At 43.1% G+C, this 60,948-nt stretch overlaps 1 protein-coding gene across 3 annotated transcripts; it reads left to right on the top strand.

The window, feature by feature from the left end:
- The first annotated feature begins 32,143 nt into the window (after positions 1-32,143).
- On the top strand, positions 32,144-55,356 carry LOC128776401 (peptidoglycan recognition protein 3-like). 3 transcript variants are annotated; one of them, XM_053900646.1, is made up of 10 exons: positions 32,144-32,210; positions 42,382-42,620; positions 42,854-42,949; positions 44,098-44,205; positions 45,033-45,234; positions 47,693-47,811; positions 48,977-49,129; positions 50,399-50,597; positions 53,776-53,894; positions 54,561-55,356. In XM_053900646.1, the coding sequence occupies exons 3-10, from the start codon at positions 42,895-42,897 to the stop codon at positions 54,737-54,739; spliced, it is 1,134 nt and encodes a 377-aa protein (XP_053756621.1). In that variant the 5' UTR covers positions 32,144-32,210; positions 42,382-42,620; positions 42,854-42,894; the 3' UTR covers positions 54,740-55,356. The 3 variants fall into 3 exon arrangements, with proteins under 3 accessions (XP_053756621.1, XP_053756620.1, XP_053756619.1); XM_053900645.1 differs by having other exon boundaries at positions 32,160-32,210; positions 42,379-42,620; XM_053900644.1 differs by lacking the exon at positions 32,144-32,210 and adding an exon at positions 41,101-41,430 and having other exon boundaries at positions 42,379-42,620.
- The last annotated feature ends 5,592 nt before the right edge of the window (positions 55,357-60,948 follow it).

The following is a 60,948-nucleotide window of genomic DNA, read 5'->3' on the forward strand; positions in this document are numbered from 1 at the left end:
TGTCACACACACACACAAAAAGCCACGAATAACCTATAATGAGGATATACTGAGTCAAGATACTGGCCAGTGTGCAATATGCCTGGAAGAAATGCAGAGGGAGGTACTAGAGCAGGGTTACCTTGTCTAGTCATATATCATTAAGGTTGCACTCATTTAAAATAAATAGACCTTGTCCTGAACAATATTCGGATATTGTAACAACTTCCAATTTTACAGTTTTTCTTATCTTTTCTGGGTGCTTGAAAACCTGAGGTATCTGAGGTTCTGTCTCTGGAAAAACAAAAACAAAAACAGGTCTACTGGGCCAGAAATATGAGTTCTTCAAGGCTCATGCAGAGATGAACAATCATACAGGGAAAACCCTCCTGCTGAAGAGTCAGGGGCTCCTTTGGCCAACATATGCCACAGTCACAAGGAATGGACCAGAATCTCCAGTTGAGGTCCGATGATGACTCTGAACGATTACATGAATGGACCCCAAGGAAGGCTTACAGTGAACATAGAGCAAAGGGCTGAAAATAGATACAGGGAGGGCCAGAGTTATGCATCAGGTATAAGAATGAGATAATGTAGAGAGTGACAGGAATAGCACAGTCTTCTTTAGCTAGCTGGCTGATACAGGAAAAAGAAACACCTGTGGACTTTGACACCTGGGAGTCCTGTCAGCAAGAAGCCTACATAGATTCTTCCTTCAGAATCAGAGGGAAAGTCATGGCTTTGGATATGTGTCCTGCCCTTGCCATCAGTACATAAGGGCAGCAGTGATACAGCTGTAGCAGGGATAAACTTCGGAGGAAGGGCAAGTGTTTGGAAGCATGCCTTGGTGCAGTATTCCATCCAAAGGTACCTACTGTGCTGACAAGGCTCTGGGGTATCCTTCTCACATGCAAACCTGCTGCTCTTTAGAGTGTAGGCATCTCCGTTTGTGAGTGGAGCAAGGCCAACTGGCTACCCTAGCCAGCTAAGCATCACCGTGTGCTCAGGGACAGAAAGGCCAGCTTTCCTCTGGGACATCAGACCTTGTGAGCCTTCAATTTGCTCAGGAACTGACTAGGAACCAGCCACCAGTCATACAACTATGGCTGTGAAAGTGACAGCACCATGGTCCTGGAATGTGAACTGAGACCTAGCTAGAAATGCAGCAATGGGATGGAGATGAGTACAAGAAGGTCCAAAGTTCTGCATCTCCAATGGTAATGGCATCTATCTGGGAAGGAGATAGATTTCTTAATTTCCTCTCACCCCAGACAGAAGGCCAGCTTCCTCCCTAAACTGCTGGATTGACCTACACACAAATCTCTTCCACTGGGCTACTGCAGATGCCCCAGGCCTGGTGATGTCCACAAATTCTGAAACCCAACCGCAAGGGGCCCTGTGCCCAAACCTCTCATGCACTCATCAGATTCCAAGATTCCCACTTAATAGCAAGATTATGAATCTAAGACACTGGCTCTGAATAGAATCTGGGAAGAATCTTGTGTACAGACAACAATTATTCACAATTGCGCTAATAGCCTGCTAAGCACCAAGGACTCGGGGACTCAAGGACTCAACTGTTCTTGGGTGCTAAGTCCTTGGGGATTGAAGTCAACCCAAAAAGATGTCTTCCTTCATTTACCCTCAGGTCAGAAGGAGGCCAGCTCCTTCCCCAAATCTCTGGTCCAACTTACACTCAAACATCCTCTGCTGCACATCTTCAAATGCTCTGGGCCTCAGGATGGTCACATACTTCTGAAACCCAATTAATTAAGAGGGAGCTCTGTGGGAAAAATCTCTCCCACAGACACAAGACTGGACCAGACTCCCAGGTTGAAGGCAGAGGATATGACTCTGAGACACTGACTTAGATTGGATTCCAGGAAGAACCTTGTTCTAAAAATTATCAAAGATGTTTAAAGGTGTAGAAGGAGGTCCAGATATCTTCAGAGATTGGAAGGGGGTTATATGGAGAAGGAAGTGCCCAGCACCAGCTCCTGGTAACCTGGCTCTCCAAAGAAGAACACCTGAGGGCTTAGGCAAAAGAGCCCTCTACAGTCTCCATTTGAGAACTCAGTCAGCAAGAGGGCTGCCTTCTTCCTTCAGAAGGACCTGGAAAGCCCTGGGGCTTTGTCTGTTTTTCTTGCTTTTCCCATCAGGAAATGGAGTGAGCAGTACTGAGATGTAGCTGTGAGGTGCCACCAGCTGTTGCTCAAAAGTGTGGACACAGGCCTTGGTGCCATCTTCCTGTAAAGGGCTCTTTCTGTGCTGGCAAGCTTGTGGAACCTACTGCTCCTGTGTGAACTGTCTGATTTTCAGTATTAAGTCACCTCAATCAGGCAGGGCAATGAGGGAATCTAGCTCCACTTCACAACCCCTCACATTCCACAAACAGCCAAGCACCAAGTTCATAGATAGGAAGGCTATTCTCCTTTGGGATATGAGATGCTGATGGCTGTCACTGAGTGTGGGACAGTGTGAAAACCTGCCACCCATCCCTTTGTGCTTGCTGAGTGTCAGCTCCATGGCTCCTAAGGGAGAACAAAGACATAGAAATACAGAAAGGGGATGGGAATGGCTACAGGTTGGATCACATTTTTTTCACCATTTCCATTCAGTGGGAATGTGATCAATCTGGAAAGGAGATGTTTAACTTAATTTTCCCTAGGCCCAGAAACAAAGGCAGATCCCTCTAATACCTCAGGACCAGCCTCCATACAAACAGTTCTGTGCTGGACCTTTTCCAATGTCCTAGGGCTCTGCATGTCTATGTAGTCATGAAACCAAAATGCCAGGGGCCCTTGGCTCAACCTGGCCCACAGTCACAAGGGCTGGACTACTTTTGACATTTACTAGGAGAAGATATTACTCTGAAAGATTGAATATGCATGGATCCCAATAGGAACCTAGGTTGGTAATAAACAAATTTGGTGAAAATTGATACACAGATGGCCAGAGTTCTTCATTAAGGATGAGAATTGAATAATGCTGAGAATGAAATGACTAGCACAGTGTATTAGCAAGTTGGCTTGTTCAGGAATCAGAAGAACCTTTTGTGGGCTTCCTCTACAGGCTGCCTCTTTGAGCAAGAGGCCCACACCTTAAGAAAGATAGGGAAAACGTTGGCTTTATGTGTGCTTCTGACCATCGTATCAGTAGAGTGGAGCAGGAGTGATTCTGAACTATGAAGTATGTGCTTCCATCTGATGATCAAGTGGTGAGAACGAGGACTTGGGACACTACTTCTTCAAAGGAATTTTGTGCGCTGACCAGGTCCTGGAGTGTACTGCACATGCACAGACTGTATGTTCTTCCAAATTAGGCTTTTATCATCAGTTAGGGACTGGAGTCAATGTAGCTACCCATTCCTAAGATGACTGTAGCCTGCTAAGCACCGAGGGTTCAGGGAGAGGAGGGCCAGCTTTCCTCTGGTACATCTGACTCTGAGAGCCCTCTATTGGCTCAGGTACTGACTGGAGACTCACCAGCAATCCTTGGACTCTGGCTGTGTATGTGACAGCCACATGGTCTTGGTGTGTGAACGGAGACCAATTTAGAAAAGCAGCAATGGGATAGGGATGACTACAAGGTGAGTCAATGTCCTGCCTTTCAAATGGGCATGGGTCAAATCTAGGAAGGAGATATTTATTTTCCCTTCCTCCTGTCCCACACAGGAGGCAAGATCCTCCCCTAACCTCTGGCCTAACCTACCCACAAGTATTCTCCCTGGGCACCTTCAGATACCCTAGGTGTTTTGGATGGCCACATAGTTTTGAAACAAAATTGAGTAGGGCCCAATGAAAAACCTATACCACCATCCCAGGGACACCACCAGACTACCAAGCTGAAAGAAGATATTACTTTTAGACACTGGCTCTTCCATGCAGAACTCTTCTTCTTCAAAAAAAGGGCAAAGTTGTATAAATGGAGACACAGAGTGCCAGAGTTCGTCATCAGAGATGAGATTTGGATAATGTTGAGAATGAATTACCCAGCACAATCTATCAACCTGATTGTATCAGGAATAAGAAAGGCCTGTGGGCTTAGGCTAAGGGAGCCCTGTACAGGGCTACACCTGGGATCATTGTTGGCAAGAACCCTGCATTCTTTATTCAAAAGCCAGAAATTTCTGGGTTTGTCTGTCCCTACCACTTGTTCCATTAGTTGATGGAGGCGGCAGTAGTTGAGTTGTAGCTATTGCATTCTACTGGCTATTGCTCAGGAGTCTGGAACAAGTTCATTCCCTCTCCTTGGACAGCACTCTTCCTGTGGCGACCCCTTCCTGTCCGTACTGCCCATATGCAAACTGTCTGCTTTTAAGAATGAAGGCACCTCAATCATCCAGGTGAGTGAGTCATGCTGGCTTTCCTTCACCTTCCATACCACAGCAGGCCAAGCACGAAGCACTCAGGGCCTAAAGGTCATCTTTCCTTTGGTAATAAAGTAGTGTGGAACCATATATTCAACTCTTTGAAACAAGACTGAGGAGAAAGAATCTTTCAACCAACACCTTCTCTCACTACATTTGAACTGTTTGAAAACACTTGTGTGGAAGTATACAAGTAAAATGCCATATTCTCAACTCTGTGAAACTGCACTGTGGAGAAAGCCCTTTTCAACTAACATCTTCTTTCACCTAATTAAAAATATTTCAAAGTATATGTGTGGAACTGTAAGGAAAGTGCCATGTAGTCAACTCTGTGAAACAACATTGTGGAGAAAGCATCTTAAAACTAATATCTTCTTTCACTAAATTTGAAGTGTTTGAAAAAGTATGTGTGGAACTATATGGAATATGCCATATACTCAATTTTGTGAAACAATAATGTGGAGCTAGGATCTTTCAACTAATGTCTTCTTTAGCAAGTTAGAAGTGTTTGCAATATATGTGTGGAAATGAAAGGAAAGTGCCATATACTCAACACTGTGGAACAACACTGAGGAGAAAGCATCTTTCAACCAGCACCTTTTATCATTAAGTTAGAATGGCTTGAAAACATGTGTGTAACTATAAGGAAAGTACCATATTCTCCACTTTGTGAAAGAGCACTGTGTAGAAAGCATTGTCAACTAACATCTCACAGTAAGTTAGAAGTGTTTGCAAATATATGTTTGGAAATATAAGGGAAGTGCAATGTAATTAACTCTTTGAAACACTATGTAGAAAACATCTTCCAATGAATGCCTTCTTTCAGTGAGTTGGAAATGTTTTCAAAAGTGTGTGTCGAAGCCTCTGGTAAGTGCCATATACTTAATTCCTTGAAACAACACTGTACAGAAAGCATCTTTCAACTAACACCTTCTTTCAGTAAGTTAGAATTGTTTGCAACACAACTTCATATGTGTGGAAGCATAATGGAAGTACTTACACATTACCTTGTGGTAAAACACTGTTCAGAAAGAATCTTTCAACTAACATGTTTCATCCATACACTTGTGTGGAAGCATAAGAAAAGTGACATATACTTAACTGTGTGAAAAAACAGTGTGGAAAGCATCTTTAAACTCTTTTCAGTGAGTTAGAAGTATTAGTAAATTAGTAAATTAGAAGCCTAATGAAAGTGCCATATACTTAACTCTGTGAAAGAATACTGTATAGAATTCATATTCCAATTAACACCTTTTTTTTCAGTGAGAAGTGTCCCTCTTTCAAGTAACAATTTCTTTCAATAACATAGAAGTGTTTGCATACTATGGTGTAGACGTTAAGGACAATACCTGTATGCTTAACTCACTGGAAGTACACTGTATATAAACATTCTTATATGTAGCATTTTTCATTAAGCTACAAGTGTGGGGAAGCTTAATGTGTAGCAGCCTATGGAAAAAGCTGCTTGCATAATTGATTGAACCTACAGTGGGAGTGAACTGTTTCCCAAGTAACATCTTGTTTCATTGAGATATACATTTTTGCAAACATATGAGTACAAGCATATGGAAATAGTCTTATGCTTAACTCTTTGACACTACACCATGCATAAACGGTCATTTAAGTAACATGTTGTCTTTAAGATATATGTGTTTATAAAGGTACGCGAGGAAGCATATGGGAATAGCCATGTGCTTAACTCTGAAACTGTGTGTGTAATGCATTTTTCAATTACCCTCTTCGTTCATTAAATTGCAAGTGTTTGTAAGTGTATAGTAGCATATTGGAGTAACTTTGTACAGAACTCAATGAAACTGGATATAACGGATCCTCGAAATAATACCTTCTCTCATTTACAAATAACATTTTGTAAATGTATATGTAGAGGCATATAGGAATAGAATTTTCTTAATTCATGAAATTTCTGTATAAGGCATTTTTCAAGTAACATCTTTCAGTGAGACATATATGTGTTTGTATCATTATGGGCAGTAGCATATGGGAATAAGCCATATGTTTAACTCTTCGACACTATGCTGAGTATTTTGAGTCCTTCAACTAACATCTGCTTTCATTTAGATATGTGTTGTGAAACACATGGGAACAAGTATATAGGAAGAGCAGTATGCTTAACTCATTGCAGCTAAACTGTATAAGCCATCGTTAAGTAACAGCTCCTTTCATTAAGATGTAAGTGTATGTAAAGTTATGTGCAGAAGCATATGGGAATACCCCGATGCTGAACTCTGAAACTACACTGTTTGTAAATTGTCATTCAACTAGCCTCTTCTTTCATTATGATACAGGTGTTTATAAAGTTGTGCATGGAAGCTTATGGGAGTAGCCATATGTTTAACCCAATTTACACTGGGTATGAAGACTCCTTTAGAAGACAGCTGCTTTCATTCAGATACAAGTGTTTGGAAGCATATGGAAACATTTACTTTACTCTTTGAAACTACACTGGTTATAATGCATCCTTCAACTAACATCTTTCATTCAGATATAAGTGTTGGGAAATATATGGAAATGAGTGTATGGGAATAGCTGTATGCTTAACTCATTGAAATGACACTGTCCAAAAACTGTCATTCAAATAACATCTTTGATTAAGATAGAAATGTATGTAAAGTTATGTGTAGAAGCATATGGGAATACCCCTATTCTGAATTCTCTGAAACGATATGGTATATAAAAACTGTCATTTAAGTAACATATTCTTTCATTAAGATATAAGTGTTTGTAAAGTTGTGTGTGGAAGCATATGGGAATAGTTTTATGCCTAACTCATTGAAACTACACTATGTGTAAACCATCTTTCAACTAACTTCTTCTTTAATTTAGATACAATTGTTCATAAGGTATGTGTAGAAGCATGTTTGAATAGCCTTGTGCTTAACTCAAAGTTTCATCAGGTATAAACCTTTTTTCAAGTAACATCTTCTTTCATGTAAGTGTATGTAAACTTGAGTGTAGAAGCAAATGGAAATAGCCATATGCTTTAGCAGCATTAACAATAGCCAAATTGTGGAAAGTACCCAAATGTCCATTGACTGATAAATGGATAAAGAAGATGTGGCACACACACACACACCGTAGAATATTATTCAGCCATAAAAAAGAATGAAATCTTGCCATTTGCAATGACTTTTTTGGAGCTAGAGTGTTTGCTAAGTGAAATAAGTCAGTTAGAGAAAGAAAAATACCATACGATTTCACTCATATGTGGAATTTACAAAATGAAACATATGAACATGGGAAAAAAGACAAACCATAAAACAACTCAACTATAGAGAATGAAGTGAGGGTTGCTGGAGGAGAGATATGTGAGGGCATAGGTCAAATCGGTGATGGATATGAAGAAGGGTACTTGTGATGAGCACTGGGTGTTAATGTAAATTCATCAGTAAATTCTACTCGTGAAATTAATATTACAGTATGTTTTAGCTAACTGGAATTTAAATAAAAACTTGAAACTACAATAAAAAAATAGCCCTATGCTTAACTCATTAAAATAGTGTAGGGGCGCCTGGATGGCGCAGTCGGTTAAGCGTCCGACTTCAGCCAGGTCACGATCTCGCGGTCCGTGAGTTCGAGCCCCGCGTCAGGCTCTGGGCTGATGGCTCGGAGCCTGGAGCCTGTTTCCGATTCTGTGTCTCCCTCTCTCTCTGCCCCTCCCCCGTTCATGCTCTGTCTCTCTCTGTCCCAAAAATAAATAAAAAACGTTGAAAAAAAAATTAAAAAAAAATACACAGTGTATAAACCTTATTTCAAGTTACATGTTCCTTCATTAAGGTATGTGTTTATAAAAGCATGTATTGATATATATATGACCAGGAATATGCTTCACTCATTGTCACTACACTGTGTATAATGTATCCTTCACTTAATATCTTTTATTCAGATACAAGTTTTTAATTTTTTATTTATTATTTTGAGAGGGAGAGAGAAAACACGTGAGCGGGAAAGGGGTAGAGAATAGGGATGGGGAGAGGATCTGAAGCGGGCTCTGTGCTGACAGCAGAGAGCCCAATGTGGGGCTCAAACTCATGAATAGAGAGATCATGACCTGAGCCAAAGCTGGATGCTTAACTGACTGAGCCACTCAGGTGCCCCCACATACAAGTTTTTAGAAACTTATGAGTAGAATCCTATGGGTGTAGCCATATGCCTAACCTATTGAAACTACACTGTATATAATGCATCCTCAACTAATATCTTTCATTAAGGTATAAATGTTTGTAAACCTATGTTATAATCACATGGGACTCTCTGTATTCCTTCTTCATCTATTGACACTACACTGTGTATAAACCATTGTTCAAGTAATGTCTTCTTTCACTTAGGTATACGTTTTGTAAAGGTATGTATACAAGCACATGGGTATAGTCCTGTATTATCTCATCGAAATTTTTCTGTATATAAACCATATTTTCACTTATTGAAGGTACACTATGTATAAACCTTCTTAAAAGTGACAGCTTCTTTCATGAAGATAAAAGTGCTTGGAAACTTATACGGAGCTGCCTATGGGAAAGCTGCATACTTAACTTACTGAACATACAGTGTACATGAACAGCTTTCCAAATAACAGCACTTTCATTAGGATATAAGTTTTTGGAGACATATGGGTATAAGCATATGGGAATAGCCACATGCCTAACTCATTGAACTGTACTGTGTTAATGCATACTCAAGTAACATTTTCTTTCATTGAGATACAAGTTCTTTAAGGTTATGTGTAGAAGCATAGAATAGCCCTGTGCTTATCTCATAGAAACTATACTGTGTATAAACCTTCTTTCAATTAACATCTTCTTTCATTAAGATACATGTTTGAAAACATGTGTGGAAGAACCCTGTGATCACTCTTTGAAACTACACTGTGCATAAGCTGTCAAGTGACATCTCCTTTCATTAAGGTATAAGTGTTTGTAAAGTGGTGTATAGAAGCATATGGGAAAAACCGTATCTTAATGCATTGACACTGCATTATGTACAAAGGGTTTTTGAAGCCACATCCTCTTTCATTAAACATAAGCATTTGTAAATGTATGTGTACGAACATGTGGGAATGGGTATATACTTCATTCACTGAAACTACACTGTGTGTAAATTGTCCTTCAAGTAAAATCTTTCATTAAGATATATGTGTGTATGTATGTGTAGAAGCATAAGGGAATGGCTCTATGATTAACTCTTTGAAACTGCATTGTATTTAAACCGTCTTTCAACTAACTTCTCCATTTATTAAGATAACAAATGTTTGTAAATGTATGTGCAGAAGCATATGGGAATAGCCCTATGCTTTTTTCATTGAAACTACACTGTGTATAAACCTTCATTCAAGTAATATTTTGATAAGTGTTTGCAAACATATGTAGAAGCATATGGGAATAGCCATATGTTTTTTGAAACTACACTGTATATATTTCATCCTTCAACTAGCATCTGCTTTCATTAAGATACAGGTGTCTGGAAACCTATAGATAGAAGCTTATGGGCACACCCATATGTTTACCTCATTGAAACTCCACTGTGTATAATATGCCCTTCAACTAACATCTTCCATTAAATTATAAATGTTTTTAAACATATGTGTAGGGACATGTGGGAACAGCCATATGCTTAGCTCAATTGTACTACACTGTGTGTAAACCGTTGTTCAAGTAAATTTTCTTTCATTAAGATACAAGTGGTGGTACCTGGGTGGCTCATTGTCAGTTAAACATCTGACTTCAGCTCAGGTCACGATCTCACAGTCTGTGAGTTCAAGCCCTGTGTTGGGCTCTGTGCTGACAGCTCAGAACCTGGAGCCTGCTCTGTATTCTGTGTCTCCCTCTATCTTTGCCCCTCCCTCTCTCACACTCAGTCTCTCACTCTCAAAAATAAACATTAAAAAATTTTTTTAAAGATACAAGTGTTTAAGGTATGTATGTATAAAAGCATTTAGGTATAGTATTCTGCTTAACTCATTGAACTTACACTGTGTATAAACCTTCTTAAAAGTAATATCTTCTTTCATTATGATATAAGCATATGTAAACTTGTGTGTAAAGGCAAATGAAAATAGCCTTATGCTTGACTAATTGAGAGTACATGGTGTATAATCCTTATTTTATGTAACATGTTCTTTCATTAAGATATGTATTTGTGAAAGAAGGTGTGGAAGTATATATGACTAGCTGTATGCTTAATTCATTGAACCTACACTGTTCATAAACTTCCTTCAAGTAACATTTTCTTTCATTAAGATATTTGTGTTTGCAAAGGCTATTTGGGAATATCCCTGTGTTTATCTCATTGAAATACTTGTATAAGCCATCTTTCAAGTAATGCCTAATTTTATTAAAAGTGTTTGTAAACCTCTGTGTAAACCAAATGGAAATAACTGTATGCTTAACTCACTGAATATACACTGTGTATTGACCTTCTTAAAATTAACATCTTTCCTTAAGAGACAAGTGTTTGGAAACTTACGTGTAGCAGCCCATGGCAAAAGCTGCATTCTTTTTAAAAAATTTTTTTAAATGTTTATTTATTTTTGGGAAACAGAGAGACGGAGTGGGGGAGGGGAGAGAGAGAGGGAGACACAGAATCTGCAGTAAGCTCCAGGCTCTGAGCCATCAGCACAAAGCCCAACGTGGGGCTTGAACCCACAAAGCCCAGGATCATGACCTTGGCCAAAGTCGGATGCTCAACTGACTGAGCCACCCAGGCACCGCAAAAGCTGCATTCTTAACTCATTGAAACTAAATGGTATATGAACAGTTTTCCAGGTAACATCTTCTTTCGTTAAGATGTAAGTGCTCAGCGATACAAGTAATGGGACAAGTATATGGGAATAGCTGTATGCTTAATTAATTGAAACTACACTGTATATAATACTTCTTTCAAGTAATATTTACTTTTATTAAATTACATGTTTGTAACATTATATATAGAAGCATATGGGAATAGTCATATCCTTCAGTCATTGAAACTAGACTCTGTAACCATCCTTAAAGTAACATATCCTTTCATTAAGATACAAGTATTTGTAAATGTATGTGTAGAATTATATGGGAATAACTCTATGCTTAAGTCTCTGAAACTACACTGTGTATATACCTTCTTTCAAGTAACATCTTTTATTAAGTCATAAATGTTTGCAAACATGCTTCACTCATTAACACTGCACTGTGTATAAACCATTGTTCAAGTACCATTTCTTTCATTAAGGTATAAGTGTTAGTAATGTTGAGAAGCATATGGAAACGTCCATATGCTTAAATCTTTGAAACTACACTATGTATAATGCATCCTTTAACAGATATCAGTTTTCATTAAGTTACAAGTGATTGGAAACCTGGAGATGGAAAATTGTTTTGTTCTGTTTTGTGAGAGTACAATTCATCTTTTTCTTGAGAACCTGCATTGCTGATACTAAATAAATATGTACTCGATAAATGTTTCATTTCTATTTTAAAAAGTTATATGTATTTGCAAACCTGTGTGTAGAAGAAAATGAAAATTGCTATAGGCTTAACTCTTTGGAAGTTATATGTGTGTTTTGTGTGAGGTATATATGTTGTGTGTGTGATGTACATGTGATGTTTGTGTGTTTTTAAAGTCTTGTGTGTCTTGTGTATATGGTGTGTGTGGTGAGTGCGTGGCTTATGTATTTTTTGTGTGTTGCATGTGGTGCATGTTAGTAACATGTGGTATATATGTCATGTATGTGTGGTGAAAGTGTGTCCATGTTTGTGTGGTATATGTGTGCTATGTGTGGTTTGTATGTCCTGTGTATGGTATACATGTGGTGTGTACAAGTTATATGTGGTGTGTCATGGTAAGGATTGGTAATTTTGAGTTATATGTGTGGTATATGTGTAATGTGTGTTTAGTGACATTGTGGTTCATGTGGTATATATGGTATATGTGTTTCATGTCTTTTGTGTGTGTGGTGTGTGTCTGAAATATGTCTTTTATGTGTGATGTTGTGTGGTATCTGTGTGGTGAAAGTTTGTATATAGTTTGTGCATGGTGTATGCTTTGCTTGTGTGTGCATGTTATATGTATTTTGTTTATGGCATGTGTGTGGTACATATGTAGTGTATGTGTCGCATGTGTTGTGCATGAGTAGTGTACTTGGTAATTGTATCATCCGTGTGAATGTGGTATATGTGTAGTGTTTGAGTGGTGTTTCTGTGGTGTATGTGTGTGTGTGAAATAGGTAGTGTGTGTGTGTGTGTGTGTGTGTGTGTGTGTGTGTGTGTGTGTGTTAGACTCTGGGTCTGGAGTTCTCTCATGTTCAGAAAGAAAGCAGGACACAGGATTAAAAATGCGAGGGAGGCAAAGTTCCCAGAGAAGACAAGAGCCCCTAGTAAGGGTCCTTGCTCCATTTTTATTAGGATTGGAAGGCTCACAAACGTGGTGATGAGCATGCACAAAGAGACAATGAAATTGTGAACATAACTCAGGGTGTGAGGGAAAGGAGGTCTTGAAGATATTCGGGGTTAAGGGTTTGGGTTAATACAAAACAAAATCCTGGCACTGGGCAGAAGGTTGTGTACAGCAGATGTGAGGCACCACCCATTTACCTAAACTGGTCTAGGAGACAAGAAAGACAGAGCATGCTACCTCAGGGTCAATAAGGCACCTTTCTTCTGCTAATTAGCTCTGCTCTGGGACGTCCTATAGCAGTCTACATCCCTATTTACCTGTTCACCTAATTTGGTGCTTCCTTCCAGTGAAAGCAGCTTTGTGCTTTGTACTAAGTTGGGGGGTTTTTCCAACCTGAATACCTAATCTTGTTTACCTCATCTTGGATGTTTTCATCCTGAGATTCCCGATTCCTATACCTTTGTCTTATACTGGGGCATTTGCCCCACTTTACCTATTCTGGGAGCTTTTGCCTTGTTTACCCAATCTTATTTACCTAATCTTGTCTATCCAAACTTGGGTGTGTACATCCTATGGCTTTTTATTTCTTTATGCCTTGTTAACCCATCAGTGTAAGCTCAGGGAATTCCTAAGCTTATTCCCCAATGTGTGTGTGTGTGTATGTCTGTGTAGGGGCTATTTTTATGGTAGTCTGTTTTGTAGTATATGTGTAGTTTGTGTGTGGTGTATGTGTGGTTTGTGTGTGTGTATATGTGTGGTTATTGTGAAGTGTATGTGTAGTGTGTGGTATATATCTGTTGTGTGTGGTATACCTATGATCTATGTTTGGTGTATGTATATTGTGTGTAGGGCTTGTGCACATGAGCATGGTGTATGTGTGATGATGTTTCCTGTATCTGTGGTATGTGTTTGTATGTAATATTTTTGTTATGTGTGTGTGGATTCTCTGTGGTGTGTGTGGTGTATGTGTTGTGTTTATTATGTGTGTGTGTGATTGCTTCTCAGCCTTTTGGCTAAGATCAAGTGTATTATGTGTGTGTGTGGTGTATGTCTTGAGTGTGGGTTGTGATGTGTGCTGTGGGTTGCTATTATATGTGTGGTGGTTGTGTGGTGTATGTGTCATAGATATGTGCTGTGTGTGTGTAGTATATGTGTAGTCTATGAATGTTATATGTTTGGTTTGGGTGGTATATGAGTTGTGTGGGTGAAGTGTGTGTTATCTGCTTATATTTTGTGTGGTAGGTGTGTGTGGTATATGTATGGAGTGTGTGGTGTACTTATCTCCTGGATGTGTGGTATGTATGATTTTGTGTGTTGTATGTATTGTGTGTATGGTTCTTGTGTGGTGTGGGTGTGTGTTTGTGGTATATGTTTGTGAAATATGGTGTATGTTTGGAGTGTTTGTAACATGTGTGATCTGTGTTTAATGTGTATGTGGGGTGTGTACTTGTGTTTGGAATGAGTGCTAATGTATGATATATATGTGTATTATGTATTATGTATATATTATGTATATTACATATATACATATATATATTATGTGTGTGTGGTATATGTGGTGTATGTGTGTATGGTATATGTATGGGGTGTGTATTGTATGTATGTTGAGTGTGTGGTATATCTGTGGAGTGTGTGTGGTTTGTCATGTTTGTGGTGTATATGTGGTTTGTGTGTGTGATGTAGATGTGATGTGTATGAATGTATGTTATATGTGTAGTGTGTATGAATATTACAAATATGTGGTTATTGTGTGGTGTATATGTGGTGTGTGTGTTTGTGTGGTATATATGTGTATGGTGTATAGGTGTGCTGTATTTGAGGTGTGTGAAATGTATGCAGCAAATGTATGAGGTGTGTGGCATATCCATGGATACATGTGGTGAGTGTATGATGTGTGTTGTGTGATGTATGTGTGGTGTATGAGCAGTATGTGTATTTGGTATATGTGTGGTCTTTGAGTGTGTTGAGTGTGTATGTGTGTAACATATGTATGTTTTCTATGTGACGTATATGTGATGTATTTGGTGTGTGAAGTATATATGTGATGTCTGTGTGGTGTAAATGGTGTGTATGTGGTATAATTATTGTGGGTTGTGTGATTATTGTGTGGCATAAGTATTGTATATATGTTGTTATGTGTGCTGTATGTATAGTGTATGTGTTGTTTGTGGTATGTGCGTGGTGTGTATGTGCTCGTTTACTGTGTTTGTGTGGTATTTGTGTGGCATGTGCATTGTGTGTTGTATGTGTGGTGTTTGTGTGACATGCGTGTTGTGTCTGTATGTGGTATAAGTGTGAATTATCATTGCGTGTGTTCGTTGCATATGTAGTGTATGTGTGGTACACATATTGTGTGTATGTGATATATATTCAGTGCGTGTGTATTGTGTGGTGTGTATGGTTAGTATACACGTGTTGTATGTGTGTTGTTTGTATGTGTGTGGAATAAATGTGTGGTGTGTATGTGGTGTAAAAGTGATGTGTGTGTGCATAATAATAATAAATGTGTGTGTGGTGCATGTGGTGTGTGTGTTGTGTTGGTGTGGTATTTGTGTGATGTGTGGTGTGTGTGTGGTATATCTGTCCTGTGTGGTATATGTGTGGTGATTTTGTATGGTGTATGTGTGATGTTCATGTATATATGTATAGTGTGTGCTATGCATGTGATGTGTTTGTGTGTGGTATATGTGTGGCATGTTTGTAGAGTGTGTTGGTGTGTGTATTGTGTATATGTGTTGTATGTGTATATGTTTGGTGCCTGTGGCACCTTTGTGGAGTGTCTGTGGTATGAATGTGTTGGTTTTTTGGTATACTTGTGTTGTATGTGGTCATTTTGTGTGAGGAAGTATAAGTGTGAGTGTGTGGTGCACATATGATCTATGTTGGATATGTTTGTGGTATAAACATGGTGAATGAGTATTGTATATGTGGTGTGTGTGTAATGTATGTATGATGTATATGGTGAATGTGTGGTATGAATGTGTATGTGGCACTTGTGTGGCAACTGTGGTTTGTGATATGTGAGTTTTGTATGGGGTGCATGTGTTAAATGTGTGATGAGTATGTTGTATGTGTGGTTGTATGTGCTGCATGTTTGATAGTTCTGTTAGTTTGTGTTATCTGTGGTGTGTGTGTGTGTGTGGTAGTTGCGTGTTGTGCATGGTAGTTTTGTGTTTTGTATCTGTGCTGTGTTTTGGCATATGTGTGGTGTGTGTACAGTGTATGTTTGATGTCTATGTGTTGTATATGTTTATTGTGTGTTGGTATATCTGAGGTTAGTGTGCATTTGTGTGGCATAGTTTGTTACGTATAGTGTGTATATGGTCAGTGTGTGATGTGTCTGGTGAATGTGTGCTGAGTGTGCTGCCTGTGTGGGGTTTGTGGGTTTTCTCTGTGTTGTATGTGTGCAGTGTGTGTTGAAGGTTTTGTATGTATGTGTGTGTGGTATGTGTGGTGTGTATAGGGTTTATGTATGGTGTGTGTGTGTGTGTGTGTGCATGTGCATGTGTGTTGCTTTCCTTTGGTACACATGTGGTGTTTGTGCAAGTGTCATATGTGTGGTATCTGCAGGGTATCCATGTTGTATGTTTTGGTGGTGTATTTATTACATGTGTGTTGTGTATGTTTGGTGTTTGTGCTGTATGTTCAGTGTGTATGTGAGGTGTATGTGTGTTTCTGTGTGGTGTATGTAAAGTATGTGTGTTGTTTATGTGATGTGTGAGTGTGGAGTTTGATGTATATGTGTTATACGTGTGGTTAGTGCTTGTGCATGTGTGGTGTGCATAGTATGTTGGTGGTGTGTTGTGTGTGATTACCATGTGGTGGATGGGTTTTGTTTGTGTGGTGTGTATGTAGGTAATATATGCATGGTGTATGTGTTGTGTGAAGTGACTGTGGTATGTGCCATGTATGTGTGCTGTTAGTGATATACATGTATGGGTTTTGTGTAATATATGTGCAGTATTTGAGTGGTGAACGTGTGGTACATGTGTGTTGTATGTGTGGTGTGTGTTTTTGGTTTGTATAATGTGTGTGTTGTGTGTGTTTGGCATGTATATGGTGTCTGTGTAGTATAAGTGACATTCATGTGTGGTTTAAGTGCACTGTACAAGTGGTATGGATGCTGTGTATATGTGGTGTATGTGTAGTGTATGTGCAGTGTGTGTTGTATATGTGTGATCTGCATGTTGTGTTTCTGTGTTTTATTTGTGATGTGTGCATAATATATGTGTTGAGTTTCTGCAGCATATGTATGGTCTTTAAGTTGTGTATATGTGGGTTGTGTAGTATCTTTGTGGTATGAGTGGTATACAGGTCGTGTGTTTTTGTGTGGTATAAATGTTTTGTGTGTATGGTTCATTTGGGTTATCTGTGTATGTGTATATGTGTGTTGTGTCTGTGATGTGTGCAGTGTATGTGTGGTGTGTGTTGTGGTATGTGTACAGTGTGTATGATGTATGTGAGGAGTTCTATGGTTTCTGTCTATGGTATCTGTGTGGTGTGTGTGGCATGTGTGGTATATGTGTCATGTATCTGAATGTGATGGTGGTATATGGCTGTAAGTTTTATAGCTTCTGTGTGGTGTGCTTATATGGTATATGAGGTGTGTGATGTGTGTTTTGTATGTGTGGCATATATGTCTCATGTACTGTAGGTGTTGTGTATATTTAGTGTGTATATGGCATGTGTAGAGTGTTTTTCTGTGTGGTATGTGTGTGCTGTATGTGTATGTGTATGGCACGTGTGCTGCATGTGTGGTATATGTGTGTGGCATGTGTGCTGCATCTCTAGTTTATGGTGTTTGCGTGTGTGTGGTTTGTGTATGTGGCATATGTGGTGTGTATGTGTGAGGTATATGTGTGGGTGTATGTGTGATGTGTGTGTTTAATTGTGGTTGAAGTGTGTTGTATATATAGGATGTGTAGTATATTTTGGCATATGGTTTTATATATGCGTGGTGTGTTTGTGGTGTAATTATGCACGTGTGGCTTATTGTTGTATGTGCATTGTTTCTGTAGTTTGTGTGTGGTACATGTGTGGTGTGTGTCATATGAATTGTGCATGTGGCATATGTGTGCTATGAGTAGCATGTTTGGTTTGTGTGTCTTCTCATGTATATGTGTGGTTTGTGTGGCATATATGTGCACATTTTGTAGTGTATGTGTGGTGTGTGTATGTGGTATATATGGTATGTATGATGTGTGTTTGATGTTTAAGTGGTGTGTGTGTGGTATATGTGTGGTTAATGTGTGGTGTGTATGTTGTGTATGTATGGTGTGCTTATGGTGTGAGTGTAGAGTGTCTGTGTTTGGTATGTTTGTGGTGTATATGGGGAAAACGTGTGCTGTATCTATAGATTTTTTTGATGCCTGGGAGGTTTGTGTATGTGTGGCATATGTGTGCTAATGTGTGTGATGTGTGTCTGGTGTGTGATGTGTATAGTATAAGTGTTGTGCATGTGTGGAGTAGGTGTGATTTATGTGCAGTGTGTGACGTGTGTGAGTGTGGTGAAATTGTGGTGTATACATAGGTGTGTGTGGTGTACATTTGTTGCATGTGACATGCCTGAGCTGTATGTGTGGTATAAGTCTGTTACAAGTGTGTTCTTTGTGTGTTGTGTGTTTGGTATTGTGTTGTGTGTTTATGATGTATCTTTGGTGTGTGGTATATATGTGATGTTCGTGTATGGTTATTTGTGGTGTTTGTGGGGTATATGTGGTGTGTGTGTGATATGTATGGTGTGTGTTTGGTATGTGTGGTTGGTGTTTGTCGAAAGTGTTTTTTGTGTGGTGTATACGTGGTTTGATTGAAGTGTGTGTGTGTGTGTGTGTGTGTGTGTGTGATGTGTATGTGAGGTATATATATTATGTGTGGTGTAAGTGTGTAGCTTATGTGTTTGTGTGTGTTGAGAGAGCGGTATATCTAAGTAATATATGCTTGTCATATGTATAGTGTGAGATATCGATGCATTATGTGTGGTGATTGTGTGGTATATGTGTATTTTATGTCTGGTTATTGTGATGTGTATGCTGTGCAGTGTATGTGTGCTATTTGTGTTGTGTTTGGTTTGTATATCATGTGTGTGGTGTATGTGTTGTTTGTGTTTGTGGTATATGTGTGCATGTTTTGTGACCTATGTGTCGCATGTGTGTTTGTGTATGTTGTATGTGTGGTTAGTGTGTGGTGTCTGTGTTGTGTACCTCTTCTGTGTATGTTATGTATGTTTGTGTAATATACATCTTGTATGTGTGGTGTGTATATAGTGTATTTGTGGTATATGTGTAGTGTTTGTCATATATTTGTGGGATGTGGGAGGTATATCTCTAATATGTGAGTGGTATTGTGTATTGCGTGTATGTGTAGTGTGTGTTTGGCCTGTGAATGCAATGTTTTTCTCTGTGGTATATGTGAGTTGTGTGTGTGGAATGTGTGTGCTGTATCTGTAGTTTTTCAGTGTGCGATTTGTGTATGTGTGGCAGGTGTGTTGTGTGTGTGTGGTGTATGTGTGGTATGAATTGGTGTGGGTGTGGTGTGTATCTGTGCTTTTTGTGTTGTGCATGGTGGTGTGTGGGTGTGATATATGTGTGTATATGAGTGGTGCTTATGAGATGTATCTGACTCTATGTGTGTAGAATATATAATTGCTCATAATATTCTCTTATTATCGTTTGTATTTCTGTGGTGTTGGTTGTGACCTCTCTTTCATTCATGATTTTATTTGGGTCCTTTCATTTTTCTTTTTGATAAATCTGGCTAGAAGTTTATCAATTTTGTTAATTCTTTCAAAGAACCAGCTCCTGGTTTTGTAGATCTTTTTTTTTTTTTTTTTAATCATTGGTTTCTGCTCTAATCTTTATGATTTCCCTTCATCTGTTGGTTTTGGGCTTTATTTGCTGTTCTATTCCTAGTTCCTTTAGGTGAAAGGTTAGGTTGTGTATTTGAGACCTTTCTTCCTTCTTTAGGAAGGCCTGGATTGCTATATACTTCCGTCTAATGACTGTCTTTGCTGCATCCCAGAGGTTTTGGACTGTTGTGTTTTCATTTTCACTTGCTTCCATGTACTTTTTTAATTTCCTCTTTAATTTCTTGGTTAACCCATTCATTCTTTAGTAGGATGTTCTTTAATTTCCAAGTATTCATGGTCTTTCCAAGTTTTTTTCTTGTGGTTGATTTAAAGTTTCATAGTGTTATGGTCTGAAAATATACATGGTATGATCTCAATCTTTTTGTACTTGTTGAGGGCTGACTTGTGACCCAGTATGTGATCTACTCTGGTAAATATTCCATGTGCACTTGAGAAGAATGCTGTTTTAGGATGAAATGTACTGAACATATCTTTAAGTCTATCTGGTCCAGTGTGTCATTTAAAGCCATTGTTTCCTTGTTGATTTTCTGCTTAGATGATCTCCCCATTGTTGTAAGTGGGGTGTTGAAGTCCCCTACTATTATGGTATTGCTATCAATGAGTTTCCTTATGTTTGTGATTAATTGATTTATATATTTGGGTGCTTTCAAGTTGGGAGCATAAATATTCATAAGTTAGATCTTCTTGGTGGATAGACACATTAGTTATAATATGATGCCTTTCTTCATCTCTTGTTACAGTCTTTGTGTTAAAATCTAGTTTGTCTGATATAAGTATGGGTATTCTGGCTTTCTTTTGATGTCCATTAGCATGGTAGATGGTTCTCCATACCCTTACTTTCAATCTGCAGGTGTCTTTAGGTCTGAAATGAGTCTCTTGTAGGCAGCATATAGATGGATCTTGTTTTCTTATCCATTCTGATACCTGATGTCTTTTGATTGGAGCATTTGGTCTATTTACATTCAGGGTGATTATTTAAATCACTGAATCACATGAATTTAGTGCCATTGTGTTTTCTGTAGAGTTGGTGTTTCTGATGATGGTCTCTGGTCCTTTCTAGTCTTTATTGCTTCTGATCTTTTTTGCTTTGTTTTGTCTTTTCTCCAAAGAGTCTCCCTTAGAATTTCTTGCAGGGCTGGTTTAGTGGTCACAACAAACACCTTCAGTTTTTGTATGTTGGGGAAAGTCTTTATCTTCCTATTTTGAATGACAGCCTTGGTGGATAAAGAATTCTTGGTTGCATATTTTGCCAATTCAGCACGTTGAATATATCCTGCTACTCCCTCCTGGCCTGCCGACTTTCTGTGGATAGGTCTGCTATGAACCTGATCTGTCTTCCCTTGTAGGTTAAGGACTACCCCACCCCCCACCCCCGCCTTGCTGCTTTCTTAATTCATTCCTTGTCAATGTAATTTGTAAATTTGACTATGATATGTCTTGGTGAGGTAGGTTTTTGTTGAATTTAATAGGTCTTCTCTATGCTTCTTGGATTTTGATGTCTGTGTGCTACCCTTGATTAAGAAAGCTTTCTGCTATAATTTGCTCACATAAACCTTCTGCCCCATTTCTCTCTCTTCATCATCCTATTATTTGAATGTTATTCCTTTTTAATAAGTCACTGAGTTCTCTAAGTCTTGTATCATGATCTTTTGCCTTTGTTTCCATCTTTTTTCTGCTTCATTATTTTCCATAATTTTATCTTCTATGTCACTGATTTGCTGCTCTGCTTCATCCATCCTTGCTGTCAAGGCATTGATTTGATATTGCATCTCAGTTATAACATTTTTAATTTTGGCCTGACTAGACTTTCGTTCTTTTATCTCCACAGAAAGGGATTCTCTGGTGTCTTCCATGCTTTTTTCAACCCTAGCTAGTATTATTATAATCATGGGTTTAAATTCTAGTTCAGACATCTTACATATATCTGTGTTGATTAAGTCCCTGGCCATCATTTCTTCCTGTTCTTTCTTTTAGGGTGAATTCTTCCATCTTGTCACTTTGGAGGAAGAAAAAAATTAATAAAAGAAGAAATAAAAATTTAAAAATTACAAACAAAACAAATAAAATCAAATAAAGGATTTGGTGTGGTTCAGTCTGCTTGTTGAAAGAAGCTTGATAGAATAGAGAAAAAAGAGAAAGGAAAGAAAAAGAAGTTTAAAAAAATTAAATAGTAAAGTAGAATAAAATAAAATAAAGAAAATAGAATTAAAGTTTTTAAAAAATTAAAAAAATAAAAAAGAATTTGCTCATTCTGTATCCAAGAAAGGGAAAAGAAAGGAAGAAAGAAAGAAAAAAACAAAGAAAACAATTTAAGCAAAAACAGAAGTAAAGAAAATGAACAAATGAAGGAACCAGCAAATACAATGAAACCCAAATGAAGTTATATCCACTTTTCCCTAGAACTGAATCTTTAAAGTACAGTATAGTCCATCGATGAAGCAGGTGGAAGGATTTGTGCTGGTCTTCTGGAGGATGTGCCTGGAGGTTGCAGTTGGGCAGGGCTTGGTGTAATGCCTCTGTTCTCCACTTGGTGGTGCTGCTTAGCTTACTGGAGTGGATCCCTGTGTTTGAGTGCAAGTGGGTGTACAGGCAGGGTGTATGCAGGGATGAAAATGCCCCCACCCAGCTCCCTAGTCTCTAGCATAGGAACTTTGCACTCTCATAGACCTGTGATCAAGCACCCCTCCTCTGTCTCAGGCCTCCGTCCATTCCAAGCTGTCCACCTGCCAGATGGTACCTCTCTCCAGAGTTTTATCTCAGATAGGTGTGTCTTCAAAACCCCACACTTCTGGGACCCCCACAGCTTGGTCCTGTGCTGATTCCCTGGGGGAGGGTCTTGCTGAGCAATGGCCAGGTACCAGCCTGCCCCAGAAATGTTTGCACAATTGTGCAGTGGCAAAGGTTCAGAGTTTATGGCAATCACAACACATACCTGGTGCCAGGTCTCACTGGACTCGCATCTTTGTCCTGATACCAGCAAACATGGCTACTCTCTGGGGTTTACTGACACCTTTGCCCCCAGGGAAGCCATATGGCCTCTACCAAATGCACTCCAAGCAGGAGAACCACTTATTCCAATGTCGCACATGGACTCCTGAGACCATGATGCCTGCTCCTGGGGTTTCACCAAAGCACCTGAGCTGTGAACCTTCAGATTCTGCACCCTACTGTTTATATACTGATGCTATTGAAACCCTCTCCTTTCTCCCCCACAATGGTTTTGGGAAACAGATTTCTTGTCCAGTCCCCTGCAAATGTTTTCACTCTTTCTCTCTTTTTTTCTAGCTACTTTTGGGGGAACTGCTTTTCTTTCATGACCTTGATGTACCACCTGCCCCGTTCTCTTTCTCTCTGTTCTCCCTCCACAAAAAGGGCTCCCTACCCTCACAGCTCTGTGGCTTTTCTCTCCCCCAATTCACCTCTCCACACCATGTACCTGCCAAGTTCTGTGGCTTAAGTTATGCAGAATGTTTCATTAATCCTCAGATCAGTTTCCTAGGTGTTCCAAATGGTTTGATGCTGATCTAGCTGTGTTTCAGTGACAAGACAAATTCAGGGTCCCCGAGCTGCTTTGCCATCTTAACTCCTACATCTATTACTCTTTAAAAGGATAAGACTTGTTGTTAATGATGAAGAGACTCATGGGGCACCTGGGTGGCTCATTCGGTTAAGCATCTGACTTTGGCTCATGTCATGATCTCACGGTCCGTGGGTTTGAGCCCCGTGTCGGGCTCTGTGCTGACAGCTCAGAACCTGGAGCCTATTTCGGATTCTGTGTCTCCCTCTCTTTCTCTGCCCCTACCCCACTCTCACTCTGTCTCTTTCTCTCTCTCTTAAAAATAAATACACATTAAAAAAATTTTTTTTAAATAATGAAGAGACTCATTGCTTACAAAATTTTCCACAGAGTATTCAAATTCATTTATTTGGGGCCTGAAACAATTCTATTTTAGTCCATTTGCTTCTTAATGAGTTTAAACAAGCTGCACTTCTTTAAAGCCAATAAAACATTAAAAAGTAAAAAAAAAAAAACCCTACTAGTTCTCCAAACCATTCAGCATTCTGGTCCCTAAGAAATGTTTACCACCAATGCAAACCTCTAAATGGAATACCATCAACTCATAAAAATTATGTGACTAAGCATATATACTAGCAGGGAAAATTTAAAAAAAATAACAAAAACCAATATAACCAATAAAGTATATTAAAATAAGAATATGAATAGTACTACTTTTATTGTGGAGTTTAAACTACAGGGAAAAATGCAAATCCTATAATCCATACAAGAATCCATCCAATATTTACTATAACTTATATAGTAGATAATGAATCTAACAGAGCTTGCTTGAAATATTTGGTGCCAACATTAGAAAGGCTCCATATATTCTAAATCTTTGGGTCACCCATTGTACAACACATCTTTGCTTTTCCTATATTTTCACAATCCCAGTCACTACCTACCAGACACAATCACTACCTTAGTGTTCAAACACACAAGTTCACACTTAGTGTTTACATCAGATGAGGGCAGGCCAACCGATCCAAATCTCCTTTAGCATCAGTTAACCATTGATAAGAACTATCAAGGTCAAGGGAACCTGGATGGCTTATGTGATTAAGCATGACTCTGGATCTCACCTCAGGTCATGGTCCCAGGGTCCTGGGATTGAGTCCCTCTTTGGGGCAGAGCCTGCTTGGGATTCTCTCCCTATCTCTCTACTCCTCCCCTGCTGTCTCTCTCTCAAAATAAATAAATAAACACTTAAAAATAAAATAATAATAATAATAAATAAAAGGGAGGCAGATTGAAGAACTGTCAGCCTGCACTATTGCCATAGCACTGCTACAGACTTACTAATAAGCATCTTTCTTTCCCCTCTATGTAATTCTTTGTAAAGACACAAAATTGTTTTGTATTCATGTCCACTTATATCACTGTGTACTACAACAAAGCACCCTTCTCTTGAAGTATAAAATATGACCCACCTGAGTAGTGTTTAAGCATTTTTAAGCATAACTTTAAAACTTTTCTTAACAAAATATTCCATCCTCCTGAAAATAAAAGGACTACTTTTATGAAGCTTTGGCATAACAGATAATAAAACTTCCAGTGGGTCCAGGGGATGTGGACACTGACTGGATCACAGAAGCATGGCAGCTACTTTCCTATCTAATCAACACCTCCAAAGGATGGTGTCCCTTGGAAACGGGGAAGACATACACTTTCCCTTGCCCCCACCCATAGTGGAGATGTCAAAAGGTAACAATTCTCCAGAATGGTCAGCGTCCTCTTACAGCATTCAATAACTATCATTATTTATTCTTATAATTTGGATGTAATAATATCTTGCTTTACTAACTACCATTTGTCAACTGAGAAAAGAGGCAGAACTGAAGTAAAACAGAAGCATTTATTTAGGGTCTTATAATTGCAATTTGAAGCACAGATTCAGGTAGCAACCCAAATTGTGTCCCTTTAGGGAACAAAAGTTAAGGGCTCTTAAAGACAAAAGGAAATGCTTGTATACGTTTTTTACAAATAATTGTGATTGGTATTGCTGGCAGAAAACTAATCTCAGCTAAACAGAATTAAGACCATCACTGAGCAAAAGTCCATTAAGTTTGCAAGTTGCAGGTGTTTCTGAAGAATCCCTGGAGTATTCATAGTTTGGTTCTGTTCAAAGGTTCATGGTCCACCCACTGAGGACATTAATAAGGCCCACCTCCTTAATGGCCTCCTGGCTCCATTTTAAAATCCCTTGACATAAATCACCCCATTTTGTTTCATCTTTCATTTCAAATGATTAGAAGTCATATTTGCCACATATTTATAACTTCTAATATAAAAAAGACAGGATATTTTTATTAAACAATTTTTAAAGTTTATTTATTCTGAGAGAGAAAAAGAGAGCACAGGAAAGGTAGAGAGAGAATGATAGAGAGAGAATGCCAAGCAGGGTACACGCTGTCAGCATAGAGCCTGCACTGGGCTCAAACTCATGAACTCAGAGATAATGACCTCAGCCAAAACCAAGAGTCAGACACTTAACTGACTGAGCCACCCAGGTGCCCCAAAACTTAGAATGTGTTTTCAGTCACTAAAATTGTATCCTATAGCTTTCAGGTCACAAGCAATACTTGTTTCTTCCTAATGGTCCCTTAATGCTAAATTTTATTAACATTAGATTATTACTTATAATGCAAAAGCAGGGATGAACAGAGTAGTATAATTTTCTATTTCCTTTATCTCTTCTTTTATTGCCAATAAATTTGTATTTAGAAACCCAGTTACTATATTACCATTGCTATTTCAAAATCAGTTGACAAAAATAGAAATAGATGTTCTCTCCACACAAGTTCTATCAAAGTATCATTCTATCTTCACCATTGATTAAATCATGCTTCAATCAAAATAACTAATTTCAACTAACCAAAACTGTTAGTAATTTTCTACCTTAAATTCAACTAGTGTTAGTTACCAGTATAAAGCCTAGACACCCAAGTTGGCTCTTTAAAATAACGATAAACAAGATGGCTAACTGACACATGAAAATATGCTCAACATCACTCATCATCAGGGAAATACAAATCAAAACCACAATGAGATACCACCTCACACCTGTCAGAATGGTTAACATTAACAGCTCAGGCATCAACAGATGTTGGTGAGGATGTGGAGAAAGAGAATCTCTTTTGTGCTGCTGGTGGGAATGCAAACTGGTACAGCCACTCTGGAAAATGGAAAAGAGGTTCCTCAAAAAATTAAAAATAGAACTACCCTACAACCCAGCAATTGCACTACTGGGTATTTATCCAAGGGATACAGGTGTGCCGGTTTGAATGGGCACATGCACCCCAATGTCGCTAGCAGCGCTAGTGACAATAGCCAAAGTATGGAAAGAGCCCAAATGTCCATCGACGGGTGAATGAATAAAGAAGATGTATATATATACAATGGAGTATTACTTGGCAATCAAAAACAATGAAATCTTGCCATTTGCAACTACATGGATGGAACTGGAGGGTATTATGCTAAGGGAAACAGAGAAAGAGAAATATCATATGGCTTGGAACTGGAGGGTATTGTGCTAAGCGAAATTATCCAGAGAAAGACAAATATATGACTTCACTCTTATGAGGAATTTAAGATACAAAACAGATGAACATAAGGGACAGGAAGCAAAAGTAATATAAAAACAGGGAGAGTGACAAAACCTAAGATACTCTTAAATACAGAGAACAAACAGATGCTTGCTGGAGGGGTTGTGGGAGGAGGGATGGTCTAAATGGTAAGGGGCATTAAGGAATCTACTCCTGAAATCATTGTAGCACCACATGCTAACTAACTTGGATGTAAATTAAACAATAAATAAATTAAAAAAAAGATTATTCCTGTTCAGATGACTCACCTAAAGAAAAATAAACAAATAAATAAAAATAAAAAATAATGGTAAACAAGTATTCCTAAAGACCTCAGTATACTAAGTGCCCATCCTACTGCCTGGCACACAGCAAGCACTGAGTAGATGGGTGTGGGTAGGCTGACAGAGAGCAAATGATGAATGGACAGAATCAGGTAAGCAGGTGAGGAGGAAGAAAAAGCAGAAGGAGGTGAGAAAGAAGACCCAAAGGGTCCTTAAATCCAAGAAGCATATGTAAAATGATACAGGTAGTAAGTATGGAGACATGCAGACGGGGCCAGTTAGGTCTAGCTAGTAAAGATATGAGAGGATATAGGAGTTCAGTCAGCCCTCTCAGACACTAAACCAGGAGAGACAAGTAGTGTGCTCCAAGAGTGTCTGCACTGTGTCAGCCAGCAGAGTTTGGCTGCTGTGCCCTCCAGGCCTGTTGGGCTCAGGCCAGTCTTTCCAACCTGTAGAACCCCCACAGTGGGCAGTGCCCACTGCCTGAAAATCTTTCTGAAATGGCACCTTTAAACTGACACAGTTACCCCCCACTTGGACTGGCTGCCTGATGGGGTCCCAGGCTTACCAGTAATCAAGGCTATCAGCTGTTACCAGAAGGTATCTCAATCCATTTCACACTGCCCTGAGAAGGCAGTCCATATTCCTCCAATTGTGTCATCAGGGGGAATATGCACATTTGTGCAGATTAGCACTTAGAATTAGGCAGTGGTCAGGTCCCCCAAGTAACTCGCTAATGGAACCTAGCCTCTCCCTACAGATGCCCTGGTTCAGATCCCAGACTCCCCTGACCTGTGCCACCCATGCATGTGTAGCATGTATTCTGTCAGCTGTCCTTTAGCTCTTGGGGCCCTCCAGGTCTGTTGGGCTGAAGCTGGTCCCCAAAACTTGCATATCATTGAGGGTGGACAGTGCTCCTTTCCTAAAAATCTTCCTGAGATGGCAGCTTTAAACTGGAGACTGTCAGTACCCACTTGGACTGGCTGCCTGATGGTGTCTTGGGCTTACCTACAGTAATCAAGTCTCCCTGGTATGCCTTAATAAAGGATGACCCAGCTAACTGGCTGGGCTGATGCTGGAAATGCAGTACAATTTCTTCCATCCCAGCCTTCAGAGGTAATATGCACATGTGTGGAGAGTAGAGCTTGCAGTCAGGCACACTCTTGGCCTTGCAAGAGCTGGATCCTGAGACCTGGCCTCTATAGACCCTTGCCTGTTCCAGATCCCTGCCAGCCCTAATGCCCAGTATACACTCCTTCAGCAGGTCTTGGACACTGGGGACCTCCAGGCCTGGGGAGTTGATGCCTGGCTCCAAATGACTGCAGGGTCTATAGGGTGGTGGAAGCCCAGCCACCCAAATCACTCAGGCAGCAGTTGTAAATTGGTGACAGTCAGTCCTGTTAAGGTTCCAGGTGTCTCTTATTGGAGGATTCACCAATAAGAGGATTCCTGCCTCACATTAAGAAGCCCACTATCCCCCAGCTCTGCCTACAGGGGAAATGGGCACATTTGTCCATCCTAGGGCTTGTGAATGGGCGTACCCCTTGTTCCCCCAAAGCTATCTCCTGTGACCTGTAATCTGCAGACTCTTTCCCTGTTCCAGCTCCCTGGCAACCCAGACCTGCATAAACCACTATGCTCTGTTCATGTTCCTTCAGGAGGTCTTGGTTAGATAAGGTGCTCCACTCCTGTGCATCCAGGGCCTGAATCCAAACACCTGCATAGTGGTGTAGTGGGAGCTCACCTCCCAAAAATTTTTCTGAGGCAGTGAAACTGCAAATTTGCCACAGTCAGTCCCCATTTGGACCTGCAGCCTGATCTGGTCCCAGGTGTCCCTGTATCAGGGCTCCCGGGTGTCAGTTATTAGAGCAAATAACAGCCAGCCACCCAGTCCTGATCCGAATAGTCACTGCTAAGGTGGAAGATGCTGAGCTTCCAGGTTAGAAAAGGGTTTCACAGGTCAAGCAGGCCTATGTCTGTGCCTCATTCACATACGAAGTTTGAGCCCTGTGGTCAGAAAAAAAAGTCATCTCCCAGCCCAAGTGATGTCCATGGCTACGTCTGCCTTCTCCCAGGCCACGCAAAAGGGACCAAGGCTTGAGTGCTCATCCAAGGCTTGTCACTAACTGGCCCTGTGGCTTTGGCTGGCCCCTCAGTCTCTGTGAGCCCACCACCCCTCATCTGTAGGAGGTGGCATTAGACTCAGGGGATCTCTGAGCGCCCAGCTGCCTTACCCCTCCCTCTCCTCATTAAGTGAGCTGGACATGAACTTCACAGGGGACTTCCCTGCACCGTGACCTCTCTGTCCTACAACAGGCTGTTTCTACATGTGCATGTTTCATGCTAGGCGCTTCTGTTCCTGGGAGTTCAAAGAAGCCATCATTTTGCTCCAAGTGAAATGGGGAGTGAACTGGTTCCCAAAGGGGGAGTGTGGGATCTGGACAGTGGCTCTGAGCAGGGCCATCATCACCCGAGGTGGTGGGGAAGCTTTCACTCTAACCCAGTGGCACCAGAGGCTCCTCAGGACGGCAGCCTCTCCCCTCAGCTCATCCTCCTAACGGGCTGTCACTGAGCACCTGGCTCTGCGACCACCCAGCTCTCACTGCAGCTCAAGGAGCCACCAGCAGGGCCTGACAATGGACTCACCCTGTTGCATTTTTGTCTCTAGGTGAAGTCCCCGAGGGCTCTGCCAGGTACCCCAGTCTTGTGACCCTTGCCTTCCAGGAGTCACTCAAGAGGAGAAGCCTTCAGGCAGCAGGAAGGATGGGCCCGCCCCCTTGTTGTGCAGATCCCACCTGCTGAGGAGACCTGGGCCCCACTCCTCCACACCTGCTGGAGGGTCCAGGAGTCACAGGTGTGGCCTGGTGCAGGAGGGCGAAAGGCAGAGAGCCTCTCCTATAGTTAAGGACACCATCAGCCAGGGTGTGCTTGGTCCAGTCATGAGCAAAACATACATATGAATAGACACTTTTCCAAAGAAGACATCCAGAAGGCTAACAGACACATGAAAACATGCTCAACATCACTTATTATCAGGGAAATACAAATCAAAACCATGATGAGATATCACCTCACACCTGTCAGCATGGCTAAAATTAACAACACAAGAAACAACAGGTGTTGATGAGGATGCAGAGAAAGTGGAACCCTCTTGCACTGTTGGGAATGCAAACTGGTGCAGCCGCTCTGGAAAACAGTATGGAGGTTCCTCAAAAAGTTAAAAATAGAGATACCCTATGATCCAGAAAAATAGAGCTATACCTATGAACTATTAGGTATTTACCCAAAGAATATAAAATTACAGATTTGAAGGGGTATATGCACCCCAATATTTATGGCAGCATTATTAACAATAGCCAAACTATGGAGAGAGCCCAAATGTCCATCGACTGATGAATGGCTAAAGAAGATGTGGTGTGTGTGTGTGTGTGTGTGTGTGTGTGTATAATGTAGCCATCAAAAAGAATGAAATCTTGCCAATTGTAACAAAGTGGATGGAGCTAAGTGAAATAAATCAATAAGAAAAAGACAAATACCATATGATTTCAATCATATATGGAATTTAAGAAACAAAACAGGGAAACATGGGAAGCGGGGGAAGAGAAGAAAAAAAAACAAGCCACAAGAGACTCTTAACAATAGAGAACAAACAGGGTTGATAGAAGGAGGTGTGCGGGAGATGGGATAGATGGGTGACGGGTATAAAGGAGGGCACTTAGGATGAACACTGGGAGTCCCTTTTGCTGTATGATGTAACATATTCACAGGTCCTGGGATGAGACTGGGGACCTCCTAGGCAGGGGGCATCATTCTACCAACCACCACACTACCAACTCAGGTGACAACTAATGTTGGATGTCCCCTACCCCCAAATCTTTTTTTTCTAAGTTTTTTAAAAAAAATTCTTATTTATTTTTGAGAGAAACAGAGACAGCACGAGTGGAGAAGGGGCAGTAAGAGATGGAGACAGAGAATCCCAAGCAGGCTCCACACTGTCAGTATAGAGCCAGATGCTGGGCTCGAACTTACAAAACCGTGAGATCATGACCTGAGCCAAAATCAAAAGTCCAACACTTAACTAACTGAGCCAGCCAGGCGCCTTTTTCTAATTTCAGTAATTTAGTAAAAGTCAAATACACGTCAAGGCACAAGGGAGACAAAGGCAAATCAGAAACCAGAGCGCGCGGGACAGGACCATGAAATTGCCCCAGGACTAGACTCTTCCGAGTAGGTGCTGCTTTGTTTTCCAGACCTGGCTTTTCCCCACGGAAGGCGGACTTTGCTGGCGGAAATCTCCTCCAAGGGGAAGCGCGCAGCGGGGGAGGAAGGGAAGGCGGAGGCAGAGTGGGGCGCCGGGACCCCACTAACCTCTGCTGTGACTTCTGGGGGCGGGGGAGGGTCTAAGTGGGCTCAAGGCAGGTTTCCGTGGACCCTCCCTCGCCTCAACCTAGGGATCCTGGTGCGCCTCCCCCGGGCGGCCACGAGGGGGCGCCGCGGCCCCGCCCCGCGAACGCACCTGTGCGGAAGCAGGCCGCGGCAGTTCTCAGCCGGCAGGTGTGGGTTCGCGCGCCCAGAGCTGCCAGACGTTCGGTTCCCCCAGCGCGGGTGTCCAGGCACGGGGGGGACGGGGGGACTGGCTTGGGGGCTGAGCCCCTCAGGTGGAGTCATCGCATTGTGTCTCCTTCAAACCGGGCTCTGAGCAGAGAGAGAGCGCGAGGTGTGTGGGCGCTTCTCCGGCTGGGGGACGTCCTCCCTCGTGTTTCTCTCAGGCGAGCGCAGTCGGCCTGGTGCTGGCCGCCGCGTGAGCGCCCCGACTGGCGGAGGGGGCGGGGCGGGAGCTGGTGGGAGAGGGAAGACGAGCTGTAAGCAAATCAGTGTGGAGGGGAGAAGACGGAGGAGACCCGCAAGGAGAGGAAGGAGGAGGGCGGGGGGGGGGGGGGCGGGAGGAGGAGGAGAAGCATCAGAGTTGAGATCCCGGTGGAAGGGGAGCTGGCGGCAGGGAGACCGGGTGTGTGGAGCTGGGTGGTGCGGGGAGGGGCGGGGAGTGAGAGGAGGTGGTTGTATTCTGAACGGGGCGTGGCCTTATGTAAATGAGGCCGCGGTGGGCGCCTTTCCGGGAGGTAGAATTCCACAGGCTGTGGAAATGCCCGAGCAGTTGCTCGGCTTGTCCGAGGAAGACGTGTGTGGGGTGAGAATGGCTGAGACGGGAGTGGGTGCAGAGGGTTTGGGGGTGCGGGGAGGCAAGTGACCGTGTGTGTACAGTGTGAGGCCTGTGAGGCTGCATTGGGGCGGGTTGAGAACACAGTACATTTTCTTGGTAAGAGGTAGCGGGATGAAGGACGTGACACTTCCCAGAGTGAGGCTTTTTCACTTTATTTTGGGCTTCGTGATCCCTGCGTAGTTTCCTAAATGTGGAATTGTCCCGACTGCATTCGCGCTTTCTTATGGTAATCGGTGTTTAAGATGTCGGATGCGTTTTGGTGTCTGTTTTGCTGTGTGTTTGTTTGGCTGTGTGTTTGTTTGGCTTGTTCTTTTAATTCAAGTGTTTTACCCTCCATTGTCAGAGATGCTTAGTGAGTAAGCACCAAAATGGTCCTTCTCCTCTACTTCTGTTCACTTGTTCGTTTACTTTTAGTTTGTGATTCATTTTCAATTTCTCATTTGCTTTATGTAGAAGATAATTTAGAGTAACGTCCAGGACGGAGTTTGTATTTAAATGATTCAAGTTCGTTTCAACCTTGTCTTTGGTAAGGAGATTTTACATTTTTGCATATTTATTTTTGGGGGTGGTGGTGCTGGCTGGCCCAATGCGCGGGTGCGGGTCAGTTTTAGGGTTGGAAGTAAGGAGCCAAACGTTTGGCGGCGGGGGGGGGGGGGATGGTCAGGCTGAACCACGTCTCAGGATCCCCTCCTACAGCTCCATCCCGGGGTGGAAATGTCATGGCGAAAATGTGGCTTCCACGGGGAGATCTTTCCCGTTGGTCACTGGCCCCCATCCGATATTTCAGATATCCATGGTGGGCCCCCTTAGGGCCAGAGCCCTGGCCAGAGTTAGGGTTAGGTCCCAGGAGGCTCCAGGCGCCGAACCCCCTCAGTGCAGTGGTCTCCCCGGAGGGCTGAGTGGAGGGCACGTGGGAGGTTGCGGGTCAGGCTTTGTCTCCGCCCTCAAGGGCCCATCTAGAGTGTGGGTCACGCGTAGGTCGGGCCTCATTTTCCTCCTGGCGCAGTCGACGACCCTGCTTTGGAAATGTCATGGAGAGCTTCCCAATTCCACGCTGAATCATCCCGCGCTGGTTTTGGGGGGAAGGGGTAGGGAGAGCGACTGGGGAAGAGGGGAGGGGGAAGAGAGGCCTGTTGCGTCATGAATGGGGCGTGACCTTATGTAAATCAGGCGGTTCCGGGCGGTAGAATTCCTGGGGCTGTGGAAGTCCCAGAGCTGTTGCTTGGGTTGTCTGAGGAAGACTTGTGTGGGGTGAGGATGGTTGAGACGGGAGTGGGTGCAGAGGGTTTTGGGGTGCAGGGAAGCAAGTGACCGTGTGTGTTCAGTGTCAGGCATGTGAGGCTATGGGGGTGGGAGGAAATTGAAGCTATGCTACCCAGTCAGGACAGATACTGCCCCTGGAGGTAGTTTTTACAGGACTGGGCTTATCCATTTGCGTTTTGGTTGTGCCAGTTATTTCCCTAAAGGTGGGCAACTTGGTTGTGTGTCTTGTGACAGAAGTGTGCTGAGTTTATGCTTTTTTTTTTTTTTTGGTAGGGATTTGGAAATCAAACTTGGTTCTGTAAAGTTGTTGAATTTCTTTGTTCTGTTTTATTTTAATAAAAATAAAGTCTTTGGGTATATATAGCTCTTCCCCCCTTTTTTCTTTTTGTAGTTTTCTAGTTACTTTTTGACAGTAAAGAAAACGGGTTCACTTTTAGGAGGAAAGAAAGTGTAACTTTGGTGAGGTTGTTGTGTGTCTCTTCCCGGAGAAGAGAAGTTAGTTGGGGTTGGCTGTTACCTGTACAACAATCCCCAGAAAACTCAAGACAAAACCCAGACTTCCCATCAGGCCACAGCATTTGTGTTGGGCCTTCCTTAAAAGACTTTCAGGAGAATACGATTTAATGAGATTGACACACCTCTAAAGAGGTATGGCAACTCTGGCCACATGGACAAAGGATGGGTTTTCACCATCAGCTCTGGGACAAAAGGTGGTGGGCCCTGTGCTTGCTCTCAGGCTTAAGTAAAAACTGTCCTTACAACCCTGCATTGATTTGTAAATATATGTTTTAAGGGTTTTCTGGCTTTACGTTTTCACTGGGGCTGTGGCTTTTACTCTGTAAAAGTCTCTATTGAGAATTTACATTGATGGTTTCCAACTTTGGTTTTCACTTAGGGGAACCACACCATTATGGACTCACAGAAACTGGATTTACTCTTTTGTCTATAACAACAAAACAAAACCACACAAGATATACAAAATGCAGATTTCCAAGATACTGGGCATCAGGCAAAAGAGGACGGCAATTCCAGACACTTGGAAACACACACAGGTGAGCCAAGCCCTACACAACATATGTGCTGCCTCGAGAGAGTTTCCAAGTAAGGTGCAGGGAGGGAAAACTGAAGAGGAGCCCAGTGTACTATGTGGAGTTGAGGACACTGAGCTGCGAGTCCACAGGACGATGTGGTGGGGAGGGCAGAGCTGTGAAAGTCAATTAGCAAGAGCTGTTGGGGGGCCCTAAGTGTGCAGCACAGTCCTGCTCTGTGCCTCCATGGGCGCCAACTCCAGCAAGTCAGGGAGCAATCTTGTGAAAGGATTAGAGGGAACAGAGCCTGTACCTCAGCACTGGAAATACAGCCTGTTGCCAACAGATAGACTGGAAAAAGTAACCCCCCTCACTCACGAGGCAGGAGGACTCAGGGAGGTCTTGCCACAGTGTTGGGAACTCCTAATTAGCCCTTTGCTGAGCACTGCTCAGGACCACTGAAAAATCATTAAAGTAACACCAGACATGATCAAACTGTTTCCAAGTAACTGAAATGCATCCTTGATCAAAGCTCAGGATTATAGAAAACACAAAAATATCCAGCAACCAAACAAGGTAACATTCCCACCGGCCATTCCATCCAAGATTTTGAGGTGTGCAGAGCAACAGGGGAAATGACCCTTAATGAGGAGACAGTTCAATCATCTGAAAATGACCCAAAGCTGACACAGGTATGAGAATCACCAGAGGAGGACATTAAGGCGTTTCTTATAATTGTATTCCATCAGTTCAGAATGTTCAACAGGTAAATGGAAAATGTGAAAAAGACCCAATCTCACGTTAAGCGATGAAAACCACAATGCCTGAAGAGAAGTGTACTGCAAGGGGTTGACAGCAATAGAAAATGCAGAAGAAAGACATTTCATAGGACTTGTTTTGAATCTGTAGACCCCGTTGGTTAGTATTGCCGCCTTCACTCCATAAAATCTAATCCATGAACACAGGATGTCTTGCTATTTCTTTAGTTTTCTCTAATCTCTTAGAGCAATGTTGTATAGTTTTCACTGTAAAAGTCTTTGCTTCCTTGAATCAGTTCATTTATAGATATTTTATTGTTTGGGGTGCTATTGTAAGTGCAATTGTTTTCTTAATTTCCTTTTCAAATTGGTCTTTGTTGGTGTAGAGAAACACAACTGATTTTTGTCTATCTTGTCCTCTGCAACTTTATAGAATTAGTTTATTGACTCTAGTATTTTTGTTTGTGAAGTACTTGGGATTTTTCTCTAGATAGGAGGATGCCTTCCACAAATAGAAATAATTTTATTTATTCCTTTCCACACTATTTTTGCTCAACTTCAATTCTGAAAGATATTTGGGCTGGGTGTGGAAGCCAACAACCACCACAGGCCACCCCTGGATTTTTGGGACAGAGATGAGCAGTGACAGGAGGTTGCCTATTTTGGGTCACCTCAGCCCAGGGTCTTGGATGAGCACACACAGCCTGGCCAGGGAAATAGAGTCCTTGTTCTTTGCAACCACCTCAAATGAGAAGGACCAAAAGACCCCTTGAGGCTCCTACAGGGAGGGTTTCTGCCCCTCCCCGACCTGGGAATGGCCCAGAAATGAGAAGTCAGAAAAGGGAAGGGGCTGGGGTGGCTGCTGACTCCAGGCCGTGGGAGGCCCCTGAAAGCTATGCCTAATTCCACCTGTAGAGAGCAAAATGGGATCTCTCACTCAAGCAGGGGCCTGGGTCAAGCAATAACACATGCAGTTAAAGATATTGCAGCTAGGAGGTACTGCTAGGACCAGCATCAGCTGACACCCCAGAACTGACAATAATTAGAAACAGAGGAGGGGGCAAGACTGATTAAATCCCTTTAAAAAGGAGAGGATTTTTACAGCAAACTGTCAGACTCTTCAGACATGACCTCTCTATGTCGGACCACTTCAAAAAGGCAGCTACTGCTGAAGGCTCTGCCCAATTGATCCTCAAACAGAACTGAGATCCTTCACTGCTTAAACATAATAAGCAATAAGTGCCATGAACTGTCCTGGACCGGACCAAGGCCAGAGGACTGCATGCCCACAGACTGGCTTCTACACTTTCTGTCATCTTGTTTGTTGTATGGTTTGTCTTATGTTCTGCTCTCTGTGTTGGGTAAGAAGCCAAGTTTAATCACTTGGTGAAATGTCATTGAATTTGGAACCCTGAAATTGCTTTATAATAGTGATTAACTTTGCTTTATGATCGAATAAAGCTGACATTGTGGAAAGACACAATTCTGTGTGTGCACCTTATTAGTGTGCGCATGACACTACCTCACCCTCCTGCTCCTTGAGCAGAAAGGGGAAGCCACCAAGCCCAAAAGGCAGAACCACACACACTTGCATAGGGAGCTCTTTCTCTGTTATAATTTGAATTCAAACCCAAGCTACCAAGGTTCCAAACCCCACACCAGCTATACCATGACCACTACATGCCCCCCATGACCTGCGGTGCTATAGTTGAATCTCAGCATTTGAGGTCAGTAGCATCTAGAATTGAACCAGTCTCCCTCTCTACCTTCCTTCCTCCCTCTTTCTCTCCTCCTTCCCTCCCCCTTCACTCTGTCCTTTCTCTGTCCCTTTCTTTCCCTCCCTTGCTCTCTCCCTCTTCCTCCTACTCATGGTTGCCTACCCTCACCTTCTTTCTCCTCTTCAACTTTCCCTTTTACTCCTCTCCTTGCCACCAACACACTCAGACTGAGGCTGCTGCACTGCCGTGTTCGGAATAGGAAACCCATTGTCTTTCCAGGTGAAGCCCTCTAGACATCTATAGAACTTTTACTTGGTTCTAAACAGCTGCTAGAATAAAGGTTGTTAAGAGCAGCCAATTTGAAAGACTTTTCACCTGACCCCATTCCAGGGTTCTTCTAAGACTGAAGACTTAAGAGTCCGCAGTAGAGCTCTTAATACTCCATCCCAGGCCCCATGGCAGAATGTATCCTTCATGGGTGCCTACCTGGTGACAAGCCCTGCTCTGGCCACATGGTGAGCAAACCCTAGGTCATTGCACCATGAAGCCTCCATTGGAGGCCTGCGGGTGGTGCAGTGGGGGCACAGCTGGTTAGTTCCTTCCCATTATGGGGCCCATGCACCCCATCTTGGGGAGACTTGCTGTGAACAAAAAATGGATGAAAGCCGACCAAGAATGGGAAATGTGTGACTTCAGCCTCAGAGGCTACTGGTCTCACCTGGAGCTCACCTGCTTGCAAGACAGTTCAGAGGGCTTGCAAGGTAGGGAGGGCCTTGGGCCCAGGATTTCAATTCACAGTCCCCAGGTCACTCCCTGAAAATGACCCTGAGGCAGCAGCTGCAAATTGGCGACAGTCAGTCCTATTTGGACTTGTTGCCTGATCAGGTCAAGTACTCTTCTGAATCAGAGAACCCAAGGGTCTCTTACTGGAAGAATCACTGCCTAGCTGACCTGTATTGCCCTGGAAATACAGTCCAGTATCTTCCAGCTTTGCCTTCAGGAAAAATATGCTCGTTTATGCAAATTATGCCTTGAGATTAGGCATATCCCTTATCACCCTAGACGCTGATCCTATGACTCAGCCTACCTCACCAGATTATTAGCTCCTCGAGAGCAGGGGTTCTCATATTTACCCAGTCCTGGATGATAAGCTTTGCATTTGAGACATCTGATAAACATTTGCAGAATTATACGTGCCTGCCTTGGTTTTGACGGAACGCACGCTTAGAAGATTACTTCCTGTAATTGAGAGGTTGTGCCTCCCAGGAGAGTGCAGAAAAGGAAAGAAAAGAAGTGGGAGGTGCAGTGGACAGGGATGTGGGGAGGCCCGTTTGGAATTACTGCACAGCATGCTGCCCCCTTGTGGCCTACCAGCTACAGGTCAGCCCATGACATTCCTTGGATCCCAATTCTTACACTTTTGGCTCTCAAGACCCTTTTACACTAAAAAAATATTGAAGATACCAAAGAGTTTTTGTTTATGTAGGTTATGTGTATTAATACGTATAATATCAGAAATTTTAAAGTCAAAATACTGATTCACTTACACTAGTATAACTAAACCCATATTAACACATTTTTAAATGAAAAATACTATTTTTTAAAGCAAATAGGTGGTATCACTTTTTACATTTTTGTATGCCTCTTTAATGTATGAGTTAAAAGAAGACTCCTGAATTCTCATATCCATTTCTGCATTCAATATGTTTTCTGTGTTGTTTTGGTTGAAGATATGAAGAAAATCCAACCTTACACAGATAAGTAGTTGGAAAGGGGAGGAATATATTAATAGTCTTTAAAAATCACTGTGGATATTCTTCTTTGATAAGACACCAAAACTCAACAAGTAGAGGTTTCTTAAGGTTAGTTGCAATGTGGAATCTGAAACCATATCAATGAGTCCTTTGTATTCTGTTACATTGAAATCCATTGTCTATTGTGAAATTTGAATGGGTCTTTATTCAGGCATCATTTTGTAAGTTCATATATTGGTCATTGGAAAATATTGATTCACTGAGTTATCCACACTTTCCAAATGCTGACACATTTCAATCTTTAATATGTACATATATAAATCAGATAAATTAATATCATCGCTGATCTTATCAGAAAAGTCTTAAATATTGGGAGACTGTCAAACTCATGATAGCCAACACAAATTTTCCAAAACTCTAATTTTTGTTTGAAAGCTCCAATTTCATTATTGCTAACAAATTTCATTCATTGTTTTCCTTGAAGTAAAAGGTACACTCTGTTCATTTTTGAGATGTCTGAGATACACACACACACACATATGAATATCCATGGTTTGGCTGTTAATTGTTCTTTCAATATACTTGAAATGGTGCTACATGAAAAAAAGTGGCTAGTTTAGCTCACCATGCAGTCACACAAGAACTTTTCCCTGAGACAACTATGTTGAGAAAACATTCAGGAAAGGAGCTGCTCTGGCCAAGAGAGGTGAGTGTGGCTGGGGAGGATAACTGGACCTGAGTCATTCAGAACTTAGCATTTTAGTCCTAAATGCACAGAACCAGAGAGGGACAGCCCACATTCTTTCTCCCTCCTGATGCCATCATACAGAATGGGCCCCTTAGCCCTAAGTATTCGCTGCCTGGGTGCTACTTGCTTCCTCTTGGCAGCCACTGCCTAGTATTCCCATCCCTCCCTCACCAGCCAAGATTCCAATCCCATCCCTGACGTTCTCATTTGCAGGCCCACCTGCAGAAGGAGACCAGTCTTCTCAACTGTGGAACTGGATGCCCCAGAGGTGAGCTTCTCATTGCAAGAACTTTATTACTAGTCAAGGTGGGGATATAGCAGAGGTAAGGAGAAACAGCAAGTCAGCAAAGTTTGGGAAACTGATGGGGTCCCTATAGTATTGATCCCAGACTACAGCTAAAGTAGCCCCCTGCTCTCTTTCACACTGCTCCTGGGGCCTTTCTCTCCAGCCTTGGGTCTTGTCGGTTAAATGGGGAGAATGGCATTTGGAAGTGGTTTATTTGTGCGATCCCCCCTTGAGGGGGCTTTTCCAGTTCCCACAGGCCTGAGAGTAAGACTGCAGTCCCACTAAGGGCCACCCGTCTGGATTTGGGGCATTCCCTCAGAAGGGTCCTTTCTGCAGTCTCAGGAGGCTGCCCCCACCCCCTGGGAGGTGAGAGCCGTGCAGGTCCTTGCGGAGATACTCCCCTCATGGGAAGTGAGCTTGGAGTGGGTGAGGGACCAGGTGTTCTTGGTGGGGCTGGTGGATGCATGGGCCAAAATAAGTACTAGTGATGATAGCACATTGTGGATATCCACATTGTGGATAGCACATTGTGCCTTCTGGAATGTACCTTTCTGTTCCTCTGCCTCCATCCTACCTGTGCAGGTGGCCCTGGTGGAAGGAGGGTGGGGCAGTGGCCCCCATCCACAACCTTGACACTCCTGGAGCAGGTCTGTCTTGTTGGGGATGAAAAGTTTTCTTCTGCCTTTCAAAGTTCATTAAATGGACTAAAAATTAAATTGACATGAGACAGATTAATAGAGAATCAAGGAAAGCTTAAGAAATTGTATACTTCCTATATATACATGGCAGAGCCCCAGGAAAACTGAGTAACTCCCCGAAATGGCCAAAGCCATCACCTTAAATACCATCATTAACTAAAGACAAAAGATGTTGGGGGCAGGAATTCAGTTGTGGGAGGTTCCCAGGAAAAGTACAGCAAACAAGGGCAAAGTTAAACAGATATAAGTTATTGCTTTCTCCAGTGATAGCAGCTTCTGGACAGTCACACCTGCATCCTAGTGCTGAAGGAGACACCCTTACAAGTGGAGATTTCCCTATTCATGTGTCTCTTACAAAAGCGTAACTTCTTGGTTTTCAGAACTTCTCATGGCTCTTGTGTATTTCCTTATAAAATAACCAGCCTGGAATAACCAATATGCCAAAAAGGCATATCTTGGGGTAGCAAAGTTTGACCCACTCAAGGCCAAGAAGTTCCCAGATGTTGGGTTGGCTGGGCTTCCCAAAGGCTGGGGATGAGGAAGCAGCTCAGGGAGCCTTGGGCAATTATGCTCTTTCCCAGGGAGGCGGAACCTGGGCTTATTCACAGGGTGAGGCCTTGCTCCCAGTTTGAGTCTGGTCTCTCCCAGTTACTCTGGGTGCCCTGCACGGAGCCTCCTGGAAGCCTGAGAACTCTGTCCCCTCTTCACCTTCTATTAGGAACCCAGGTGTTCTTCTATCCAGAAAGCCAGAACCCAGGTGCTCCCTTACCAGGGAGGGAGTGCCCTCTGGTGAGAGGCGTCCTGAAGGCCTGGGAGGTGGCAGCTGGAGGAGAGCAGGGCCAGAAGCCAAGTCTGAAGGAAGGAACTGCCAGCCAATGAAGGGCGGGCTGCCTGTACCCTGACCTGTGGGGCTGGGACAGCACGGGACCCATAGGTATTTCTGAGTGTGAGTGTGAGTGTGTTCCTTGTTGAGAAGCCCTCTCCCTTGGAAGGGACTGGACTCTTCTATCTGGCTAAAATATTAATATGGTGGAGAAAGTTCCGTGATCTTCCCTTTTGAACTCTTCCTCCAAATAAAAAAATTCTATTTTAAATTATACTAAATGAGTTTAGTTCTACCATGCCGGATCTTTCCTGCCAAGGTTGTGGGTCCTGGAGTTAACTCTACTCAATTTCTTTCCTTTCTGTCTAGCTCTGAATCCCTATTGATTATGTTTCACTTGGTCCCTATTCTGCTATTGCATCTTTATTTTAAGGATACAGAATGCATAGCAGTGTGAACCAAGGCAGATGAACTCTGGCACCAGGCAGGGTTGTGATTGGAGGTGGGGGTGGGAGGTGCCACTAGTCTCTGCCCTGGGTGTGATGAGGGGCTGGGCTCAAGCCTTGTAATTTCAGCTGTGTGATGTGACAAGCTCGGGACAGCATTTGCCACTTAAACACTCATGGTTGGGAAAGTACCATGAGCAAGTGACCAGGATCCAAACCTTCTGTTGACCAGAATTGATTGCTGGTTTCTAAGTAGCTTTGCAAAAGGCCAACCTGTTTTCTGGGAGGCCAGCCACAGGGCTCCATATTGGACAAGCTAATCCTTACCTCTCATTTGGCCAAAGAGGAAGGCTGACACTTTCCCACATGTTTCCTACTCTCATCTGCAATTGGCTCATTTCCTCTTAAGTGACAGTTTTTCCCAAATGAATGGAATACTGGGTATTATTAACCAAGAGATTGCTGGTCCTGATCCAGGAAGTTCCTATATGCTCAGGTCTTAAAACATGGTTCTAAACATTTTCCATCTGGGGACTACTGATTATAATATAAAAACTCTGGAGGACAATGATATACCTCATTTTATCTGAAACTTCCCTCTCTCATTTCTCAGTAGGATAACCAGGAGAAAAGTTGATGTTTTGTTGTCATCTTGGGGAACTGGTATTTCATTTTGATTGAGCATAAACAAGCAATTCATTTCTGCCCAAGAGAGCCAAAAAGATTCCTGCAGCCAGAAGAGACCACAGAGATCCTGGGGTTTAACCTCTTGGGCCCACGTTGAGAATCTCCAGCATCAAAAACTTGGACAGACTGTGGCGAAGTTCCAGGCAGAGGCTGTGGAGACATACCTGGGTATGAATCCTGATCTGCCACTACTGGTTGGGTAACTTTGGGCAAGGCTGCTAGCACCCTCAACTTTAATGAGCACCTGCTGAGGGTTAGGCTCTGTGCTGAGGACCCTGAGACCTCTAGGCAGGTGCTGGCTCTCAGTTTGGTTGTGAGGCAGGCAGGGGTGCCATGCAGTGGGGTGGGTATCCTGTTTGAGGAGTGAGCACAGCTGGGTTAACTGTTGACATCTCTTCCAGGGCCAAGGTCCACACTAACCCTGTTGGCACCCTGGGACCACATGAGGATGCTGCTGTGGCTTCTTATTTTCCCTGCTTGGGATTTTGGGACTTGGGGTGAGTTTTCTTTCATTGGGTCAGAAGTGCTTTTCATACTAATTGTTAGTCATCCTCCTTATCGCTCATTGATTGTTCCTTCTGGCCAGTCCTTGGCTCCCCATTAGAGCCTAGCTCAGGTGTCCCCTGCCCTACTGAGAGTGGTGCCAGTCCTCAGTAGTCTCCCCAGTCTGCCCAGCACACCTTGGCTTTAGTTTCATGGTCATGAATTTGCTCCTGATGATTTCACAGAAGGACAGAATGGAGGCCCTTAGTGACCTTGACTTACAGACAAGGATACGAGCTGGGCTCCATTGCAGCAGTGACTTATCCAAGGTCATCTGACAGCTTTGGAGAGGTCACCAAGTATAGTGGCAGTGAACGCAGCTTGGGTCAGACAGCCTAGGTTGGAACCAAGCCCATGGCTTAAACCCATATCATCTTAGACAAGTAACTTAACTTCTTTGAGCCTTAGTTTCTCCTCTGTGTTGAGGGAGTGGTTAATTTTCTTTGCTTATCACATATACGTGTTTTAAGCCACAAATCTAGTAAGGCTCTTGAAAGTGCTTGGTAAACTATAGAGCTGCCCTGTGGGAGGTGATGTTGGTGACACTGCTGGTTCTAGTAGGTTTTGCTCCTATGATCTCTGGTACTAAACAGGCAGAGGAGAATGAGGCATGTTGATGATGACTAATCCTCAGTTAATCCCATCTCAAAAATCTAGTTTGTGAGGACAGTCACAACAATCTGCAAATTTCTGTATTTCAAGAACCTTGTCTGGATCAATACATACTTGATACATGTGTACATGTTACCACCAAATAATGATGACCACCTTGGTATGTGACCCTCTGATCTGAACAAAGGTATGTAGGTGAGCCAGGAGAGCTAGAGCTGCTCAGACGAGGGGGCAGGAGAGATGGCAATTCCCCTGGAATGGAGGGGATTTGGGAGGGCATGAAGGTCTCACTGGGGCAGATGTGGGAGGCAGAGGTGGGGTGAAGCCAGAAACATCTGTAGTTCTCTTTTGTGTTGTTTCCTAGAAGATGTCAGGGGACTTGGGGGAGTGGAGAGGCTGTGGACTTTGGGGTGGGGATGTCGAGTCTATTCCTCTTCACTGGTCCAGGTATTCTCCAAGGACCAGCACTAAGTGCAATGTTCCTTTGCAGGGGATTCCCCACTGTTCTCCTGGAATGAAACCCGAGCCAGAGGATTATCAGAGGGGCTTCTAGACTTGTTTGTTGGCATCTCTCAGCTCATTCACAAGGGTCAAAATGGTGAGGTGGTTTGGGGTTAGCTAGGGATCCTCAGGTAGCCAGAAGTGTTTCTCGGGACTTAATTATACTTGGGCTGGGTTGGTAGGTGGGGTTGAATCCCACAAAGCTCCCATGGATTGCCATGAATCCTCAGGCAAAGGTGGGTTCCAGGAAGGAGGGAAAACCCAGGGACTAAGAACAAGGCCCCCAGTCTCCAGCTGTCAGTAGAAGGGTAGAGACACCCTATCCCTCAGAAAGCTCCCAGATGCTTCCAACATAAAGATAGTAAGTGAGCCCTCAGGGGTCCTGGGGTCCTGTGCAGGGCTCTCAGCCCTGTCTGCAGTGCATTTTCACATGGGAGAAAGACATGTACCTGATGCTCAGGGAACTTCCTAAGGGCTCAAATCTGAGGAGAGAAACAGAGCTTTCCTCAGAGAGTCACCGTTCTGAGGGGAGGCCCAGACAATAGATAGGTCAGAGACCCAGGGCAAATGCCAGTGAGGACAATGCATTCATACTGGGGTGCTTTAAGAGATGGCAGCTCAGAGCCCCATGGTTAGCACAGAGTGTCACAGGGGCTACTTTCTGGAGGTGGGAAGTGCAAAGCAGGCCAGGGTAGGGCTGAGGGGGGTTTGTCCTTTAGGATATACAATGAGGGAGTGTATGAAAACCAAGACAGCTTTACTTCTGATGCTGATGTAGAGTCTGCATGGGGACTGCTTTTAGCCAGAATAGGCTATGGAGATGAGAAGGGGGGCTGTGGGTGGTGGAGGCATCCAGGGGACTCTCCCAGGCCTGCAGAAGAAATAGTAGTGCTTGCTGTATGCCATCCTGTGGTCCCCTTGCAGAAGCTCCCACCATTGTCTCCCGCAAGGAGTGGGGAGCGAGATCACAGACCTGCAGGGCCCAGCTGACACAACCTGTGGCCTATGTCATCATGAACCAGCTCACAGGGATGGAGTGCCAGGAGCAGGATGTTTGCAGCCAGAGGCTTCGGGGCTTTCAGTCCCATTCTGTCTATACCAAAGGCTGGTGCGACGTGGTCTACAAGTAAGCAAATGGGTGGGTCCTGGGGCCACATTCAAATCTGCCTCTGAGGGGGCCACCCAATTTCCCTCATCTAGTTTCCCATCTTCCCATTCATGTTGCTTGTATAATGAATAAAAAATGTTAAAACAAATGAACAAAATCCAGAATCCTCAGAGGTGTTTAGGAAGGATGGCTCAGAGCCATTTATTCAAAGATGGTCTCAGACACTGGAGGGTTCTGGAACAAGTAAGGGAGGTTGTGTAATAACTACAGTTGTCCATGGAGCATGTAGAATATTACAGTTTACAAAGGTCTTCACAAGCATTACCTTGGCCCTCCCATCCACTCTGAGGAATGGGTGAGAGAATGGGAGAACTTTACCACCCCCTGTGTCAAAGGTACGGATGCCATGGTCTAGAGAAGACAGAAAATTTGTTAAGTTAGGGAGTGGGACCTAGAGCTGTTCCCAGACTGCCTACTGATCCAGCAGTCTACACAAAGACAGTGAGGAGCATTCTCCCACTGGGTTCCTTGGAGGACCACGTCACACTGAGGTCTGATCTCACAGGGAATGGTGGTGGGGATCGAGAGGGGAGAGCCCCATGTTAAAACAAATGTGATGCATGGAGAGATCCTGAGGTTGTGTATCAAGTGTCCACTCAGGATTACCAGTGGAGGCCCAGAAACTCTTCCTTTCCCCTTAATAATGAGAATAAAAGCACATGGGTGGCTCATTTGGTTCAGCATCTGACTTGTTTTCAGCTCAGGTCATGATCTCATGGTTTGTGAGATGGAGCGAGCTTCAGTCATAGGGCTCTGCACTGACAGTGGTGATCCTGCTTGGGACTCTCTCTCTTCCTCTCTCTCTGCCCCTCCCCACATGCACACCCACTATCTTTCTCTCAAAATAAATAAATATAAACAAAAAATTTTTTTATGAGGATGTGTATATAGACACACATAATCTCCAGTTTGTATGGTACAGCTGACTGTTGCCATAAGGGACAGTTCACATTGGACTAACCAAAGGCTGCTGAAGAGTGACAGAGATACTTACTGAAAGTCTGGGCAGCAAAGTCTTCCCAGATCAGTGGGCATACTGAGGCCCCACCCAATCCCCAGGCCATGTCAGTGCAGGGTGGGAGGTGGGCTCACCTCCATTCAGGGTCTTTAGGCATCCTTGAGAAAGTGTTCTTTCTGTGCTCCATTTGCTATGGAAACTCACAGTCTATTAAGAGTGGAATATGGCAAGAGCTGTGAAAACATAATTTCTGAAGAGTGTAGTTGGGAAGTGGAGAGTAAGAAAGTTAGACAGAAAGGAGGCAGGAGGTAGAGCAAAAGAATAGATATATTGTTTTTAAAAGAAACTGAAAAAAAGGAATATTCTAAACAAATTTCTGTGATACAGAAGAGCTTACAGGTATTCCTAAGGAGAAACTGAAGATAAAGCCAATATTAAGGGATTCCTGAACTCCAACTGTTTATTTTATTTATTTATTATTATTTTTTTTAATGTTTATTTTTGACAGAGAGAGAGAATTACAGAACATGAGAGGGGGAGGGGCAGAGGGAGAGGAAGACACAGAATCTGAAGCAGGCTCCAAGCTCTGAGCTGTCAGCACAGAGCCCGATGCAGGGCTCAAACTCACAAACCGTGAGATCATGACCTGAGCTGAAGTCAGACGCTCAACCGACTGAGCCACCCAGGCACCCCTCCAGTTGTTTATTTTAAATGTTCATGTGCTTTCTCCTATAATTAAAAAATAGGATGGATGAGTTTTCATTGCCCTGGAAAAGTGTTGAAATAATGTTCTCAGGTGTTTAAGAGTCACACATTTGAATTCCACTTTGAACCAACCGAATATATTTTTTAAATTTTTTAAAAATGTTTATTTATTTTTGAGAAAGAGTGAGATAGAGCATGAACAGGGGAGGGGCAGAGAAAGAGAGAGAGGGAAACACAGAATCTGAAGCAGACTCCAGGCTCCGAGCTGTCAGCACAGAGCCGGATGAAGGCTCGAACCCATGAACTGGGGGATCACGACCTGAGCCGAAGCCGGATGCCTAACTGACTGAGCCACCCAGGCACCCTAGAACCAACTGAGTATTTTTTTAATTAAAAATTTTTAACCTTTATTTATTTTTGAGAGACAGATAGAGCACAAGTGGGGAGGGGCAGAGAGAGGACACAGAATCCAAAGCAGGCTCCAGGCTCTGAGCTGTCAGCACAGAGCTCAATGCAGGGCTCGAACTCACAAACCATGAGATCATGACCTAAGCTGAAGTTGGACGTTCAACCAACTGAGCCACCCAGGCGCCCCACCAACTGAGTATTTTTAAAGTGAGGTTCTGGGACACACAACTAAGCTAAATCACAAAATAATTTAAAGTATATTCCCACATCTCTTGGAAATTTAAATGGGTTGGGTGAGAGGTCTTCTTTAATTTGCCTTCAAATCCATGTTTCCTTGCCCTGCAGCTTCCTGATTGGGGACGATGGCAGGGTGTATGAAGGTGTCGGCTGGGATGTCCAAGGCATGCATACCCAGGGCTACAACAACATCTCCCTGGGAATTGCCTTCTTTGGCAATAAGATAGGTAACGGTTGTCCCCTTGGACCTTCTGCCAGAGAGTTTTCCACGCTCTCTTCCTCCACTCCCTTGTCTTAACACTCTTGTCTCTCCAGTCTACAACATACTGGTCCTCTCTGACCATCACCCTTCTCTCTCTCTCTGTCTCTCTTTTAATGTTTATTTTTGAGAGAGAAATAGAGCATGACTGGGGGAGGGGCGGGGTGGGGGGGAGACACAGAATCTGAAACAGGCTCTAGCCTCTGAGCTGCCAGCACAGACCCTGATGCAAGGCTCAAACCCACGAACTGTGAGATCATGACCTCAGCTGAAGTCAGACACTTAACCAACTGAGCCACCCAGGTGACCCATCCTTTCTTTTGAGTTCCTTTCTCCCTTGGATTCTATGATATAGCTTTTTTGTTGTTGTTGTTTCTCTTCTTCCTCTCTGGTCTGCACTCCTGTTTGGTAGCTGAAGCCACCACTGACACCGCTTAAGCTCTCAGTTCTTACCATCACTTCTGGAGTCTGATGTTGTATGGCACTGAGTCTATACTTATGGATGGCAGAGGAAGAAAAACATGGCTTCTCTCTTGCTGGAGCAGCAGAACCCAGCCAGAGCTGGCACCAATGAGGTCTGGGAAATGTAGTTTGAGGTTTCTAGCCCCTGCGAAACAGGAGAGCTCAAGAAAAAAATGGAGTTAAGAGCTAGTAAGTGAATAACTGGAACCTGCCAGGATCCTCATTTGCCAACTGGGGCTAGGAATAGCATTTATCTTGGAGGTTTTCAGTGAGAATTATATGAGTTAATGGATATAAAGTGCACTTGCCACATGCCTGATTGTGGGAGTTCCTAAATTCTGTTCCCTTTTCCTGCATGCTAAGGCATACCTGATTTAGTCAAGTTGGCCTTCCTTTGCATGTAGCTTTAATTGCCGCCCAGCTCTTTCACCTAGAGATGGAGTATAAATAAGGTCCTAGTTTGGCAATTGGAATAGGTCACCAATTTGGCTTCTAAGAGCTCTGTCCAAGTAGCTCCTTGTCTCTTAGGCCCTATTTTGGCTACTGGATTTGTTTCCTCTCTTCCAATCTATCAGTTATTCAGACCTAGGTGACATCTTATCCTCTCCCAGGTCTAGATCAGGATGGAATGTCTTGCTGACAGTTCTTGGTCCCACGTTATCCTCTTTTAGGAAGTAGTCTAAGCCCTGCCGCCCTATCAGCTGCAGAGGACCTGATATCCTATGCCATCCAGAAGGGTCATCTGTCACCCAGGTATATTCAGCTACTCATCTTGAATGAAGAGGTCTGTCTGGTCCCTCAAAAGCCAGTGATGCCTAGGAAAGGTAAGACCCTCAATCTTGCCTCACCTTCCTCCCAGTTATCACTCAACCACATTAGGGAATGCTGTGTCCTATTGGTGTTCACTGGCTTCTTGGATCAAGAACACCTCATGCTGAGATCCAAAAAATTCTGACAGGCTAGCTTCCTGGCCTCATCTCCTTCCCACTAGTAGTGTGATATAGCCGTGAGACCATCCTTGTTAGCAATATATATGTGCACACACTTTCATTCAAGCAACAAATATTAACTGAATACGAGGCACTATTCTAGGAACTGAGAACACAGCTGTGAACAAATATACAAATCTGCACATTTCAGTGAAGAAAGACAGGAAATGAAGAACTCAACAAGTAAAATACATATGATGTCAGATTGCATCAAAGCTATGGAGAAAAAGGAAACATGATAATGGGATGGGGTAAACATTTATACAGTTTTGTGTATAGCAGGTGAGTACATACACACACACACACACACACACACACACACACACACACACACACAGCATTCTAAGAGCAAAATGCAGCCATCCTGCAGCATGACCACACACTGAGAAAAACGAGTCAGCAGGTAACACTGACATCAGAGTGAATATTCCAAGAAGTAGGGTAATAAAAATCATATGCTATTTTGGAGTGAGCAAGCAGTGACCTAAAAACAGTACAATATATCTAGCTTTCTGCTAGAGTGGACCTTTTCTTGGACTCAAGGATATTTTTATTAAGCTTTTTTTTTTAAACTAAGTTTTTAATAAAATGCTTCTGGCTTTCAGATGGATGCTGTCTTCAATAATGATATTTTTAGCATTTGTAGAGTTTTTTATATATTTTGAATTATTTCCATATACACATGATCAGTTCAGAGACACAGCTGATTTCTTCACATTGTCCTGTTTCGTAGGTCCACACACCTGCATAAATGTGCAATATAGCAAGTAGGTAGGCAATACATCAAGCAGGTAGGCATACTTTGTCTTTTGAATAAAATGGCCATGCCTCTGTACAATCAACAGTCCTTCCCCTTATGTTCATATAATGATTTCCACAGTTGTTATCAGAACTTATAAATTTTTACCTCTGTCCCTTAGCTCCAGGCACATGACCCAGAAAGTTCCTGTCTGGACTTTCCTAAATTCCAAAGCTTGAGCTTACATCAGGAAGTGGCAATGGGTGCCAGAGGTTGGGGAGACCGAGAAGGAATCCAGCCTGCAGTTATGAGTTTGTCCATAAGTAGGTGTGTTCCCATGCTCTTGGTTTTTTACCTTACCACAGCTTGCCCCAACATCATTTCACGGTCAGTATGGGAAGCCAGAGAGACACACTGCCCTAAAATGAGCCTCCCAGCAAGATATGTCATCATCATCCACACCGCTGGTACAACCTGCAATGTATCCATGGATTGCCATATTCGTGTCCAAGATATACAATCCTTCCACATGGACACACAGCACTTCTGTGACATTGGATATCAGTAAGTGGGATTGAAAACATGCCCTCCTCTTGTTGGGATGAGCACTGGGTGTTGTATGGAAACCAATTTGACAATAAATTAATGTTAAAAAAGAAAAGAAAACATGCCCTTTTATTCTGTAGGACTGTAGGAGGAAGGCTGGGGAAGGAACTGATGTTTATTGAACCCTTCTTTGGTAGTGGGTGCTTCACATAAAACCTCACATTTTATTCAAGCAAGTCTCTGGACTGAGTATCAGTTAGATCATAGCTAAGGGTTAGTTATCTCTCCTGGGCATATTCTCTATGAGTGGTTGGGAAGACTCTGAAAAGACATTAACAACAATAATGATAAAGCAAGACCATGAGACCCTTACAGAAGGCCATTGGAGGATTGTGCCTTTTTATGCAATCCCTTCCAACCACTCAGGGTCACAGGCCCTACTCACCTCCTACCTTACTCTGGCCCAACCTCAAACTTGCTCCCTCTGATGTTAGAATCCTATAATAACTCTGGTATAGTTTACTCCATTTTATAGATACACAAACTTTTCACCTTCCTGGGCCTCTTTTGCCTCATCTCTGCAACAGGAACAATAATACCTTATCTATTTGAAGATACAGAGTGAAGTAAAAATGTTCTTTTTTGGTTCCTTTAATGCCAGGTCTATAATAAAGAAACACATTAAGTTAGTGGAATGGCAGAAGCCACTTGGAAGATGACTTGGAATTTTCATGGAAAGAATTTAGGTTTAGCATATGATAAATTTCAATTACTCATCCATGACTTAGTTACAATAAAACCATAGTCTCAGATAGATATGTGTCTTTTGCATATGTGTCATTCTGGGCTGGTTGCTGTTCTCCTTTTAACTCCCATTTTAAAAGTAGCCTTTGCCATCTAGATGTCTTCTTTAAAGAAATGTCTGTTCATATCTCCTGCCTATTTCAAATTGGATTATTTATTTTTTTGGTGTTGAGTTGTATAAGTTCTTTATATACTTTGGATACTAACCCTTTATTGTATATGTCATTTGCAAATATCTTCTCCCATTCCATATGTTGTCTTTTAGTTTTGTTGATTGTTTCCTTCTCTATGCAGCTTTTGATTTTGATGTAGTCCCAATAGTTTATTTTTGCCTTTGTTTTCCTTGCCTCAGGAGACATATCTAGAGAGATGTTGCTATGGCCGATATCAGAGAAATTACTGCCTATGCTCTCTTATAGTATTTTTATGGTTTCAGGTCTCACATTTAGGTATTTAATCAATTTTAAGTGGAATTTAAGAAACAAAAAAATAAAAGAAAAAGAAGATAGAGAGATAAACCAAGAAACAGACTCTCAATTATTGAGAACAAACTGATGGTTTGTTACCAGAGAGGAGGTGGATGGGGGATGGGTAAAACAGGTGATGGGGATTAAGAGTACACTTATGATGGGCACTGAGTAATGTATAGAATTGTTGAATCACTATTTTGTACAACTGAAACTAACATAACACTATATGTTAAATGTACCAAAATTAAAATTAAAAACTTAATTAAAAAATTAAAAGCAGCCTTTGCAAACAGGAGGAAACAGTTGCTGCATTTTGCAGGATTTCCCACAGCCTTGCTATGATTAATTAGCACAGACGAGAGAGTTGTTCATAAATTTGGAAATTCCAAATGGCAAATGCTCAGGGAATGTTAGTTTTCCTTTTTCATTCAGTCTTCAAGGACTTCATCTTCATTCCTTGATTTTATGGTATCTCCCTTTCACTCCAGCCTCATGGTGTGTTATCTCTAACATTGAATGGGGGCTCCTTCTTGATCACCATTTTCTAACATTTTAACCAATATTTATTGAGTGTCTGCTATGTGCCTGGTGCTTGGCAAGATAGATATGGCTCCTTCCCTCATGGAGTACTACAGAGAAGACAGTGAATAGTAATGACAATCCTTCATGTTAGACACTGTGACAGATAAGGAACAGGATATGCAGAGGATGATCTTCTAACAAGACTTTGGTGGAGTTGGCAGTAATAGCAAAGGGCTTCCAGAGGGAGGGGCATTAAGGCTCTGATGTGGGTAAGGAATGGGGATTAGTGGGGCAAATAAGGGTGAGGAGTGCTCTAGGTAAGGGGAGCAGTATGCTCTCTGGGGTCCAGAGAGGGCATATCCTTGAGGAACTAAAGGAGCTTAATTCATATCTAGAAATACATTTCAGCAAGAAGACTGGTGAGAGGTAAGGCTGGAGAAGCCAACAGGGACCATATCAGAAGAACTCAGACAGACTGACTCTATTTGAAAGGCAACTGGAAGTCATGCCTAATGATTGGATTTGTATGTTAGCAAAAGCACTTGAGGTGCTGTTTCAGGAATGGATTAGAAGGAGGTAAACCTCTGGGCAGGGAGCTATTGAAGTAATCCAGACAACAGGTTATGGTGACTTGGAGCAGTATGATAGCAGTTGGCATAGAGAAATGGAGGAATCAAGGTCAGAGATATAGCCATGTATCATGATAAACCATGACCAATGATTGGATGGGACTGGAGAGGGAGAGAGAGGGGGAGGCAGTAAGATGATGTCCACTTTTTTGGCTGAGAAAATTGCAGAAGATGGGTTCATTTGGACATGTTGATTTTTATAGATAGTAATTAAAGCCATGGGACTGGGCAACTGTCCCAGGAGAATATGCTGAGTGACAAGAGAGAAGGGGAAGGCCAGAATCCTGAGGAGCACCATATTTGAGGAAAAGGAGGTGGATGGAAGAGAGCCCTAGGTGGGGGGAGCAGCAGAGTAGAGGAAAATAGGAGGGTGTGGGCTCCTGGAAGCCCTGGGGTGAGAACATTTAAAGAAGAGCATGGCTAACAGGGTCAATGTAACCAGAACAAAAACAAGTTTCCATTGTACTAGTATCAAGACAGTCACTGGTCACCTTGGTGGTGTCAGACTCAGTGGAGTTGTGGGGACAAAACCATGTTGGAATGGGCGGAAGTTGCTGTTATTGCTTGTGATTATCTTCACTTCTTGGGTTCAGCGATTATGGAGTTTTTGTTGTTGCTGTTGTTGTTTGGTCTCATACACATTGGCACATAAGAGACGTTCACTCTATACCTGATAAATGGAAGAAAGACTGAATTAATGATTTAAGGGGTGAATGAAGCTAATTCTCCTTCTAGGAGTGACTTTCTCTATTTTCCTTTGTCCAACCCCAGCTTCCTGGTGGGACAGGATGGTGGTGTGTATGAAGGAGTTGGCTGGCATATCCAAGGCTCTCACACCTATGGATACAATGATATTGCCTTAGGAATTGCCTTCATAGGCAACTTTGTAGGTAAGGGGTGAGCATGAAGCAGAGAACATTCTAGGGGGATGAAGTTTAATATACAATGTCTGGGAAGCATGGGGGAAAAGGCAACATTGAGATACCTGGCAGTGTGTTTAGAACATTTCAGCTTTAAAGTGGACTCTCAATATAGGACACAGGTCCCCCAGAGTCCCTGCCAGGCAGAACTTTTCCCCAAATCCACCTGTCCCCATACTCAGCCCTGTCTTTATAGCCATACGCAAGGCAAGCATGGATCAAGAGAGAACACCATCCTTTGCAAATATGGTGTCTTTTTGGCTCATTTGGCAAATGTATTCTCCTCCCTGGTGAATGTTGGGGAGCCCCACTGCCTGCTATGGCAAAGCAGTGGATGGTCCAGTGGTGCCATGTCTGCCTCATGGTGCTTGCTGAGGAGTGTTGTGTTGTACTGCAGCTCTCTTCTAGAGTAGTTTTGAACTTTCTGGAAGGAGCTTTGCAAGGAGGAATCAGAGAACAAAATGACTTTGTTTTCTCTTTGTGCTTGGCTGCCACAAATAATGTGAATTTGTTGGTTATGGTAGTGGTAGGTATGGTAGGGGTGGGGACAGCGGGAGACTGGAATCTAGGAGCTTGTCCCTTCCCTAAGCATGTAACCTTAAGACCCTAAAACTGATGGGAAAATGTGTTTTGCAGAAAAGCCGCCCAATGCTGCAGCCCTGGAGGCAGCCCAGAACCTGATCCAGTATGCAGTGGACAAGGGGTATTTAACTCCCAACTACCTGTTGGTGGGGCACAGTGATATTGTCAATACACTGTCTCCTGGGAAAGCTTTGTACAACATCATTAAGACTTGGCCTCATTTCAAACACTGAAGGAGCCCCTGCTCCTTCTGAGATTGCTTCTCCCACCGGGCTACTAGGTCTCCCCTGTCCTCACCCTCTATCCTGACTCAACACCTGGTGTTGTCCCCTCCATGTCAGCCCCATCCTGCCCCTCCTTTCTCAGGTTAGGATGATCCTCTCCTGCTAGCACCACCTGCCAGCAGCCCCAAACCCTAGAGCTGGGCATACCCAGCCTTTGAGTGAGCCCCACCTTCCTCACTCCTCATTTTCTCCTCCCCTGGGCGCCCAGCTCCTAAGCCAGGTGGGAAGATGGGCTGATCCTTGTTTGACTTCTCGTTCCCTCTCTGGCTGCCCCTCTGCCCCATGTACCTTCCCCTGCCATCTACCCAGCAGCCCCCAAGCTTCACACAGGACCCAGGTCAAGGCCCAAAGCTCCTCTCTGCTCACACACCCACTTGTCCCCATGTGGATGCAGCCCTTATTTTAGGGCTCATTGCTTACAGGTGTGGTTGTTCTCTCCACTGGATTGTGAGGCTTTCCAGGTTTCTTTGCCCCCATGTCCTTGATTCCTCAGCAGTGTCTGGAGTCTTGTGTATGCTATAGATGTTTGTTGGAGAGGTGGATGAATAAACAAATGTGTGTGTCAAGTCCCTGCTTCCCTTTCCAGTCTGTTCCACCAGCCCCTCTTTTTGGAGACACCTTCTGGGACTGTCCCCCATCTCTCTCTGTTGTTGCCCCTCCCAGTCTGAGGCTCAGAGCCAGCTCTTGTCGCTTGTCTATAATGGTGCCTCTAGGGTCCTGTGTCCTGTCCACCCCAAGTTCCCTGAGGGCAAACAGTAGTCCTCTAGGCCCAACTGGGCTGTGTCTACACAAGCCACCTGTGCCTGCGGCCTTCCCTTGCCCACCTGTGCCCGCTGGCCTTATGTCTACAGGGCTGTAGACTTCCCCATCTCCCCCAGAACTCATCAAGGCCTCTTCAAATCAACAACACTGCATGGTCTGGATTACTGTCTCCTCCATATTATTGACTTTTATTGGTCTCACCCACACAATCTGAGTAAAAGCAGAGCACTCAGCTGTCAAATGCTTTTTTAAAGGCAAATTCTGGGGCAGCCCATTCTGTTCAGTTGGCTCTTCTGAGTCCTTGGTATAGAAAATTTCTTCCCAACTCCCCTTAATCATGTGAAGCGGGGTTCATAATACCCCTCACCACATCAGAGGATTGTTGTGAGGATTAAGTGAATTAAAATGTGTTGATGTCTAAGACCTCATGGTTGGCATGTGATAATGGTTTCATTAAAGTCTGTGGAGCTATGGTTATTCTTGTTGCTATTGCTGTGACTTTGTCCCAGGCAATAGCTTGTGTAGGGGTCAAGAGCAGGCTGTCCCAAAGTGTGCCTCTTGGGCATACCGATTATTTTAACTGAAAGTCACGTCAGGGGCACCTGGGTGGCTTAGTCCATTAAGTGGCGACTTCCATTCAGGTCATGATCTCGAGGTTTCTCTAGTTTCTGTAGCAGAGTCCTCTCTGCTGTCAGCATGGAGCCTTCTTGGGATCCTGTTCCCCTGTTTCTCTGCCCCTCCCCCACTTGCCCGCTCACTCGTGCGCTCTCTTTCTCTCTCAAAAATAAACATTTAATAAAGTCACTTCAGAGACAGCCTGTGCAAGAAGGACACTCGGACCCTCCTCCGCCCCCCTGAGAGAAGGAATACATCTCCCATGTGAAAGGTACCCTCCCTGTAGCAGAAGCGAAAGAGAGGAGGCTGTATAACAACGCTTGTTACTTTTTACTAATTTACCACCCCGGCCCAAAATCTGTTTAGAATCCCTTACAAATTGAAGCTCCCAGTGTTAAGTTTTCTTGATCCTGTCAATACCTCACAGACTTATTGTCTATTTGTCTGAAAAGTGTAAAAACTGCCTGCATGGTTATTTCTTTGGTCTTAATTTCATTCCTGGACCTCTGTGCACACTTAATAAAACTTTGGTTTTTTTCCTACTGTTAATCTGTGTCCTGTAAATTTAATTGTTAGTCCAGCAAAGACCTTGAGGGTAGAGAAGAACTTTCTCTTTCCTTCAGTATCTACTAGTCCTATTTGCAGCAGGAAGGATGTGCCTTTGCAGGCACCAGCTGAGGCAGCCCCCAGGAGTCTGGCACTCCCTAGGAGAGCAGGCTGGCCTGAAGCTTGGGGTGCACAGGCCTTGGCAGGTCTGACAGAGTCCATGGTGAAGGAGGGACACCTTTTTCACAGTGTCTGGCTGTCAGGTTGTGAGGGGCTCTAAAGGTCATCTTGACAGTTGTTTTCAACAACTGTAAGCTGGGGGGAAAAAGCCAAATGAAGTTTTATTTGATTCCAGAATAAAATACTAATCTGGCTAACGCCCCACATTTTATTAAAAACTGAACCCAAAAGGGCCAGACGACCTGTTCAAGTTCATTCAGTGAGTTAAAGAAAAGAAGGAACATGGCACTATTTCCTTCGTACTTCTGGTCAAAATCATTTTATGGTCCCTCCTTTCTGACAGGGTAACGTAAAAAAACTCAGCATGGCAACCAGGGCTTTCTACAATCTCACTCCAAGTTACCTTTTCCCATAGAATGAGCCCAAGTGGTCAAGGTATGGGCTTGCCCATGGAGCCTTTGCCCATGCTGTCCCTGCCCTGCTCTTGACTACTGCAATTCCACCAGCTTTTAAGACACTTATCCAGGCTAGTTCTTCCAGAAGGCTTCTTGCTTCTTCAGACCAGAAGTCACATTTTCCTCCCCCAAGTGCCCATGAACTTTACCTGGGGCTCGTGGTTGCTCATCACTGCTCACCCCCTTCTCCCTCCCAACCCTGACTCTCCAGGCTGTGCCTCACCTGTCAGGGCTCAGGATCTCCAGGAGCACACTGAGGACACCTTTGTGTCTGAGCAAGAAGGGAAGGGCAGGAGCTACACCCGGGCAGGGCTGAGTGAACACAGGCAGCATTCCCAGCCTGGGAGGGCGGCTGCTTTTCCCTCAGCTGGGCTTGAGATATTTGTCAGACTGGAAAATCCCCATGTCTTCACACTGACTGAAACTACCCACTTGTTGCAGCCCATTAGATTTCTCACAGGTTCGTTCCATCTTCATTCCAGGCCATTCATTGCTCCCACCTTCCAGTGCCCCATCCCCATCAGTGAGAGTTGGGGAAAAACATTCTTCACCACCAAAGTTCCCTTACTACTCTTGGAGGCTTCTGTGCCCTTCTCACTGTGGAGGCCACAGCCACGGTTGGGGGTGGCCACTCCCCTGCCTAGCCCCCACCTGTGCTCCCTGGCTCTTCCTCTGTCTCTTTGGCTTCTTTCTTCCCCACTTTGGCTGTGTTTTCCTCTCTGTTTTGTATCTGTCTTCCTCCCACCTGTGCCTGTCTCTCTTTTTCTCCTTCTCTCATGCTGCCTCCCCTTCTCTCCTCAGTGCTTCTCATTTTCTTTCTTTGTCTGCCCTTCTACTTCTGTGTCCACCCTGCTTTTGCCCTTTTCTCTTTTGCTTTCCCCAGCATGCAGAATATGGCAGCATGAAAGCAACAGCCAAAAGGGGTCTGAGACTGTAGACCCCTGCCACTTCACCCCACCCTGCCCCAGGGCTGCCAGGTGTCTCTGGGGAATGCACACATTTTTCCAGAGCTTAGAGCCACACAGAAGCAGAGGCGGGACAGGTGTTTCTGGTTCAGCAGGTTCTGCCTGGCAGGGCTGACTAAGGGCAAGGCCTTAATTAGAAATGCTGGCTGGGAGAGAAGGGAAGGTGTTATTATCTGGGAAGAGTGGTAGGTGGGGGTGGGAGGTCCTGTGAGGTGTGGCAGGGACTTCTGAGGGACTTTCTGCAGAGGCTAGAGTAAGAAGTGCCTCCCCATGGTAGGGAGCTGGTAGTTCCTTTTCAGGGTGTCTGGGAGCCCTTTGGTACCCAAGAGTGATGCAGCTGTCTGTATGTGCGGCGAGCTGGGAAATTTCTTAACTCATCCTCCAGGCTCAGCTTGTTGAGTTCCTTCTGCTCAGAATCCATCTCTTGAGGCCCCCAAATTAGGATTCTCCTATTTGGTTCTTCTTTGGCACTCTGTTCATTGGTAATTATTTTTTACATAATTATAAATCTGTGTGTGTACCCATGTGTATATATGTTTTATATGGTCTGACTGACCCACTAAATTATGAGTTATGAGAGTGGGGATCATATTTCCCCCATTCATGTCTGTATCTCCTCCTAGTGCATAGTAAGTGCTTGGTAAACATTTTAGACATGCAGAATTCCAAGGGGGAACAAGTGCTGTGATTGTTTAATGACTTGTCTTGGAGCAAGTGGCAAGTGTTTGGTCTCTCCTGGACGGGGTCCCTTCCACTGGCTCATCACACGGAGGGTGGGAGAGGGGGAAGGAGCCAGGGTGTGAAGATGGGGGGATCAGAAGGAAACTGACCTGGGGTCAAACCAGATCACAACAGAGCCACGGAGTGGACACCCACACATGGATAATTGAGATAGCTGAGTGCCTACTAGTATTCAGTGGTCTTTTCTTTATGCAGTTGGGCACATGATATACATGATTTCATTTAATCTTCAAGACAGCTCTGTAGGGCTCTTTGACAGCTGAGGAAACTGAGGCTGGGCTTGGAGAGATTATGTCACCTTCCTGTTTTTAATTTTTTTGATTTTTGATTTTTTTAATTTTATTTTTTAAATTTACATCCAAATTAGCATATAGTGCAACAATGATTTCAGGAGTAGATTCCTCAATGTCCCTTACCCACTTAGCCCATCCCCCCTCCCAGTAACCCTCTGTTTGTTCTCCATATTTAAGAGTCTCTTATGTTGTCCCCCTCCCTGTTTTTATGTTATTTTTGCTTCCCTTCCCTTATGTTCATCTGTTTTGTATCTTAAAGTCCTCATATGAGTGAAGTCATATGATATTTGTCTTTGACTGACTAATTTTGCTTAGCATAATACCCTCTAGTTCCATCCATGTAGTTGCAAATGGCAAGATTTTATTCCTTTTGATTCCCAAGTAATACTCTATTGTATATATATACCACATCTTCTTTATCCATTCATCCATCGATGGACATTTGGGCTCTTTCCATACTTTGGCTATTGTTGGTAGTGCTGCTATAAACATTTGGGTGCATGTGTCCCTTTGAAACAGCACACCTGTGTCCCATGGATAAATGCCTAGTAGTGCAATTGTTGGGTCATAGGGTAGTTCTATTTTTAGTTTTTTGAGGAACCTCCATACTGTTTTCCAGAGTGGCTGCACCAGCTTGCATTCCCACCAGCAATGCAAAAGAGATCTATGTCACCTTTGTAAAGTCACATAGCTAGTGCATGCCAGCACTGAGGTGAGTTTCTGTTCTCCAGGTTGTTCTCTAGGTTGCTCACATTCCTTTTACAATGGGTAGAAAAAATACCCAGGGATCCCTTACTCAGACAAAGTTCACTGGACCAATTACTTCCCTTGATCCAACAATATTCTTTAATTTATAAGGTGATACCTGCAAAATCCTGTGTAAATGGTGTAGTTCTGAATCCATGTTGTAATAGTGACAGCATCGGCAAACAAAGAAACAAACAAACAGACTCATATACAGAGAACAAACTGGTAGTTGCCAGAGGGGAGTTTGGTGGGGGGGGATGGGTGAAATAGATAAAGGGGATTAAAAGGTACAAACTTCCTGTTATAAAATAAATAAGTCACGGAGATGAGAATACAGCATAAGAAATATAGTCAGTAATATTGTGATAACATGTGGTGACAGATGTTGACTACACTTACTGTGGAGAGCACTGAGTAATGTACAGATTGTTGAATCACTGTCTTGTACACCCAAAACTCATATAGCATTGCATGTCAATTATACTTCTATAAAAATAATATTAGTAATGCATTCCAAGGCTGCCTTTTGGTTACACTGTCTGTCCCACTGGCCCAGTGGATCCTTCTATCACAACTGCCTCTAACCTACTTCTTGCCCTCACCAGGCCCATTTTTCAACCTAAGTGTGGGACTCCAGTTTGTCCTGATTTACTGTTAAAGAAGTATTTCCTCATAGTTAAAATCTGTTGAAATCTTTTGTATTTTTATTTCATCATTGTCTATGAGTCATAGCTCCTTCTTCTTCAGCATTTTATTCAAATCCTTCATGGTCACCTCCCAGACATCCACAGGCATTGGACAACCAGATCCAGGCACTCCTACATACATTGCCCCATTTGACCTCTGCAAAAAGG

This window comes from Panthera pardus, unplaced genomic scaffold, assembly GCF_024362965.1.
Source record: "Panthera pardus isolate Hobbes unplaced genomic scaffold, ASM2436296v1 HiC_scaffold_120, whole genome shotgun sequence".
NCBI lineage: Eukaryota > Metazoa > Chordata > Mammalia > Carnivora > Felidae > Panthera > Panthera pardus.

What these genes read in the sequence shown, in the direction of transcription:
- LOC128776401 (XM_053900646.1), top strand. Translation starts at nt 42,895, where the DNA reads ATGAGGATGCTGCTGTGGCTTCTTATTTTCCCTGCTTGGGATTTTGGG. An exon ending in TGGTGCGACGTGGTCTACAA is followed by an intron (nt 45,235 to 47,692) that starts GTAAGCAAATGG and finishes CTTGCCCTGCAG; the next exon opens with CTTCCTGATTGGGGACGATG. An exon ending in TTCTGTGACATTGGATATCA is followed by an intron (nt 50,598 to 53,775) that starts GTAAGTGGGATT and finishes GTCCAACCCCAG; the next exon opens with CTTCCTGGTGGGACAGGATG.